This window comes from Hypanus sabinus, chromosome 11 (genome assembly GCF_030144855.1).
Source record: "Hypanus sabinus isolate sHypSab1 chromosome 11, sHypSab1.hap1, whole genome shotgun sequence".
NCBI classification, from domain to species: Eukaryota; Metazoa; Chordata; class Chondrichthyes; order Myliobatiformes; family Dasyatidae; genus Hypanus; species Hypanus sabinus.
In genome coordinates this window covers 10,819,517-10,891,605 of record NC_082716.1, presented here as the reverse complement: position 1 = coordinate 10,891,605, position 72,089 = coordinate 10,819,517, and the positions used below count along the sequence as shown (strand labels likewise).

Here is a 72,089-nt window from a genome sequence, read left to right as displayed (position 1 = left end):
AACTTGGCACCCTTGCCTACACTCTCCCCTTCTCTGGAACCATGGCCCCTCCACTCTGGGTACTACAACATTACCAGGTAGATCCAACCCGTTACATCAGTGCTAGTCTGAACTAACACCACATCTTTCCCTCCAAGTGGCACTCCATTATTGTAGATTTCCATAATGCTCCAACAGTATTAAAACCCTAATCAACAATTCATCTGGGCTGCAGATATCCTCCCGATCAGTACACAAGCTTCAGTTATGAGCAATCCCTTTGAATCGCACCAACGTCCATAACCACATATCTTAATCACTTTCCTGGACAACAGTTTAACAGGCTTAAATAAAAAGAAACACTTATTCTATTCTCAGGGCAATCACACAGCGTCCAATGAACTCAATCTGGGATGATGCCACCACAACGTGAAACCCCTTTTACTGGGCATCAAATACCTCTCCCCTAGTGTTCCCTAGAGCCTTCGACCAAGTTTACCACCCTGATTGGCTGACACCACATTCCTGAGGTGAACAACAAAGTCTCTTATCTCAGCTCTAATCCAAACAAGCTGAAAGCAGAACACGTTGCTTTACTGAGCTGCTAAAATGAAATACGTACAGCACAGCAGTAACCAGTAACAGTTTGTCTTCTTTTGCACATTCCTTGCTTGTCCATCTTTGCTTGTGTGTAGTTTTTCATTGATTCAATTGCATTTCTTTGTATCCACAGTAAATGCCTGCAAGAAAATGTATTTCCAGGTAGCGTATGGTAACATATATGCATTTTGATAACAAACTTACTTTGAACTTTTGATCTGAATTATCCTGTCCGCTGCTTAGAGGCCTGTGTACAACTCACATCAGATTCATTTTACCCTTGCAAATTTCTTAATGCTACCCACAAGGATTCCACATCTTCGGATCCTATGACATCTCTTTCTAAAGATTTGATTTCATTTTCTATCAACAGAGCCATGCCACCCTCTTTGCCTACCTACAGTGACTATAAAAAAGATTCACCCCCCCACCAAGAAATGTTCATGTTTTATTGTTTTACAACATTGAATCACAATGGATTTAATTTGACTTTATTGACACTGATCAACAGAAAAGACTCTTCTGAGTCAAAGTGAAAACAAATTTCTACAAATTGGTGTAAATTTATTACAATTATTGAACAGAAAATAATTGTTTGCATAATTACTCAAGCCCTTTGTCAGTGCTTAGTAGATGGACCCTTGGCAGCAATTACTGCCTTGAGTCTGTCTGGATGGGTCTCTATTAGCTTTGCACATCTGGACACTGCAATTTTTCCCCATTCTTCTTTACAAAACTGCTTAAGCCCTGTCAGATTGCATGTGGATCGTGAAAGAACAGCCCTTTTCAAGTCCAGGCACATATTCTCAATTGGATTGTCTGGACTCTGACTTGGTCACTCCAGGACATTAACTTTGTTGTTTTTAAGCCATTCCTGTGTAGGTTTGGGACCCAATCACCACACCAGCCTCAGGGTGCTGTCAGCCCTGGCCTTACTTGCTTGGTGCTGTGGCAGCAATGATGGACCAGAGGCAGGGTGTTCAGTATGTGGGTGGTGAAGCCCAGCAGGGTTATAGCTCTGACTACCAGCTCCAAAACCTGTCCCATAAAAGTCGCTTGCGGATTGAGCAACAAAAGGCCCGCCGCACAGTATTGGTGCTTCTGCTGTGTCAAATGCAGCTCATTCAACAGCTGCTGGAAGCCCACACCCATCAGTGGACTGCGAGCACCCATCCGGCTTCTAGCACATTCTAGCACCTTCTAGCACATCTTCCTTCCCCTCTCCCCACCTTTTTATTCTGGCATCTTCCCCCTTCTTTTCCAGTCCTAATGAAGGGTCTCAGCCTGAAAGGTTGACTGTTAGTCATCTCCATAGATGTTGCCTATCCTGCTGAGTTCCTCCAGCATTTTGTGTGTGTTGCTTTAGATTTCCAGCAACTGCAGAATCCCTTGTGTTAAATAAATTCCTTTTTATTCCTTCTAATTTTTTCTTCTCATTATTATTCTTCTTCTAACTATATCTAATTGCCTTTCGACATTCAAAACGAGGTCACTTTTTCAGTCTCTTAAGAATCAATAGACACCTGTGGAGAGCTTAGCATAGTCTTTCTCTTTGGAAAAATTGACACTGTTTTCATCTCCATGTCATGCCAAATTGTACAATGTGAATCTGCTTGTAACCAAACTTCTGTCAGTAAACATGACTCGAACAAGCCAGTGAGAAAATAAATTACATTGTACAGATTAGAGAGGGTTGTCTTGTTCTGAGAGGATCAGGCTGTAGATAAAGCCTTTTAGGCTCTAATCATTTGAAACAACATTTTGGTTAGGCAGGACTATAATGGATGGCATTAATTCTCCGCTTAGTTAAAAAATCCACACATCACATTTTGACAGGGAAATCACAATATGGACCATGCAATCCCCATTAGCCTCACTTGCGTTGTACACCTGCAACATTATCTGCACGGCAATCCCCTTGTGTCAGTCTTTGTATTGCACAGTATTCTGCCTTATTTGTTCCGGCGTCTGAGGAGCAAAATCATGCGAAGATGACATTTTTGTGCATGTTATATTCACCAGCTGCTCCTGAGATTGGCTTTATTTGTCACAAGTACATTGAAACCTACAGTGGAATGCATCACTTGCGTCAAATCAAATCAGGCATCCCGCTATTGTCACCACGCCACCGGCACTGACATAGCAGGCCCACAATCACTAACCTTTTGAGATCTAGACCGATGCAGCACAGAAAGACAAAAAAAACACAATGGTAAGTAAAAGACAATGGTGGAAATATAAATACATATGATACTGTAGAAGGGTTTCGGCACAAAATGTTGCTGTTTATTTATTTTTACAGATTCTATCTGACCTGCTGAGTTCCTCCAGCGCTTTGTGTGTGCTGCTTTGGACTTCCAGCATCTGCAGATGTTCTTGTGTTTAAGATATTGAAGATTCTGTAAATATAAGCACATACTGTATCTCTTTAGGACCTATGGAGTTTGTACGTTCTCCCCTTGACCATGTGGATTTCCTCCAGGGGCTCTGGTTTCGTCCCACAGTCCAAAGACGTACAGGTTAGGGTTAGTGAGATATGGGCATGCTAGGTTGGTGCCAGAAGCATAGGACACATCCTATGTTGGTTGTTGACACAGCCAACACATTTCACTGTATGTTTTGATGTACAGTTGACAAATAAATCTAATCTAATCTTATCTTTATGATAAATACGAGAAAGTATGCAGAATTTTACAAATCTGCAGCACCTATGGAAAAGAGTCAACAGTCGATGTTTAGGGCTGAGACCCTTCTTCAGGACTGAGAAGGAAGGGGGAAGATGCCAGAATAAGATGATGGAGGGGGGACGGAGGGGAAAGAGGCTAGCTGGAAGGTGAAAGGCCAAGTTAGGTTGGGTGGGAAAGGTCAAGGGGCTGGAGAAGAAGGAATCCAATAAGAGGGGAGAGTGGACCATAAGACAAAGGGAAGGAAGGGGACCCAGGAGGCTGTTAGGTGAGAGGAGGTTAAAGGTCACATTGGGGAAATGGGGAAAGGGTGGAAGAAATTGTTAACTGGATCTTTATGATTGTTTCATTCATTTGTCTGCTGTCCACAATGAAGGTGTACGCTGGGCTATCAGAGCTCAGTTCATTTCTCCTGAATTTCGCAAATTGGCAGCCTCTGTTTTCTGAGGAGGCTGAAGAAAATCTGGAATTTGCACACCCATACTGGCATCATTTGAATTTTCTCTTCATTTAGAAAATAACCTACCCTTTCATTTCTTCTACCAAAGTGCATATCCATACATTTCCTGGCACTATATTCTAACTGCCACTTCTTTGCCAATTCTAATCTAAATCCTTCTGTAGCGTCTCTGCTTCCCCAGGACTGCCTGCCCCTCCAACTATCTTCGAACTGTCCGCAAACTTTGCCATAAAACCGTCAGTTCCATCATCCAAGTTATTGACAAGCAATGTAAAAAGAAGCGGTCCCAACACAGGTTCCTGCCGAACACCACTGAACACCGGCAGTCAATCAGAAAAGACTCATTTTATTTCCACTGTTTGCCTCCTGCCAGTTAGCCACTGCCTTATTCATGTTTGTATCTTTCCTGCAACACCAGGGGCTCTGAACTTGTTAGGCAGCCTCATTTATGGTACCTTGTCAAAGGCCTACTCATACCCACAGTCAACCAATTCTCTTTTGTCTATCCTGTTTTTTATTTCTTCAAAAAATTCCCAGAGATGTATCAGGCAGAAGGTTCCCCTACAGAAACCATGCTGACCGGCCAATTTTATCACATGCCTTCAAGTACTGTAAAACCACATGCTTAACAATTGATTCCAACGTCTTCCCAACCACTGAGGTCAGACTAACTGGTCTATAATTTCCTTCCTTCTACCTCTCTCCCTTCTTGAAGAGTGGAGTGACCTTTGTAATTTTCCATTCCTCTGGGACCTTGCCAGAATCAATTGATTCATGAAAGATCATTACTAATGCCTCCACAATCTCTTCAGCAACCTCTTTCAGAACCCTGGGTGTACACGATCTGGTCCAGGTGACGTATCTTCCTTCAAACCTTTCTGTTTCTCAAGAATCTTCTCCTTAGTGATGGCAACTTCACACTCTTCTGCCCCCTTACACTCTTGCACTTGTGTCTTCTGTAGTAAAGAATGATGCAAAATATTTATTCAGCTTGCCTGCCATTTCCTTGTTCCTCCATTACTATCTCTCCAGCATCATTTCCCAGCAGTCCGATATCTACTCTTGCCTCCCTTTTATACTTTATGTATCTGAAGAAACTTTTGGTATCCTTTTTAATATTAGTGGCTAGCTTTCCTTTGTATTCCATCTTTTCCTTCTTAATAACTTCTTTAGTTGACTTCTGTTGGTTTTTAAAAGCTTCCCAATCCTCTAAATTCCCACTATTTTTGTTCCATTATATAAGACCATAAGAGCATAAGACATAGGATCAGAATTAGGCCATTTGGCCCAACAAATCTACTCTGGAATTCATCATGACTGATTCAATCTTCCTCTTAACCCCAATCTCCTGCCTTTTCTCCGTATCTCTTCATACCTGCATATTGAAATCACCCATGACTATTGAAACATTGCCCTTATAGAGTGTATTTTCTATCGCCCAATGTAATTTGTAGACCACATCCTTACTATTGCTTGGGGGTCTGTATACAAGTTCCATTTGGAATTTTTTACTCTTCCAGTTCCTTAGCTCTACCCATAATGATTCAACACCGTCCAATCCTATGTCTCCTCTCTCTAAAGATTTGGTTTCATGTTTTACCAATAGAGCTACGTTGTCCCCTCTGCCTATTTGCCTCTCCTTTCGATACAATGTCCTTGGACATTCAGCACCTAGCTGTATTCTTCTTTCAGCCATGATTCAGTGATAGCCATAATGTCATACATGCCAATCTGTAGCTATGCTATAAGTTCATCCTCCTTATTCCATATACTGCATACATTCAAATATAATACGTCAATTCCTGTATTCACCCTTTTTGATTTTGTCTACCTTTTACTTTGAAACTCATCTTGTTAACTATAATTTTGCCCTATCATCAGCCTCTTCTTGCGAGGAGTCTCACTGCACATTGCCTCTGTTTGTAAACCCACTACCTCATCCTCAGAACTATCACTCTAGTTCCCATCCCCCTGCCAAATTAGTTTAAACACCAACACCCACCCCCCAACCGAACAACTCTAGCCAACCAACCTGCAGGGATATTGGACCAGCTTGGATTCAGTTGTAACCTGTCCCTTTTGTATAGCTCATACCTTCCCCAGAAGAGACCCAGTGATCCATAAATCTGAACTATTGCCTCCGGCACCAGTTCCTCAGCCACACAGTCACCTGCCAAATCATCCTATTCACTAGTGTATGGCATGGGCAGCAATCTGGAGATTACTAACCTGGAGGTTCTGTTCCTTTACTTTCTACCCTAAAGCCTTTCTTGCCTAAAGCCTCTCTTCAGGATCTCCTCCCCTTGTCTACCTGTGTCATTGGTGCCAATATGTACCAAGACTTCTGGCTGCTCACCCTGCCCCTTCAGAATACCATGGACACAATCCAAGACATCCCTGATCCTGGCACCAGGAGGCAACATACCATCCGGGTGTCTCTATAGAATCCGGGTGCCCATAGAATCTTATTCCTGTTTCCCTGACTATGGAGTCACCACTGTAGTCCTCCACCTCTTTTCTCTTATATGCAGAAAAAGGCTAATAAAATCATGAACAATCCCACCTACCTTGATCATTGACTGTTTGTCCCATTCCCATCAGCTCCCATCAGCACCCATGGCAGGACCACCAGACTCAAAAACAATTACTTTCCCCAAGCAGAAAGGCTGATCAATAATTCTCCCCCCCCCCCCCCCACCGCCATACACTCTCCAACCACCAATCATTTCCTGTCAGAGTCACCTTATGTACAGACACCCCTGTGCCTAGCGTTTCTTTATGGACATACAATCAATCTATGTATATAAGCTATCTTATTTATTTCTATTTACAGTATGTCATTTCTTATTATTGTTTTCTTTATCATATAGTTGCTCTTTCAGTTGCACTACATAACCCTAGTCTAATCATAGATCAACTGTACCTAGTAATTGGTACATTTTTGGAATATGGCAGGAAGCAGAGCACCCACTGGAGGAACATACAAACTCATTACAGATGCTGCTGGAATTGAACTCTGAGCTCTGATGCCCCGAGCTGTAATGGTATCAGACTGATTGTTACATTATTGTGGCACCCTATGAGATCCGTATCTCTCCATTGGCTGCATACTCAGTTGCCTATGTGAAATGCTACTGACTTAACTGCTTCTGCTACCAGCATATAGGCACCCTATAAGACTCCCAGAAGGTTAATTTACAGGTCAAGTCTGTGGTAACAAAGGCAAATGCAATGTTAGCATTTATTTCAAGGGGAATAGAATATAAAAGCAAGGAGATAATGATGAGCCTTTATAAGACAGTAGTCAGGCCACACATAGAGTATTGTCGACAGTTTTGAACCTCGTATCTCGGAATAGGGTGTGTTGTCATTGGAGGACGTTCACAAGGCTGATTCTGGGAATGAAGGGGTTAACATACAAGGAGCATTTGGCAGCTTTGAGCCTGTACTCACCGGAATTTAGAAGAATGAGGGGGATCCCATTTGAACCAAGGTCTGTGTTAAAATTTGCCTCGCATGTCTCCTTTGAACTTTCCCCTTCTCATCTTAAATGTATTTCAACCCTGGGAAAGAGATCTTGAGTGCCCACACTGAAGCGCCTGTTTCTGCACTGTAGTGTACAATGACTCTGTGACTCTGACCTTCCTGCAACAGAACAACCAGAACTGCACGCAATGCCCCAAGTGCAACGTTTATTCAACCCCACATTGACTTACTAACACCCTCCCCCACAATGCAGACAAGCATCCCTTATGCCTTCTTCACCACAGTATGCTTTGCTACATTCAGATATGGACTTGGGTCCTAAAATATTTGATTAGCAGTTTGAGAAGATTTTGGTTAGTCACCAAAGACTCTAACAAATTTCTGTGGTGTTCAAGGATGTACTATAAGCATTCTAACAGGATGCATCACCATCTGGTGTGCAGGCACTAATGCACAGGATCAGAAAAAGTTGTAGAGCATTGTAAGCCCAGCATTCTCCATCATGGGCACTAGCCTACTCAGCATCAAGAATATCTTCAAAAGCTGATGCCTCAAGAAGGCAGCATCTATCATTAAGGACCGCCACCACACCAGGACATGCTCTCATCTCAGTGCTACCAACAGGAAGTAGGCACAGAAGCCTAAAGAACCCAAATACAATGTTTTAGGATCAGTTTCTTCCCCTCCACCATCAGATTTATGAACAGTCTTTCAACCCATGAACTCTGGCTCACTATTGTTCTTTGCCCTATTTATTTCTTTATCCAATCAGGCAGCAGAAACCTGATTGGATGAGGACTAACCAATCAGGACGGATGGATGTTTGGGATTATAAATACCACTGGACTTGTCATGTCCAGGTGTTATCCCTGATGAAGATGACAGGATCATTTTGATGACAAGACTTCATCATCAAAACAACAGTTAAGATCAACACTTGTGGTTGGCTGGGAGCACAAAAAGAGTTTAATCAACAAGTGACAGTGATAATAACACAAACAAAATGCTGGAGGAACTCAGCAGGTCAGGCAGCATATATGGATATAAATAAACAGTTGATACTTTGGGCTGAGAGTCTTCATCAGGAATGGGAAGGAGGGGGACATGCCAGATATAACAATGTGGGTGAGGGGGAAGGAAGACAAGCTACAAGGTGATAGGTGAAGCCAGGTGGGTGGGAAAGGTAAAGGGCTGGAGAAGAAGGAATCTGATAGGACAGGAGAGTGGACCATTGGAGAAAGGAAGGAAGGTGGGACACCAGAGCAAGGTGATTGGCAAGTGAAGAGAAGAGGCTAAGGGGGGGGGGGGATAGAAGAAAAGGGAAAATGGGAGGAAAAACTACCAGAAATAAATGTTCATAACATCAGATTGGAGGCTACCTAGACAGAATATGACGTATTGCTCCTGCACTTTGAGACTGGCCTCATTGTGGCAGAGGAGGAGGCTATGGACCAACATGGAATGGGGATAGGAATTAAAATTGTACACCACCAGGAAGTCCAGCTTTTGGCAAATGGAGAAGAGGTGCTCAACAAAGTGATCCCCCAATTTACATTGAGATTCACCTAATGTATAGGAGGCAGTATCTGGAACACCAGATACTGTAAACGATCTAACTGGTTGATGGGTGAAGTGTTACCTTACCTGGAAGTACAGTCTGGTGCCTTGAATGGAGGTGGTGAACGTGCAGGTGGAGCACTTCAGTCACTTGTAAAGATATCTGCCAGGATGGAGATGGGTGGGGAAGGATGAATGGGCAAGGGAATTGTGTGGGGAGTGATCCCTGTGGAAAGCAGAGAGTGAGGGGTGGGAGGTGAAAATGTGTTTAGAAGTAGGATCCCGTTGAAATTGCGGAGAATGATGAGTTGAATGTGAAGGTTCATAGCATGGTAGGTGCTCCGGGCTGTATCTCTAACCAACAAAATGACTAACTAACTAGATAGATAGAGAGAGAGATAAGTAAATGAATCTCACAGTGACAAATGGGCAGGAGATACAGAAGCCTGAATCCCACACAATTTACAAATGTTTCTATGCAGGTAACTACATTCCCTATACACAGGCAAACATTCTCTTCCAGCAAGGCTGTTGTATTCACCACGTTAGCTATACTTCAGAAGTAATTGAATCTCTGTATAATATGCTCTTGCTTCCTTAGGTCATGAACTGTATCTCATAAATAGAAATTCTTTCTCTATGTTTAGCAACAATAACTTTAACATTCTCAACAAGCAAAGTAACTCGCTGGAATGGGTTTGCATTATTCCCTTGCAATGAAGGCTCAGAACACAAAGGACGCTAGCTGCAATGATCAATGATAATTTGGTGGTCAGTAGGAAATATTACAAACTCGAAATTCAGATTGACAAAGAGGTAAGAGTAAGTCTAACATTCTCTACCTCATGATAAGAAGTTGTACTTGAATGCAGACAAGGATCACACTGTTGTCTTATTTCTACTCAGCAGCATGCAGCTCCTTACAGCAAACAGATGATTTTATTTAGAGGTACAGCACAGTAGAAGGTCCAAAGAGCCCGTGCCACCCAATTACACCTATATGAACAATTAACCTATTTAAAATATGGGAGGAAACCAGAGCGCGTTGAGGAAACCCACACAGTCACAGGGGAACATACAAACTCCTTTCAGACAGTGGCGGAATTGAACCCAGCTATAATGCCATAGTTGTTGTCATCTTTCATTCATTCTGTTATGGTTATTATTCGATTATAGATTTGTTGAGAATGCCTGCAAGAAAATTAAACCTGGGGTTATATATGGTGGCATACGAGGGTTGATTGATAAGTTCATGGCCTAAGGTAGAAGGAGTCAATTTTAGAAAATCGAACACATTTATTTTTCAACATAGCCCCCTCCTACACTTACACACTTAGTCCAGCAGTCATGGAGAATACGGATCTTGGACCTTCAGAAAGTGTCCACAGCACGGGTGATTGATAAGTTCGTGGCCTAAGGTAGAAGGAGATGAGTTATTAACTTCAAAATTTCTGCAGAATCACTCAAAGAGTTGACCTGCATGTGCGTGTAACAAGAGTTGTATTACTCATCTCCCTCGACCTTAGCCACCAACTTATCAATCATCCCTCTGTGGACACTTTCTGGAGGTCCATGATCCATATGCTCCACGCCCACTGGACAAAGTGTGTAAGTGTAGGAGGGGAATATGTTGAAAAATAAATGTGCTAGGTTTTTTAAAATTGACTCCTTCTACCTTAGGCCATGAACATATCAATCACCCCTCGTATATGTACTTTGATAATAAACTTACTCTGAACTTTGAATGCTAGCTGCTACTCTGGCTTTCCCAAAAATTCTCCAATCTGACAGGCCCAGAATTTGGTGATAGGTTCTGGATTATTATTGTCACATGTATCGAGTTAGACTGGGCATTGTTTATTTGAGTACCATCAATACGGATCATTCCATATGCAAACACATTGATGTAGTGCGAAAGGAGAACACAGTGAGCCTAAGGCCTGCACACAATCACTTGGGATCAGCTTCTTCACCTCTGTCACCAAATTTTTGTATGTTCATGAACACTACCTCCTTATTTCATAGATTTTTGCACTATGTATTTATTTTAGCAAATTATTTAATTTTTATGTTTGTGCATGATTTATTTATTATTGATTTATTGAGTTACAGCACGGAGTAGGCCCTTCTGAACTTCTGAGATGCGCTGCCTAGCAATCCCCAATTTAACTTAGTCACGGGAAAATTGACAATGAACAGCTAACCTATGAACCAGTACGTCTTTGGACTGTGGGAGGAAACTGGAGCACCTGGAGGAAACCCACGTAGCCACAGAGAAAACGTACAAACTCCTTACAGGCAGTGGTGGGAATCAAACCTGAGTCGCTGGTACTGTGAAGCATTGTGCTAAGCACTGCATTACCATGCCATTGGGACTGCTACCACAAAGCACAAATTTCATGTCATACTGTATATGATAGTGACAATAATTAACCTGATACTTGCTACCTCACTGTATCTATCAGCTTCCCAACAGGCACAGTATCTCTTATTTATGCCGGGATCTGAACATTAATAGTTGGCGCTTTACAGGAGCATTATTAGATAAAGATCAGTGGAAGGGGACAATGGTGGAAAGGGTGAATAGTTTCAAGTTCCTGCTTGTCAACGTCTCCTGGGCCCAACCTACTGATCAATTATGAAGAAGGCCCCTCAACGGTTATCTTTCTTTAGGTGTTTGAGGAGATTTGATCTGTCACCAAAGACACAAGCAAATTTCTACAGATGTACCATGGAGAGCATTTTGTCTCATTCCTTCACTGTCTGGTATGGGGGAGGGGGGTGCTGTGGTATTGCACAGAATCAATAAAAGCTTCAGTGGGTTGTAAATTTAGCCAGCTCCATCTTGGCCACTAGTATCCCCTGCCTCGAGGACATCTTTATTTGGTGATGCCTCAAGAAGGCAACATCCATCACTAAGACTCTTAACCCAGGATCAAGATCATGCCCTCTTTTGATCACTACCATCAGAGAGGAGGTAAGGAGCTTGAAGACACATACTCAATATTTTAGGAACAGCTTTTTCCCCTCCACCATCAGATTTCTGAATGGCCTATGAGCCCATAAATGCTACCTCGCTTTTTGCCCTCATACAGTACTCACTTATTTTAAAAATATTTCTTACTGTAACTTGCAGTGATTTCTTAATGTATTACTGTACTGCTGCTATAAAACAAATTTCATGACATATGTCATTGATAATAAACCTGATTCTGTATGGAATAAACTCTTTGAATGATATGCAAATCTTTTCACCGTATCTCGTTACATGAGACAATAATAACCCAACAGCAAAATCAAAAAACACTGTGACCATCGTATTTTGAGAAACAGAGTTACAAAAATTCACAATACACTGAGAGAAAAGAAACATCTCACCTCTGAGGAAAACCTTCCTGTTTATACAGTGATCAGGAAGCCAAAAGGAGGTGCTCTTGTTGTGGGATTAGACAAGTGGATTAATTCTTGAGCAATCAGGTTTATCTGCGAGCAAGGTGGAAGATGAATTTGAATATTTATGTCTTGAACATGAAAAAATGATTCAGGTTATGCTGAGTGTGAGGAACAATTTCTGTGCATTAGGCACTGTTTTTCATCGGAATAAGTTTCAAGGCTCCATTTAATATTTGGGTATTTACAGATACAGCACGGAACAGGCCCATCTGGTCCAATAGGCGCATTACCCAGCAGTCCATCTATTTAACACCAGCCTAACCACAGAGCAATTTACAATGACCAAGTAACCTACTAACTGGTACATCTTTGGATTCAGGGAGGAAATCAGAGCACCTGGAGGAAATCCACTGACGTATAAACTTCTTTCACGTCAAAACAATCATTTTGTGAATGATCTTTGATCTCCTTCTGAATATCGCACCCTTCTTTTGTAACAATAAACACACGAGGTAAATCTTCAATGGTTCATCTGCGTGCGGCCATCTCTATCTCTTTTCTTTCTTACTCCGCTGTTGTTCAGACAGCACTGTGGCAATCCAAGGCAGACAAACAGAATAAGTAACACAGCTCAGTTTGGATGAGCAAACTAGGGCTTTTCTTTTAAGAGTGAAGCAGCTTGTGAGGTGACTTTGTAGTGATGTACAAGATGATAAGAGATATAGATCAAGTGGACAGCCAGAGACTTTTTCCCAGGGTGAAAATGGTTAATACCAGGGGCATAGTTTTAAAGTGATGGGATGGAAGTAAGGAGGAGATCTCAGAGGTATGTTCTTTACACAGAGAGTAGTGGGGCTGTAGAACACCCTATCAGTTTTGGTGCTAGAGTCAGATAGATTTAGATTAATCTTAGAGTAGGTTAAAATGTTGGGCCAAAGGGTTTGTACCGTGCTGTAATATTTTGCATTCTATGTTCTCTGGTCAATTAGCACTTTTAAACAGAGTTGTTCAATCATTCAACATTGAAACAGGCCCCTTGACCCGACTTGTCCATTCTATCCAAGATGCTCTTCCGAGCTGGTATCATTTGCCTGTGTTTCAAAACAAGTTGAATTTATTGTCATGTGCACAAATCTGCTGTGGTACAGGTAGAATGAAAATCTTGCTTGCATTGACATCACAATCACAGAGGGACAGAGTACACACAGGATAGAAATTATACATAAAATTATACCACACAGAGAAAAGAAACAAAGACTACAGAAAAAACCCTTAAATGTTTCCTGTCAATGTATCTGTCTAAATGTCCTATTGTACCAGCCATATCTGCAATGAAGAGGAAAAAGAATGCAAGGACCCTTTCACTGAACAGTTCTAACAACCTACAGACTCACTTTCAAAGACTCTTCATCTCATAATCTTGATATTTATTGATTATTATTTATGTTTTATTTTTTACTCAGCTCAGCCTGGTAAAACATGAGGTACAGGCATAGCCAAGCACACTCATTTCTCAATTGCTCAGAACACTCATACTATCCTAGTGGTGCTAGTATTGTGGCTTTCTGAAGATTTACATGAATATTACCATGTAGGCCTAATTGTTTAATGCTATTATGTAGTGACTTTGGGATGACACCAGTTGTAGTTATTACTATTGGGACAATGTATACCCTGTTCATATTCCATAGTTTTTCAATTTCATCATTTAATTCAAAATATCTCTGTTTTATTTTCACTTATTAATTTCTGTTTGTTCTATGTGTATGGCTATATCTATTTAGCAAATTGTACATGTTTGTTCATCCCGCAATATTATATCCAGAGAGTTATTATGTATTGTCCTATTTGTAATAATAGATCTGTTGTAATATAATTTGTGGGACTTGCTCTAAAACTGGATCAGTCTTGTATTTACAGTAAGGTACAGTGTCTTTTCTGAGTTTGTATTTGAAAGCAAGATTTTGGTGAATGATGTTTTCTATTTGATGGTGCCTGTGTAAGTAATCAGGTTGAGTTAAACTGCTGCAGGATCCTCTAATATGTTGGATTGTTTCAAGTTTCTCTTGGTATTTTCTAAATTTATTGCCTTGAATTTGCTGGTCCTTTACTAAGTATTTTTGATAATTTTTTGTGTTAACCATCTGGTCCTATATTGCCACAAGGAATCTTACTGCTTCTGCGAAGAAGTCTCCAACTCTGAGCCAGGGGTCTGTCGCTTCCTTGTCGATGTCTAGTCTGCTCTGATCATAGGAGGGTCATGCTCTTCCATTGGTTAACTTGGTCTTCAATAGTGATAATGTCTTCATTTTTCTGGTTTATACTTTCATGTATATTAACTGGTGTGATCTTCTTATCAGAATTCCAAATGCTCGGATCAAGTCAAGTCAAGTCAAGTCACTTTTTATTGTAATTTCGACCATAACTGCTGGTATAGTACACAGTAAAAATGAGACCATGTTTTTCCGGACCATGGTGTTACATGACACAGTACAAAAACTAGACTGAACTACGTAAAAAACAACACAGAAAAAAAACTACACTGGACTACAGACCTATCCAGGACTGCATAAAGTTCAAAAAACTGTGCAGGCATTACAATAAATAATAAGCAAAACAGTAGGACAGTAAGGTGTCAGTCCAGGCTCTGGGTGTTGAGGAGTCTGATGGTTTGGGGGAAGAAACTGTACATAATCTGGTTGAGAAAGCCTAAATGTTTTGGTGCCTTTTCCCAGATGGCAGGAGGGAGAAGACTTTGTATGAAGGGTGTGTGGCGTCCTTCATAACGTTGTTTGCTTTGCGGATTCAGCGTGTAGTGTAAATGTCCATAATGGCGGGAAGAGAGACCCCGATAATCTTCTCAGCTGACCCGACTATATGCTGCAGGGTCTTGTGATCCGAGATAGTGCAATTTCTGAACCAAGCAGAGATGCAGCTGCTCAGGATGCTCTCAATACAACCCCTGTAGAATGTGATGAGGATGGGGGGGTGGGAGATGGACTTTCCTCAGCTTTCGCAGAAAGTAAAGACGCTGCTGGGCTTTCTTTGCTATGGAGCTGGTGTTGAGGGACCAGGTGAGGTTCTCTGCCAGGTGAACACCAAGAAATTTGGTGCTGTTAACGATCTCTACCGAGGAGCCGTCGATGTTCAGCGGGGAGTGGTCACTCCTTGCCCTCCTGAAGTCAACAACCATCTCTTTTGTTTTGTTCACATTCAGAGACAGGTTGTTGGTTCTGCACCAGTTCGTTAGCCGCTGCACCTCCTCTCTGTAAGCTGACTCGTCGTTCTTGCTGATGAGATCCACCATGGTCGTGTCATTGGCGAACTTGATGATGTGGTTCAAGCTGTGTGTTGCAGCACAGTCATGGGTCAGCAGAGTGAACTGCAGTGGACTGAGCACACAACCCTCGGGAGCCCCCGTGCTCAGTATGATGGTTTTGGAGCTGCTGCTCCTGATCCAGACTGACTAAAGTCTCCCAGTCAGGAAATCTAGTATCCAGTTGCAGAGGGAGGTGTTCAGGTCCAGAAGGTTCAGCTTTCCAATCAGTTTCTGAAGGATGATTGTGTTGAATGCTGAACTGAAGTCTATGAACAACATTCCAATGTACGTGTCTTTTTTGTCCTGGTGGGTTAGGGCCAGGTGGAGGGTGATGGCAATGGCGTCATCTGTTGAACGGTTGGGATGGAACACAAACTTCAGTGGGTCCAGTGACGGGGGCAGCAGGGTCTTGATGTGCCTCATGACGAGCCTCTCGAAACACTTCATGATGATGGATGTAAGAGCAATGGGACAGTAGTCATTTAGGCAGGACACTGAAGACTTCTTCAGCACGGGGACGATGGTGGAGGCCTTGAAGCACATTGGAACAGAGGCGCTGCTCAGGGAGATGTTGAAGATGTCAGTGAGAACATCTGCTGGCTGGTCTGCACATCCTCTGAGCACTCTACCAGGAATGTTGTCTGGTCCAGCAGCCTTCCGTGGGTTGACCCTGCACAGGGTTCTTCTCACATCGGCCATGGAAAGACACAGCACCTGGTCATTTATAGGAGGGGTGGACTTCCTCGCCACCGTGTCATTTTCTACCTCAAGACGAGTGTAGAAATTATTCAGCGCATCTGGGAGGAAGGCATTACCCATACAGGCAGGTGATATTGTCCTGTAATTGGTGATGTCCTGGATGCCCTTCCACATACACTGATGGAGTGCTGATTCATGTTCTTGTTGATGAAAGTATATCTGCAGAAGTTTTATCTGACTGTTGTGTAGATTTTTAATGTCTGTTATTCCTCTTCTCCCTTCTGTCATAGGTAGTGTAAATCTAAATGCATTCAAATGTACATAATATTTTCTGAAAATTGTCATTTCAGTTGTTATTTTTCTTTTTAAGTTTTCCAGATCGGGTTTGGACCAAGATATTATGCCAAAAGAATACATTATTATACGTACAGTGAAATTGTTTATTGCCTTTGTTTTATTCTTAACGTTGAGCTCTGTGTGGCAGATTTTCTTAAACCTTGAAGTAAGTTCTGTCAAAAGATTTCCCTTTATCACACCATGATCTATTTTCTTTGCTTGCTTATAACCTAGATACTTTATATGTTTCATGTTCATCCATCGATTGTATTGTATCCTGCTGCTCTGCTTTGTATTCTGTTAGCCCTATTGCACCTTTCTTTCCGTTTAATCTTCTGCATTTATCCAGTTCAAAGTCCATGTTTACAGTATATCTTTCCAAACTAGTTTTACTATTTGAATTAATTGCTTTAGGTTTGCTGATGAAGGAGCGTATAATTTCAAATTGTCCATATATAGAAACTTATTTCATTGATTCTAATTTGATACCTTATTTTTGTCCAATTCAGTAAATTTGAGAGTGGGTTATTGCTAGAAAGAACCACAGTGGAGTCTTAGAGTCAGCTTGGAAAGCGCCTTGGTTTATTTTGATAACAGTGGTTGTTTGGCTTTGATTGTTAATATGTATGGTGAATATAATATGCCAATGTTTCACTAGTGGTTGAAGGAATTTCACAAGTATTGGGTATAGTTTACTTATATTAAGGACTTCTATTAACTGTCTGTGTGGGACAGAATCAAATGCTGTTTGGTAATCAATAAAACATCATGAAAGATTCCTGCTTTTCTGCCAGGTTTGATTTAGAATTGTGGAATCTATTATCAGTTGTTCTTTACATCTTTTCATTGTTTCTACTTTTGTGTAAGTATATTGTTGTCACATTCTCCTTCGGGTGTAACGAAACGCCGAATTTAACGTCCGGATAAACCACAGTTAATAAGAACCAGATCGCAGTAAGATTAACCATTTACTGTTCACTCTTCACATTAACATATGGTGAAAACTGTTGATAAAACAATACAAGATTGATACAGTATTTGTTCCTTCCTTAATATCACATTTCAAGTGTAAATACTTGCAAAGGTGACTATAACTACATTACACTAAGGTGCAGTATACAGGGAGAGTTTACCTGCTCCATTGACCACTTTAAATACACTTCCATGCAAACTATCCGCGACTCTTTAACTAACGAAAGCATAAACATTATCTACCGTCGTTACCTCTAACAGGATCAGCATTAATATCTTAGTTCAATATATCGATTATCTATTAACTTACAGCGTTGCTCTCACTGTGATTTCTCATGCCTGCAAAACTGCTTGTGCTCAGGTGAGCCTCGTGGAAAGCCCCCACCCTCGCGCTAATTTCAAACCGGTGTTTTCCCACAAGACGCGGCGAAACCGGATGTGACGTCATCGCATGCCGATATATTTTACATGCAATGAATATACTTTAAACACTTCTAATTCTAACTAGAAAATACTATTGAATGAATTACTAAGCGAAAATATTATAAACTAAATAACTGTCGTAAAGACAGCACACTCCCCGCTTGACCTTCGTAAGGTCACAATGAGCAGAGTACAAAACTTAGTCTCTTAATCAGTCATTGGGTAGAAGTAGAATAACTTCTGTAACTGGCCCTTGGTAAATTTTCACATCGCCTTGGTCGGTAGTCTTCAATTCGATCTTCCTGACATGTCCATCCTCGCTAGGGAATGTAACAGTGATTCTGGCCGTTGGCCAGCTGTTGCGAGCGACTTGCTTGTCCCTGAGCAGGACTAAGTTTCCAACTTGAAGATTCCTGCGGGGTTCTGTCCACTTTTGTCTCTGTTGCAACAAAGGTAGATATTTTTGTCTCCAGCGAGGCCAGAACTGATTTGCCAGAGCCTGGACTTGTCTCCATTGCTTTGTGTACAGATCCCTGTCTGAAAAGTCTCCTGGTGGAGGAGGTGCTCCTGCCTTCTGCATAAGGAGCGTTGATGGCGAAAGTATAAAGGGGTTTTCTGGGTCAGAAGACACAGGTAGGAATGATTGTGCGTTTATAATGGCTGTGACCTCTGCCATTAGGGTGCACAGTACCTCGTGGGCCAATAGGGTGTGTTGCTGCATCTCAGGTTTCCTTTTCCGGGTTTTCCGTAAGGACGTGAACTGTTTGACTGCCTGCTCTTTGTTATCTGGTGAGCGCTGGCGTGGTTCTCTGAAAGGCAATGGGGCAACCCCATTATTTGCTTCATCTCTGAAGACCTTGGTGTCTTTGGGTTTTAAAGAAATGGTATCTTGAGCTGATTGTGCAAGTTTGTTTCCGTGCTCGGTTTGAACGAAAACTGACTGACCTAGCGTCTCGTCGGTTACTTTACGCTTGGTAATGTCTTGTTGTGCTTCTTTAGGGTACACCTCAGTGAGGCAGATCTTGGAACAAGAACGGCTTGACTGAGTTTGACCGCAAACTTCTGTACAGTTCGAGCTGACAATTGTTGTCCTGGAGTGAACCTCTCCCTCCCCGCCGTCCTGTTGTGGGGGTGAAGGAGCGTTGTCGGTTCTTTCATTCTTGACTTCATCACGGAGCCGTGAGGGTAAATTTCCTTCCTCGTATGGATGTGATGCAATCGTGACTCTCTGAGGTTCCTCGTAGCTGGGGAAGTTATCGAATACGTATGGAGAGGGGAGACGAGCCTGCCTGTCTATTTGAGATTGTACATAGTCGCTTGTGCGTTCCAGTCTGGTCCTTTCTAAAGTAGATCTTGCTGCGGTCAGATCACGCGACCCTTCAGCTTCTTCTATGTACTTTGCTTCCGCCATGGCAGCAGCTTCTTCTCTTTCTAGCTGCAGCACTTGCAACTCTGTCGATATTTTTGCCATTTCCAACTGGATTTCGGCTTCTCGGGCGGCCCTTTCTTTCTGGATTTCGGCTTCTCTGGCAGCCTCTTCTCTTTGGATTTCGGCTTCTCTGGCAGCCTCTTCTTTCTGGATTTCGGCTTCTCTGGTGGCCAGTTTCATTTTCAAAACTGCTTCTTGTCTGGCGTAATGCAGTCGCACCTTGGCGGCTTCTGCCTTGGCTCTTGCCTGTGCGGACTTACTTGATGTCGGTTTACTGCCCTTGTCGCTGGGCGGCGTCGACTTGATGCTGGATTGAGCTGACATTGCAGCACTTGAAACACCTGATAATGCCGCTTTTTCACTGTCACGTTCTCCTTCGGGTGTAACGAAACGCCGAATTTAACGTCCGGATAAACCACAGTTAATAAGAACCAGATCGCAGTAAGATTAACCATTTACTGTTCACTCTTCACATTAACATATGGTGAAAACTGTTGATAAAACAATACAAGATTGATACAGTATTTGTTCCTTCCTTAATATCACATTTCAAGTGTAAATACTTGCAAAGGTGACTATAACTACATTACACTAAGGTGCAGTATACAGGGAGAGTTTACCTGCTCCATTGACCACTTTAAATACACTTCCATGCAAACTATCCGCGACTCTTTAACTAACGAAAGCATAAACATTATCTACCGTCGTTACCTCTAACAGGATCAGCATTAATATCTTAGTTCAATATATCGATTATCTATTAACTTACAGCGTTGCTCTCACTGTGATTTCTCATGCCTGCAAAACTGCTTGTGCTCAGGTGAGCCTCGTGGAAAGCCCCCACCCTCGCGCTAATTTCAAACCGGTGTTTTCCCACAAGACGCGGCGAAACCGGATGTGACGTCATCACATGCCGATATATTTTACATGCAATGAATATACTTTAAACACTTCTAATTCTAACTAGAAAATACTATTGAATGAATTACTAAGCGAAAATATTATAAACTAAATAACTGTCGTAAAGACAGCACAATTGTAGTTATTGAAGTGAGTGGCGACTGGTTGTGAGATGCATGATGCTACAATTTTTTATGTAGTTTGTAAACAGGTAATAGGACTGTAAGCTGGTGAACAGGTCCCGGCTTTCACGTGTGGCTTATCTTCTAAGCAAGCCCAGCTGAATCTTTTCTACTAACACAAGAAGGGGCAGAGGCTGGATAGTGACATCTTAACACCAGTCACTTCTGTCAATTGAGGCTCGTCGGCTGTGGGTGGCAGCTCACCTTGAAGAAGGAAAACTCTGCTTGCAAAGCTCCACTGCCTTGCGGCTATACCCACTCATGGGGAAGGGTTTGGAGGTAAACTTTGATGGAAAATTCTGGAGCTGGGGTCCCTAAGGCAGTCCTAGATTGTGGTCAACACTGACTGGCAACTCCTGTGACGCTGCTGGTACAAACTGTATCGGTCTCTGATGTTGCTTCTGGTTCACCAACTGCGTGGAGATGGGGAGCTTGTTATGTGAGCAACAGACTGCTCTCCATATCTAGACAGCTAGGACTGAAGGAGACCTCATTTCAAAATGCTGGCAGAACTCAGCAGTCCAGACAGCATCTATGGGAGGAGGTAGTGACGACGTTTTGGGCCGAAACCCTTCTTCACTCCTGTTGAAGGGTTTCAGCCTGAAACGTCGACACTACCTCCTCCCATAGATGCTGTCCGGCCTGCTGAGTTTTGCCAGCATTTTGTGTTTTTATTTGTTTCCAGCATCTGCAGATTCACTCGTGTTGCCTCATTTCAATAGGACTGTATTTTGATGGGTCATTTTGATTTCTCCTTCATGTAACAGTTATCCTTTGCCATTTTTCAAGAATTATTATTTTTTTCTTTATTTTTATATTTCCACAATTTGTTGTTGTTTGTCCATTGGTTGTTTGTCTGTCTTATTGTGTTTCTTCGTATTTACTGTGAATGCCCACAGAAAAATTAATCTCAGGGTTGTATTGAGTGACATATATGTACTTTGATAATAAATTTATTTTGAACTTTGAACTCTACATTCCTATGGTATCAGAGAGGGAACAACTCCTTTCCCTCTACTATTACATTTGTTCCTCAGTGTGTAAGTGTAGAAATGATTATACAAATTGCTTCATTATTAATTCAATTGGCCATAGACCATAAGATATAGGAGCAGGATTAGGTCATTTAGTCCCTCGAGTCTGCTCCACCATTTCATCATGACTGATCCACTTTCTGTCTCGACCCAGTCTCCTTAACATAGAGCTTAATTTGGAGCACACCGGGAAAGAAAAACATTGCAAGTTTATGAATTCAGAATCAGGTTTATCATCACTCACATCTGTCAGCTGGATAAATGTTGATTCTGTCCAATAGTGTAATACTCATTTATTTATTTAGAGATCGAGTACAGTGCAAAAATCTTGGGCACAGTTATATATCTAGGGAGCCTAAGACTTTTGCACAGTACTGTAGTAATTTTATGCATTGCTCTGTAAGCTGCTGAAAAAACAAATTTCATGATATGAGTGATGATAAACTTGATTCTGATATCTGTCTCTGTTGTGGAGTGAGAGGGGAAAGCAGTTAGGGAGAGAGGAAATCATGGTTGGGGAAAAGGGAAAGGGGAAGGGAGAGGGGAGGGAGTGGGAAGCAGCAGAGAGACATTCTGTAATGATCAATAAACCAGTTGTTTGGAATCAGATTGTCTGGAATCTCAGGGTTGGTTGTGACTGCACCTGCACCACCATGCGCGGCTGGAACTCCTCTGCCATCTGTCCCACACCTTTCCCATGGCACCCACCCCTCACCATTCCCGACAAACTTTGTTCCTGACAGATTCACAAACTCGCAGTCCGCTCCAAGTTGACAGATTTGGTACTGTGCAGCAAGCCCCAATTTAACCCAAAACTAATTGCAGAACAATCCTCTATGAGTAAACATCTCCGTACTGAAGTGAGCTGTGAAGCCCAGTTTTTTTTAGCTTTTTGAGCTGGTCATCACTGGGATATCAAGCTTTTATTGCCCCTGAATCAAGGGGCTTGCCAGGCAGTGAAGTGAGAACTATGTTGTTTTTGGACTGGAGTCACAGAAAGTCATGGAATGAATCGGAAGAGCAATTTCTTTCTCTAATGGCCCTGAATTAACCAGCTAGTCACCATCAATTTCAAAATTGATTGAATTAATTGTATTTAAATTTACTGTGTTGACAGGATTTTAACTTGATCATTAATGTGGACTTTGTATTCCAAGTCTCTCGTCCTGATCTAACCCAGCTCTTCCTACACCCAGTTCCCCAGCACCCAATTCATCTGCCCATTTCCTTCATGCTCCTTCCCACTGAGGTCTTCTTTGTCCACCATCCTCCCCAACCCACGATGTTTCCATCTGCCCACCCCATCGCCTTCATGTGGTTCGTGCTCCATTTTCCTCTCCTATCTGTCTCCATCGTCAGCCTTGTGTCATCTCCACCTCCCAGCTCCTGTTGTATTCACTCTCCCGTCCGCCATCTGCCTGTCATCCCTTCACCTGCGTTCACCAACTTTTACTCCTCACCTTCCCATCATCCCTTTTTACTGGCCGCCCCTTCTCTATCTTCAATCTGTTTAGATTGGCCAATTAACCATGCAATTGAGTGTCTTTAGATGTGAGAGTACAGACATCTAATGGAAAAAGCCATGCATTCTGAGTGCAAGCTTCACACCAAAGCCTCAGCAGCAGATGTACTTCTTGCAGCAGTTGGCAGAGTTCCATCTTCCCCCAGAACTTACTGCTGCAATTCAACACTGCCATCAGAGAGAGCATCCTCACTCCAGCCATTACTGCCTGCTTTGGTATAGAATCCTCTCAGTGTACAAAAACTACAGTGAACTGTCAGGTCAGCAGAAAACATTATTGGCTGCAGTCTCCCATCAATGCAAGACTTGTATGTGTCCAGGGCAAACAAAGTAGAAAGGTAAAATAATTGTGGACACCACCCACTCTGCAAGATGCCTTTTTCTCTTCTGGAAAGCGCTACATAAAACAAAAACTTCATACCATTTTAAAAGCTTCTTTCCCCAGGCAGTTAATCTGATCAACTATTCTAGTTACCTCCCACCCCTTTTATCTATTGCCTCAGTCACTGCACTGTGCTGTAAACACTTAAAATCTTTTTTTTCATAATGCCCTTTACATTGTAAATACGTGCTGGGATTTATGTATTTATGCACATTTGATTCCACTGTCCTACTTTATCCTCCAATTTTGTATTTGTGTATTCCTTTATTTTTTATGATTGTTGAATTTTATTTTTGTTGCATCTCGCATCCTGACCAACGCACCACAGCAAATTCCTAACACATGTAAATGTACGTGGTGGGTAACGTAGTTCCTTTATCCTGGATCTTAGAGATCAGAACAGGACTCTGGTCTCTGATGTTCAATGTCAATATCTCAAGTTCATCGTCATTCCACACATATGTGTATACTATCAAACAAAACAACATTCCTCTGGATTAACGTGAACAACCCACTACATACAACTCACAAATAAATTTACAAATAAAAAATATATTCCTCCAAGATTGACATTTAGCACAAGGTGCGTTTATGAGACAAGTTGAGAAATAAACAGGATTATGCTACTGGCGGTTCATACATGATGAGGCCTGGGTGGTGGCAGGGAGTTCAGCAGTCTCACAGCCTGGAGGAAGAAGCTGTTTCCCATCCTGACAGTCTTTGTTTTAATGCTATGCTGCCTCCTGCCTGATGGTAGGGGGACAAAAAGATGGTGGGTCAGTTGGGAGAGATCCTTGCCAAAGCACTCGCAGCAATGCTATTGAGGAGTACTGGCAGAGTGTGTCTGATGCAGGAGAGTGGACACAATGTAATTAATCTACTGGATGATTATTGAGAGGACTGATGCAGGGCTCTGGTGACTTGAGCTCAAATTTCACTCCAACAGATGGAACTTTAAATTTAAGCATTACATAAATCTGGAATAAAGAGTGCCGTCGGTAAACTTGAAAAAGCCAGATGGTTGTGAAAACCCAACTGGGTTCCAAATGCCTTCTAGGGGATATTAATCAGCCTTTCCTATCAGGTCTAATCTGTTTGTGACTTCAGATCGACCAATAAGGTTGAGTTTCAACCAATGATTAATTCACTTAGGGGGCAGTACGAACAGACACCTAAAGCAACCCCAGCATTTGTTGTGAATAAACATCATACTTTACAAAGACATTTGGCAGAGAATGGAGCTGGAGTAGGAGGGATAGGAGGTGTCAGAGGTGTCATCCTACCTCTATACTGGATTTTGTGTGTGTATGTAGCAGATACTTGAGGTTCCCACTCCCATTCTCAATGCTCTTTCTCTACATAAGACCATAAGTCATAGGAGCAGAAATAAGCCATTTGACGCACAGAGTCTACTCCACCATTTCATCACAGTCGACTTATTATGCCTCAAAACCACATTCTCTTGCCTTCTCCCAGTAACCTGTGATACCCTCTGCCCAAAGGCTTGGCCTTCACAACAATGAATTCCACAGATTCACTACCCACTTGCTAACGAGATTTCTTCTTATTTCTTTTCTAATGAGACGTCCTTCTATTCTGAGGTTATGCCCTCTGATACAAAACATCCCCACTATCTGAAACATCTTCTCCTTATCCATTTTGTTCATTCTTTGTGTGCTGTGTCTTGTTCTTGGAAAATTTTTCTATAGTAGTGGTTTGCCATTGGCATGGAAACCATGACAATTGGAGCTGATGGATTTGTTGCAGCCTTCACCGCCGTTGAGTTCAAAGTAACTTCATCAGCCGGTTCCACCGTTGAGGTCTTGGTTGGATTGTTTTTGTCAGGGACCTCACCCTCGACCTTACCGCCATGGGTGACCCTACCAGGATCATCGCTCCAGACGGCATCGCTCTCGGGATCTCAGGACCACACAAGCTTCTCCACCACGACAAGGTGACAATCCACAGAGAAGCTGATACAATGTAGGAAGCCCTGAACACCACCAGAGATGGAGGACCTTCATTGCTGCCCTAAATGCCAGTGGTATAATGGATAGCAAGTAAGATTGAATATATTTATTACACGTGCATCGAAGCATACAGTGAAATACATCTTTTGCATTAACAAGCAATGTAACTTACGGATGTGCTGGGGGCAGCCCACAGCTGTCGCTACACATTCCGGTGCCAACATGGCATGCCCACAATGTTCAGCAGAACAATGCACAGCCAAAATACACCAAACTACAACAACAAAACAAGCCCCTTTCCCACCATAACATCCACACACACAGTTGGGCCTTCAATTCCAGGACAGGCCATCTCTGATAGTCCGACCTCCATTCCTTGGGGAGCAAGCATCTTCACTCAGCTGATGCATCCGAAGGAATGGCAGAGATTGATACATTTTGGCACCAGCGACGTCACAGGAGACATTTGAGCTCAACGTAGATCTGCCTTAGGGACTCCAGCTCTAGATTTTCCCCTCAGAGTTTACTCCCGAAGCCTTCCCCGTGTGTGGGTGTCATTGCAGGGCAGTGGAGGTTTGAGATCAAAGTTTTCCCTCTCATAGATGAGCTGACAAATTCCATCTGCCAAAAGCAACTGGTTTTCAAGGTGCCTGGAACCCAACTTTTCCTTTCTCCTGTCAATAGAAACAGTTTTGCCAGGCTTATTAGCTAAGCCACATGTGAAAGCCAAGAGCTGGACCTGGTACTCAGAGGCTATTTAAGGCACACCATTGGGAGCATTTAATATGTAATGGGAGTTAATCCCTTACTGCTCCCCCCAGCTCTAACAAGCTAAGGAACCATCTCTGTATTACCCCAACTATCCTGCCACAGCATAGGGTAGACACCAGGGGACAGTAAGATGCAACAACAGAGAAGAGACAATCACAGCCAGTGAGCCTGGAGACCATCTGGTGAACATGATTAAGTCCAGTCATCACGCACCTTGATTTTGTGCAATTCGCCTCCCTGCTGTAGGAACTGCTCAACAGCAAAGTAAATAAAGCACACTTAAAAGCAGTCCATAACTGATTGCTTTATAGAATTCCTAAACAAAACAATGTGTGTGAACTAAAAAAAAATAGAAAAAAAAGCTATGTAAAGAGATTTGCAAATGAATGGAATAATAGCTAAAGTAAAATGAGATCTGGAAGGCCTCTGGAATGGCAGTTGCTGAGGGAAGACCTCAAAGAGGATTGTAAGATTAGCTGGAGGAAGGTGAATCTGTGGAGTTCACTACTACAGGCAACTGTGGAGGCCAAGTCATTGAATACATTCAAACTGGAGGTTGATATGTTTTTGATCAAGTCAGGGCATCAAATTTTTTGTTGAGAGGGATAGTAAATCAGCCTTGTTGGAATGGTGGAGTAGACTCAATAGGCCAAATGACCTAATTCACCTCCCATGTTTTATGTTATGTTTAAGATTATGAGAGGTATTGACAGAGAAGACAGTTGGTATCTTCTTCCAAGATCAAAATCTCTAGAAGAAGAGGGCATGTATTCAAGATGAGGGAGATTAAGCTCGAAGGAGATGTGTGGAACAAGTCTGTTTCACAGGGGGTGGTAGGTGCCTGAATACGCTGTCAGGGGTAGCTGATAGAGGCAAATACACTCAGTGGCCACTTTACCACTTACTTCCTGTACCTAATAAAGTAAGTGGTCACTGGGTGTATGTCTGTGATCTTCTGGTGTTTTAATCCATCCACTTCAAGGTATGGCATGTGTATTCAGAAATGATCTTCTGCACATCATTGTTGTAATGAGTGGTTATTTCAGTTACTGTCACCTTCTTGTCACCATGAATCAGTCTGGCCATTCTCCTCTGACTTATCTCATGAACAAAGCATTTTTGCCAACAGAGCTGCCGCTCACTGGATTTTTTTGTTGGTTTTTTGCACCATTCTCTGTCAACTCTAGAGCAGGGGGGTGCCCAGCCTTTTTTTATGCCATGGACTCCTAGCATTAACCAAGGGACCCCAGTTTGGAAAGCCCTGCTCTAGACACTGCTGCGTGTGAAAATCCCGGGAGATCAGCGGCTTCTGAGATACTCAAACAGCCCTGTCTGGCACCAACCATTCCACAGTCAAAGACACTTCAATCACATTTGTCTCCCATTCTGATGTTTGGTCCATCAGAACCTCTTGTCCATGCTTTTATGCATTGAATTGCTGACATGTGATTGGCTGATTACTTGAATTAACAAGCACATGCACAGGTGTAGCTCATAAAGTAGCCACTGAGTGCACGATAGTAGGCGAGGCAAAATGGGAATCATTAAGGGAGAAGTGAATGGCAGATGACACCAGTTAAGGAGAGCGGTGTTAGGGTTGAGACCTATGTCCCCACTTCTTAGCTGTTTACCTATAGTCCTCTCTGCCTTGTTATAACCATGAAAAGCAATGAATTTAAGTTAAATGCAATCCTTTTTCCCAGAGCACCCATGGCCAATACCAGATTACATCTGTTTAAGGTGAGTGGAGGAAAGACTTGGGGAAATTTCAGAGATAAGTATTTGGTTATTTTGTTTTTTTTTGTTGTTTTGTTGTGTTTTTTTTTTACACACAGTGCCTGGGATTCCCTGCTGGGGTGGTGATAGAAGCAGATTCATTAGGGACATTTAAAAGTCTTTTAGATGGGCACAAGGGTGTAAGTAAAATGGAGAGCAGTGGGCTGTATAGGAGGGAAGTGTTGGATTGATTGTGAAGTGGGTTTATATCAGCTGGCCCCAACATTATGGGCCAAAGGGCCTGTACTATATTCTCTTCCCCTGGGGGTCTTCACCTTGTTGTGGTGGAGAGGTTTGTGTGTTTCTGAGATCCTGAGAGTGATGTTCTCTGGCGTTCAGCCATCTGACACTCAGCTGCTGGTAGGAACACTCAGGGTAGTAAGGCCAGTGGGGAGATTACAGACAAAGACCAATTCAACCAAGGCCTCAGGAGTGGAACTGGTGGAAGATGATGACATATCACAAGAGCAGTGAAGGCAGAGGAAGGCTACAGCAGTGAAGAATCTCCAGCCATCTTGCATTCCATGCCACTGGACACACTGTGCACTGTTGAGTACAGTGTAGTGGCCGTCCATGTTTCAACCTCCCCACATTAAGCAAAGTCACACACAGGCATTCTCCACACTGACATACCAGCCAGATAAAATCCCATGGCAATCAGCAAGTGGTGAAGGGGGGCAGAATTATGAGTCTGACTCATATGTGGATCCTGGATTGACCTCTACGGCTACCTGAAGACCCAACAATGGACAACCCTTTAGAGTAATCATACTAACTAGAGGGACCACGCTAATACTCCTACTATTACTGTACTGTACTGTTCTATGTTGATAAACGCCAGATTCTGCATATGCTGGAAATCTTAAGTAACACAGACAAATTGCCGGAGGACCTCAGCAGGTCGGCCCACAGGACCTTAAGACATTGAAGCAGAATTAACCCATTTGGCCCAGCGAGTCCAGTCCACCATTCCATCATGATTGATTTACTATTCCTTTTGCTAAGCAAGAACCTATAAACCACCACCCTAAATATACACAATGACTTGGTCTTTCCAGCTATCTGTGTAATAAATTCCAGAGATTTTCCACCTTCTGGCCGAAGCAATTCTTCCTCATTTCTGTTCTAAGTGGACATCCTTGTAATTTGAAGCTATGCCCTCTAATCAGAGACTTCCCACATCCACTCTATCGAGGCTTTTCAACATTTGATAGGTTTCAATGAGATCCTTCTTATTCATTTAATTTCCAGTGAGTACTGGTACGGGCTCAGAGCAATCACACGCTCCTTGCACATTAGCCCTTTCATTGCCGGGCATTCTCACGAGCCTCTCCAATGCCAGCACACCCTCTCAGAAAAGGGGCCCAAAATTGCTCACAATACTCCAAAGCTTCAGCATTACACCCTTGCTGTTATATTCTAGTCCTTTCAGAATGAATGCTAACATTAGCACCGACTCAGTCAGCAAGTTAACATTTAGGGAATCCTGCATGAGGACTCTGAAGTACCTGTGTATCTGAGAATTTCTGAATGTGCTCCCTATTTAGCAAATGGTATGTCTATTCCGTCTACCAAAGAGCATGGCCAAGATTATTTCCAAGATGGAGGCGCGACATCATCCGGAGCTGATTATCTGTTATGTGTGAAGTGGGGTGCTGTGCGCAATCATAATCAATTGAAAACAGAGGTGGGAGCACGGAGGAACATCGGGAAATCTCCAGGAAGACCTTCTTCGTTGCTGCTGCTGCTGTGAGGTCCGGGACTCTGCTGGGAAGAACAGGCCCCCAGTCCTCAGGGTCGCGTTGCCGATGGCTGTTGGCGGGGCCGTCTTAATACGCTCGGCAGACGATGGTGCTCGGAGAAGCTGTGCTGGAGGGGATGGTCGTCAGCTTGGAGGTTCGACGGACTTGGAGTCCGCTGCGGTCAGGTCACGTTCGGTGTGTGCTGTGTCTGCGAGACTGGGTTCAACTGAGCTTTCTTTGTGTGCTGCGTCTGTGAGGCTGAGTCGGGTGGCGCTGTGAAAGTCCATAGCTGGGGTACTCCCTTCTGCCGCCGGCATGGGATGGTGAGTCTGTCGGGACCCTGGGGACTCGTGGAAACTGTGTGGTGATTTCTTTTGAACTTGTAGTCCTTTAACATCTTTGGACTGTTTTTACTGTGCCCATAGTCTGTTTTTTTTAATCAATTATGCTATTGTTTGCACTGTTGTAACTATGTGGTTTTGTGCAGGTCTCGTAGCTTTAGTTTTTGGTCTTGATGTCCAGTGGATTTGGAGCTCCTTTCCGGGGAACACGCTAAGACGGTAGCGCGATATTAATACGCAGCAGCCTGTCCGGACTCTGGATCGGGGATTGCCAAACGTTATGTGGATTTGTGATATCATTCTGGAGGAACGTTGTCTCATTTTTTAACTGCATTGCATTTGTGGTTTCTAAACGACAATAAACTGAATCCGAATCTGGATGACCAAACACTTCCCTAAACAGTACCCCTTCTTTGCCCATTCTCATGATCTAAGTCCTTCTGCAGACTCTCTTCCTCGACACTACCTGCCCCTCTTCCTACCTTCATATCGTCTGCAAACATTGCAACAAAGCTGTCAATTCATCTAAGTCATTGACATGTAACGTGAAAAGTAACAGACGCAACACCGACCCCTACGGAACATCATTAGTCACTGGTAGCAACCAGAAAAGGCCCTCTTTATTCCTACAGTTTGCTTCCTGCCAGACAGCATCTATGGAGAAGATAGCCAATGTTTCTGGCTGAGAACCGTCACCACTCTGATGAAGGGTCTCATTCTGAAATGTCAACTGTTCTATGTTCTGAAATTATTTATTGACACAATGCAAATTTCTGCAACCCTTCAAAGACTTCTGAGTATCATTTCAGGCGTATCCTGTAAGATTTCAATTTCCCAGCTATAATCAAGTTCATGTTTATTGTCATTCAACCATGTGCGTGATAATCGCCAATCAAAACAAGATGCTTCCACATCAAGGTGCACAACACAGCATTCATAACTTACAATACAAAGCAATATTACCACAAATAATAAACTATATTACATAAGATTGACTCTTAGTATAAAGTACATTTATGACATGTTAAAAAGTAAACATTTTAATGTTAATGTCTCTTCATAGGGGATGAGACCTGTGCAGTGACAGGGATATCTGTAGTAGTCTTGTAGCCTGGGGGAAGAAGCTGTTTCCCATCCTAACAGTCCTTGTCCTAATGCTACGGTACCTCCCGCTCAAAGGTGGGGGGGAGGGGGAATGAAAGGATTATTGGATGAATGGGAAGGATCCTTAACAACGTTAAGGGTCCTGATTATGAAGCAGTCCAGGTAAATTTGTCGGTTTGGTGGAAGAGACCCCGAAGACCCTCTCGGCAGACCTTGCAGTTCTTTGTTTGGTCTTGCAATGGGTAGGAATGATGGTCGAGAATACAAATAGTATGTTGTGCCTGTACTGCGCACGTTAATCAAAATGGCTTCTTTGTTTGTTAAAAGTAAAATTGCTTCTTTGTTATGCTGCAAACACGAGGAAATCTGCAGATGCTGGAAATTCAAACAACAACACACACAAAATGCTGGTGGAACACAGCAGGCCAGGCAGCATCTATAGGGAGAAGCGCTGTCGACGTTTTGGGCCGAGACCCTTCGTCAGGACTAACCGAAAGGAAAGATAGTAAGAGATTTGAAAGTAGTGGGGGGAGGGGGAAATGCGAAATGACAGGAGAAGACCGGAGGGATGGGATGAAGCTAAGAGCTGGAAAGGTGATTGGCGAAAGTGATACAGAGCTGGAGAAGGGAAAGGATCATGGGACGGGAGGCCTCAGGAGAAAGAAAGGAGTGGGAGGGGAGCACCAGTGGAAGATGGAGAACAGGCAAACAACTTAATATGTCAGGAATGGGGTAAGAAGGGGAGGAGGGGCATTAACAGAAGTTAGAGAAGTCAATGTTCATGCTATCAGGTTGGAGACTACCCAGCCAGTATATAAGGTGTTGTTCCTCCAACCTGAGTTTGGATTCATTTTGACAGTAGAGGAGGCCATGGATAGACATATCAGAATGGGAATGGGACATGGAATTAAAATGTGTGGCCACTGGGAGATCCTGCTTTCTCTGGCGGACCGAGCGTAGGTCTTCAGTGAAAAGGTCTTCCAGTCTGCGTCGGGTCTCACCAATATATAAAAGGCCACACCGGGAGCACCGGGCGCAGTATACCACACCAGCCAACTCATAGGAGAAGTGTCGCCTCACCTGGAAGGACTGTCTGGGGCTCTGAATGGTGATGAGGGAGGAAGTGTAAGGGCAGGTGTAGCACTTGTTCCATTTACAAGGATAAGTGCCAGGAGGGAGATCGGTGGGAAGGGATGGGGGGAACGAGTGGACAAGGGAGTCGTGTAGGGAGCGATCCCTGTAAAAAGCAGAAAGAGGAGGGGAGGGAAAATGTGTTTGGTAGTGGGATCCCGTTGGAGGTGGCAGAAGTTACGGAGAATTATACGTTGGACCTGGAGGCTGGTGCGGTGGTAGGTAAGGACAAGGGGAACCCTATCCCGAGTGGGGTGGTGAGTGAATGGGGTGAGGGCAGATGTGTGGGAAATGGGAGAGTTGCGTTTGAGAGCAGAGTTGATGGTGGATGAAGGGAAGCCCCTTTGTTTAGAAAAGGAAGACATCTCCTTCGTCCTGGAATGAAAAGCCTCATCCTGAGAGCAGATGCAGCACAGACGGAGGAATTGTGAGAAGGGGATAACTTTTTGCAAGAGACAGGGTGGGAAGAGGAATAGTCCAGGTAGCTGTGACAGTCCGTAGGCTTATAGTAGATATCAGTAGATAGGCTGTCTCCAGAGATGGAGACAGAAAGATCAAGAAAGGGGAGGGAAGTGTCAGAAATGGACCAGGTAAATTTGAGGGCAGGGTGAAAGTTGGAGGCAAAGTTAATGAAGTTGACGAGCTCAGCACGCATGCAGGAGGCAGCACCAATGCAGTCGTCGATGTAGCGAAGGAAAAGAGGGGGATGGATACCGGTATAGACTTGGAACATGGACTGTTCCACAAAGCCAACAAAAAGGCAGGCATAACTGGGACCCATATGGAGGAAGTGGGAGGAGCCAAAGGAGAAATTATTGAGAGTAAAAACTAATTCCACTAGATGGAGGAGAGTGGTGGTAGAGGGGAATCCAAAAAAAAGCGAAGAGCTTTGAGACCATCTTGGTGGGGGATGGAGGTATATAGGGACTGGACGTCCATGGTGAAAATAAGACGGTGGGGGCCAGGGAACTTAAAATCATGGGAAAAAATTCAAAGCATGAGAAGTATCACATACATAGGTGGGAAGAGATTGAACAGGGGGGAATAAGACAGTGTCAAGGTATGCAGAAATGAGTTCAGTGGAGCAGGAGTAAGCTGAGACAATAGGTCTACCTGGACAGGAAGGTTTGTGGATCTTGCACATCTGCCCTCATCCCACCCACCTGCCACCCCACTCGGGATAGGGTTCCCCTTGTCCTTACCTACCACCGCACCAGCCTCCAGGTCCAACGTATAATTCTCCACAACTTCCACCACCTCCAACGGGATCCCACTACCAAACACATTTTCCCTCCCCCCCCCTTCTGCTTTTTGCAGGGATCGCTCCCTACGCGACTCCCTTGTCCACTCGTGTCCCCCCCATCCCTTCCCACCGATCTCCCTCCTGGCACTTATCCTTGTAAACGGAACAAGTGCTACACCTGCCCTTACACTTCCTCCCTCACCACCATTCAGGTCCCCAGACAGTCCTTCCAGGTGAGGCAACACTTCACCTGTGAGTCGGCTGGTATGGTATACTGTGTCCAGTGCTCCCGGTGTGGCCTGTTATGTATTGGTGAGACCTGACGCAGACTGGGAGACCATTTCGCTGAACTCCTATGCTCGGTCCGACAGAAAAAGCAGGATCTCCCAGTGGCCACACGTTTTAATTCTACGTCCCATTCCCATTCTGATATGTCTATCCATGGCCTCCTCTATTGTCAAAATAAATCCAATCTCAGGTTGGAGGAACAACACCTTATATACCGGCTGGGTAGCCTCCAACCTGATGGCATGAACTTTGACTTTTCTAACTTCCGTTAATGCCCCTGCTCCCCTTCTTACCCCATCCCTGACATATTTAGTTGTTTGCCTGTTCTCCGTCTCCCTCTGGTGCTCCACCCCACTCCTTTCTTTCTCCTGAGGCCTCCCGTCCCATGATCCTTTCCCTTCTCCAGCTCTGTATCACTTTCACCAATCACCTTTCCAGCTCTTAGCTTCATCCCACCCCCTCCGGTCTTCTCCTATCATTTTGCATTTCCCCCTCCCCCCACTACTTTCAAATCTCTTACTATCTTTCCTTTTGGTTAGTCCTGACGAAGGGTCTCGGCCTGAAATGTCGACAGTGCTTCTCCTATAGATGCTGCCTGGCCTGCTGTGTTCCACCAGCATTTTGTGTGTGTTGTTCTTTGTTATGCTAACTGGTGAGGGTGTGTTTTCTTGCAGAGCATTCTCGAAGCTTGTTTAGGTTAAAGTTGCTGATAACGGGGATTGCATTCATTTGTTAACCAATTGGGTTGGATGTTATTTTCTCTTGTGAGTCTGGGAGCTGGGATTGTGCGGTCTTTTCAGGAGTCAGGGAGAAGACAGCGAAGAAGGTGGACGCGTGCGAAACTGCTCGGTTGATCACTTTAGGTGGTCCCAGGTGCGGGGTCGTGGAGGTCAGAGGAGAGCCCAGAGGGGTCGGACGATTCGATGGTTGAGCCTCAACGATGTGCACTAAATTGACTGAACTCTGATAAGTTTTGGCACCTTTTCTTTATTTTCCTTTCTTTCATATATGCTATATCGTTATTAATCACTTAGTTCGAGTAAGATTTATAAAGGGTATTCTGTAACCGTACCTGGTATGAGCTTGATATTGTGTATGCGATGTTGCATTAGCATGTATTACACAGCATCCATGTATGCAAGAGGCGGGGTTTGACGGGTGGCTGGAATTTTCCCCTAGACATACACCCACCAGCCTGTCGCGTAAGCGTTATGTACCAAAGGGTCGAGGTCTGAGAAATGCCTCCCAAACTGCATTGCAGAAATGCCCTAAAAAAAGGGCTGGAAATATCTTGCTGTCATCCAGTGCATGTGAAGGTCCACACTGCTGTAAATCTGCCTTTTTAATATGGCAGTGTCATTTGTGTTAATGTGATGATGGCAAAGTTACTACCAAAGGGTGATGACAGGCTCAAAATTGAACTGACAGCTTAATAAAGTGTGTAATAAGAAGTGGCACACAAAATGTCGATCATTAGGAACTTTAGTGATGGATGAAATGGAGTTCTTCTGTGGATTAAAACAGGAGCAGCGACTGTAACTGATTTTTCAGCAGCCGCTCAATACAAACCTGATATTTCACATGAACAAGGCTCCTTGGTGGATGCCATTGATCTTTAATTAATTAATCAATTAGTTTAGGGAAACAGCGTGGAACAGGTCCTCTGGTCCAATGAGCCACACTGCCCAGCAACCCACCTATTTAACCCAGCCTAATCAAATGGTGTAATTCAATATCAGAGAATGTAGACAGTATGCAACCTGAAATTCTTACTCTTCGCAGACATCCACAAAGCAGAAATGAAAACATTGAATGAACGGCAGAAGACGTTAGAACCCCAAGGTCACTCCTAGTCCCCCGCCCCCCATACACAAGCAATAGGAAAGGCATCAACCCTTCCTCACTTAACAATTTGCAGAAGGCAATTAACCTACTAACCAGCATGTCTTTGGACTGTGGGATAAAACTGGAGCACCTGGAGGAAACTCACGCAGTTCAAGGGCAAAATATACGAGCTCCCTACTGAAAGTGTCAGAATTAAGCTCCAAATTCTGGAATGCCCCAAGATGTAATAGTGTTGAGCTAACTGTTACACTACTATGGATCCCATAGTACCTAATGAAAGAAAGAGGGGCTGTGGTAAAGGAGGAATGTGGGTTTTGCTGTGTTCAGAATGCCGTTTTCCAGTTGATTGCATGGGGGTATGGGTGTTCCTAGTTAAACAAAATGCAAGAGGTGGAAAGCAACTTGTGTTCTGCAATAAAGCAGACCCAACACAGTTGTGAACTCTGATGCTCCAATAGCCAACTATTACTGACAGGAGAAAAGCCCACTTTTAAATGGATCTGGCTGCAATATCACTTACCTGTGATAATCCAGTGGGAATAACTCTTTCAGTCACAATGGATAATAAGAGATCAAATGCATCATCTAAACATCTATGTTATGTTTTGGTGTTGTAATTTCAGAGGATCGGCAATGGGACCAGCATGTAAGTGCCATTACAAAGAAGACACAAATCACCCCTACTTTCTGAAAAGTTTGTGCAGATTCAGCATGTCATAAAAAATTTTGACAAACTTCCATAGATGCATAGCGGACTGGGTTGCAGCATGTCCTGGTATGGAAACACTACTGCCCAAGAATGGAAAAGCCTACAAAAAGTAACGGATACAGCTCATTCCATCACAGGAAAAGCCCTCCCCATCATTGAGCACGTTTACAAGAAGCGGCATCCAGGTCACAACCACAGATCTGGCAGCATTGCCAATACGACAATTATGCTCGTGAATATGCATATATCAGCTAATTATAATTGTATTGTGATGGTACTTAATTCCATTCTTTACCATTGTAGTACTTGTCATGACTTGAGCAAAGCACAGCAACATTTCGCTGCCTGCTTGTATTCAGCCTTGCCTGTTGAGTCAACTGACGCTGAGGACTAGCGGTATTCATTTAATATTTAGTTATTACTTTCAGCCACAGTGTTGGCTTCATTGTTCATTTGAGAGTTTTAGGTAACAGTCTTATTTAGCCTAGCATTTTTTGTTTTCTTTTCTCTCTAATGGGCTAAATTAAGTCTGTGAACTATCAACCTGTTTCAGTGAGTCTTGCTCTGCATTTGGGCCATGTCCGAACATAGTGACAATCCATAATCAAGGAACCCCACATTCCAGGCCATGCTCTTTTCTCAAAGCTGTCATTGGAAGGGAAGGTACAGGAGCCTTAGGTCCCACAACACCAGGCTCAAGAACAGTTATTACCCCTCAACCATCCAGCTCCTGAACCAGCATGGATAACCTCACTCACCTCAACTCTGAACTGATTTCACAAACTCACTTTCAAGGACTCTACAACTCATGTTCTCAGTATTATATATTCACTATTTATTTATTATTATTATTTGTTTTGTTATTGTATGTGCAATGTTTGTCTTCTTTTGCATATCAGTTGTTGTCAATCTATGTTTCTGTGTAGTTTTTTGTTCTACCATGAACGTCCCCAAGGAAGTAAATCTCAGGGCAAGATATGGAGACATATAGTATATGTACTTTGATAATAAATTTACATCTGAACTTTTGAGTCACTGTGGGTAATAAAAGATCAAGTGCATCATCGAAACTTCTATGTAACATCTTTTGACTGCGTGGCTGTAGTTACATTTTATGGTATTCCATGGCATCAAACTGAGCTCAAACTTGATCCAACTTTCACCCAGGAAGACTGTGCCCCAGTGTTTTAATCACTCAGATCTGTCTGCCCAGAAATGTACACCCATGTTATACACAGACAGATGTACCCAAACTCTGTAATCCAGGCAGCATACTGGTAATTTGTCTCTGTACCCTGAAGCATCTACGTACATCCTTCCTACAATGAGGTGACTAGAACTGACCATAGCATTCTAAATGTGGTCTAACAAGGGTTTTATAGAGCTGCAACACTCCCTTGTAGTTCATGAACTCAATCCACTGATGAATGAAGGCCAACACACCATAGTTGTTCTAAACTACCCTATAAACTTTCCCGGCTACTTTGAGGGGCCGATGGACATGGGCCCCAAGATCTGTCTGTTCCTCCACTCCTAAGAAACATAGATTGACAACAACTGATATGCAAAAGAGGACAAGCAGTACACATACAATAACAAAACAAATAATAATAACAACAGCTTTGTATTCTGCCTTCAAATTCGACCTTCCAAAGTGAATCACTTCACACTTCTCTGGGTTGAAGTTCATCAGCCACCTCTCAGCCCAGCTCCACATCCTGGTCTACAACTATCCACATTATCCACAACACCACCAACCTTTGTGTCATCTGCAAACTTACTAACCCATCCCTCCACTTCCTCATCCAAGTCATTTCTGAAAAATAAGTCACATCGAGCAGGGGTCCATACTACACTGCCCTGTCTTGTGTATTATGTAGGCAACTGGGACACAACATCTATGGTGAATCTTGGCCTCACTCACCTCAATATACTAATGTTTTGATATAATCTCTGAGGATGATATACAGAACTAAGTATCTCAGTTCATTGACACTGATAAAATAATTCCAATTCCAACTCTTCCATCATTGAGTACATCGACACAGAGCACTGCCTGTCAAAAGAAAGAAGTATCTATCATCAAAGACACCACCATCCAAATCATAGTCTCGTCTTGCTACTATCATCTTGCAGCCTTAGGTTCCACATCACCAGGTTTATAAACAGTTATTACTCTACAATCCATGGTTGGTGTGAAGCTATTATAGCCCAGGGTATCATCATTCCAAGTTCAATTCCGACATCATCTGTAAGGAGTTTCTATCTTCTCCATATGAACTGCATGGATTTTCTCCCATGGTCCAAAGATGTAACGGTTGGGAAGTTAATTGGTCATTGTAAATTGTCCTCTGATTAGGGTTAAATCGGGTGATAGCTGGGCAGCATAGCTTGAAGTGTCAGAAATGCAATGTATCTTAAATAAAATAAATAAATCCTTTAGACTCCCGAACCAGAATCGATAGCTTCACTGATTTCAACTCTGAAATGACTCCACAGCTTACTGGTAAACCTTCAAGGACTTTTTACAACCCAAGTTCTTAGTATTTACCTCTTATTTACACAGTTTGTCTTCCTTTGCATAATTTTTGTTTGTCAGTCTTTATGCACATTTTCATAAAATTCCATTGTACTTCTATTTTGATAGATAGGGTAAATGGAAGCAGGCTTTTTCTACTGAAGGTGGATGGGACTACAACTAGAGGTCCTGGGTTAAGTGTGAAAGGTGAAAAGTTTAAGGGGAACATGAGGGGAAACTTCTTCACTCAGAGGGGCATGAGAGTGTGGAATGAGCTGCCAGCAGAAGTGATGCTCGATTTCAACACTTAAGAAAAGTTTGGGTAGGTGCATGGATAACAGGGGTATGGAGGGCTATGGTCCCAGGGCAGGTTGATGGGACTAGGCTGCTTAAATGGCTCAGTATGGACTAGATGGGGTGAAGGGCCTGTTTCTGTGCTGTACTTCTCTATGATTCTATGACTCTTAAGAAAATGAATCTGAATGTAGTATATGGTAACTGTAACAACAAACTGAAAAAAAATCACACGTAGCTGGTGTTCAAATAATGGGTGATTTATTAAAAACTTGTGTGCAGCAGGAGACGAGCCAAATCTGATCTACCTGAGCATGAATTTGGCAAGGCTTTTACACTCTGTGTTAATGAGATTACCAGTAAGACTACATTTTGAATACTGAATGGTGGCTACATTCTGTAGACTTACTTAAGTAACAGGCCAGCTCCTAATTATAGAATAAAATGACTATCTGCAGGTCCAGCAGCAAATCCAATTTTCTATGACAACAATGGATGCACGCTATAATATGATTAATGAAGTTCCTGAAACTTGGGTGTCGTCCATGTCTCTGCTTTCATTTGCTTTTCCCTGCTCCCACTTAGATACAATCCACATCACTATTAGCCTTCACCCTTCTTTCCCCTACAACAGTAACATATTCATGCCTTAATAATAAAATTACTTTGAGCCTTGAAAGGGATAAAGGAGACAACAAGCTCACCAGCAATTCCTCCTCAATAGTAAGACGGGCGGGCGAGAGAAGAATTCAACTCGGGCTTGCATTCAGGCCCTGTGAGAACTGTGTTATCTTAGGTCAAAGGAATTGCTGTGAAGGGAGCAGTCAGTGCTAAAGGGCAGGCTAGTGAAAAACTAGGACTTTTCTCTTTGTAGAGAAGGAGTATAAAAGGTGGCTTGTTAGACATGCACAAGATGATAAGAGGCAAAGATCAGATAGAGAGCCAGGAACTTTTTCCCCCAAGAGTGGGCAAGCTTAACATGAAGGGCATTTTAAGGTGATTGGAAAAAAGTAGGGGGGGGATTTATTTTTAAGTAAGTAAGTAATTTATTTACTTATTTATTTTTACACAGAGAGTGGTGGGTGCATGGAACACCCTGCCAGGGGTGGCAGTAGAGGCAGATACATGAGGGGCATTTCAGAAACTCTTAGATACACACATTGATGATTGAAAATGGAGGGCTATGTGAGAAGGATGCGGTAAATTGACTTTAGAGTAGGTTACAGAGGGTATTAGGGGTCAGGTATTGTAAACAGAGTGGTGGGTACATGGTACGAGCTGTTAGGGGTGGAGGTAGAGGCAAATACATTAGGGCATTTAAGAAACTCTTAATTAGCACATAGATGATAGAAAATTGGAGAGTTATGTGGAAGGGGTGGGCTAGATTAATCTTAGAGTTGGTTAAATGATCAGCATAACATCACAGGCCAAAGGGCCTGAGCTGTTCTATAATGTTCTATATTCTATGTATCGGAATTAAATCTACCATCATTGACGTATGCTAGGAAATTTGTTCTTTGGTGGCAGCAGTACAGTAGAAAGGTATACAAATCTATAAATTACAGGAATAAATAGTAGAAACTAAAGGAATTATGAGGAGGTGTTGATAGGTTCAAGGACCTGATCAGGAATCTGATGGTGGAGGGGAAGAAGCTGTTCCAAAGTTATTCAGTGTTTAGTTTCAGGCTCCTGTACCTTCACCTTGTTGATAGTAATGAGAAGCAGGCATGTCCCAGATGGTGACAGCTAAAACACCTTAAAACATTGAGCTGCAATACTGGTGCTATACAGGTTTTCTGGGAAACATTAACCAACCCATAACCAATTAAGTAAATACAAAAAGTTGTAATCACTGTAAATCTTCTTAACCCATTAAAGTCTTTAAACATCTCCACTTCTTTCTCAATAAAATAAACAACTTGTTCCCCTCCACCACTAACCTCTTCTGTTTGACAGAACTGGTCTCAGTGTCAACAATTTTTCCTTCAGCTCCTCCCAGTTTCTCCAGACTTGAAGGGTAGCCATGGACAACTGCACAGATCCTAGCTATGTCTACCTTTTTGTTGGTACATTGAACATTCAGTATCAAGCCTTCCCTGGTAACACTCCACAACCCTTCCTCTGCTGCATTGACAACTACATTGGTGCTGCTTTATGCACCCAATCTGAGCTTGTCAATTTTATCAACTTTGCCTCCAACTTCCACACTGCCCTTAAATTCGCTTGGTCCATTTCTGACAACTCTCTCCCCTTTCTTGATCTCTCTGTCTCCATCTCTGGAGACAAACTGTCGACCAACATCTTTTATGAATCTGCTGATACCTGCAGCAATCTTGACTGTACCTCTTCCCACCCTGTCACCTGTAAAAATGCCATTTCCTTTTCTCAGTTTCTCCACCTCCACCACGTCTGTTCCCAGGACATCAGAGGTGTACTCCTTCAAGGAACAGGGTCTCCCTTCCTCCACCATAGATGCTGATCTCTCCTCCATTTCCCAAATATCTGCACTCACCCCATCTTCCCACAGTCTTAACAGTGATAGAGTTCCTCTTGCCTTTAACTACCGCCCCATCAGCCACTGCGCCCAACATATCATTCTTCACAACTTCCTGCTGTCTCCAAAGGGGTCCTACCAGCAAACATATCTTTACATCCTCCCTCTCCATTTCCTGCTCTCTCCATGATTCCCTTGTCGTTTCATTCCCCCCCCCCCCAAATAATCACCCGCCTTGCACATCCCTGCAAGCAGTCAAAGTGCTGCACCTGCCCATTCCCCTCCTCCCTTACCTCCATTTAAGGCCCCAGCAGTCCTTCCAGGTGAGGCAACACTTCACCTGTGAATCTGCTGGAAGCAGTGCTCTCAGTGTGGCCTCCTCTGCACTGGTGAGACCACTCTCAAATTGGGCTTTGTCGAGCACCTCTGCCAGGAGCAGACCTTCCCGGTCCCCTAACATTTTAATTCCAACTCTGACATGTCAGTCCATGGCCTCCTCTTGTACCACTGTGAAGCCATTCTCAGGGTGGAGGAGCAGCAACTTATACAAGACCATAAGACACAGGAGCAGAATTAGGCCATCTGGCCCACCGATTATGCTCTGCCATTCAATCATGGCTGATCCTTTTTTTCTGTCTCCTCCTCAACCCCAGTTCCTGGTCTTCTCCACATAACCTTCAATGCTGTCACGAGGAGACCTGGAATGGACCCAAATGCAGGACGCAGGCACTGAAGTACTAGGGGTAGGACAGGATGGGGATGCCATGGCATGCAAGGGGTAATGCAGGCGGAGCAGGATCCCCGAGGTCAGGCGAGGCCGAGCAGCATCCCAGAGTGCAGGCGAGCGCATAACTCCTGGGCAGGGCCGCCTCCCAGGCAGGAACACGGAGGAGGCCCGAGCAAGACGCAGACACCTGGGCAGGTGCAGGGCACAACCCATCGGAACAAGGGGAGGAAAGGGTAGGAGTCCTCAGGGCGGGCTGCATCCTGGGAGGACCACCTCCCAGGCAGAGACACGGAGGCCTGGGCAAGGTGCGCACACCTGCGCAGTTGAGGCACAACCCATCTAAGATGAGGGGTAGGAAGGGAACAGAGTCCCTCCACTGGGCAAAGGCAGATGGCCTGGCTTCCTCGACAGAGGCAAGAGGCAGAACCATCCGTAGGGTAACGGCAATGGCCTGGCTTACCCGATGGAGGCAAGGGTCACCGTGGTGAACTTCATATACCTGTCTGGACACGCCCCCTGCTGACTGCTCCTGTGGCCCCTCCCACAGACCCCGGTATAAAGGCGATTGAGGCCTGAGCCCTGCCCTCAGTCTCCAGGATGTAGTATGGTGGTCAACTACTGCTTGTTCCTTCTTCCAGTCAATAAAAGCCGATATCTCGCCTTTACGTTTCAGAGAGAGTTATTGATGGTGCATCAGCCAGGAAGGGACAGAACCACCCGAGGGGTAATGGCGACGGCCTGGCTTACCCGACAGAGGTAAGGGAACAGAAGGGAGCTGGGTCCAGGGTGAGCAGCAGGACAACCGGGATACACCGGTAAATTGGGAAAGCCAACCAACAGCATGACAGCACGGACAAGGCAAATAAGGCAGAACAGCAGGACTAGCACACATGAGAGAAGCAGGGGAACAAGACCAACCAGACAGAACAGATACAGAGCAGGCCAGCAACCAGGGCAGAACAGGATATAAAGCAGGCCAGCAACCAGGTCAAAACTGGATTCAGAGCCAGCGGACCGGGTACAGAGCAAGTTAAACCAGCCTCAGAGCAGGACAACCCCCCAACTAGGCTCATTCCCCAAGCCCCTTATAAACACCTGCCCCCTAATAGACAACAGGTGTACCTCCTTAAGCCAAGATGATCCAATGGCTCCGGGTGACAGGAGGGCTGGCTGCAAGGCTCAGAGTCAGGAGTCCGCGAACCAGAGCAAGAAACAAAAGGTGGGCTCCAGACCAGACCCTAACAAATGTCATGTCTAATCAAGAACCTATCAATATCTGCCTTAAATACACCCAACAATCTGGCCTTCACAGCTGCATGTGGCAACAAATTCCATAAAATTCACCACCCCGTGGCTGAAGAAATTCTGGGTGGGTAGCCTCCAACCTGATGGCATGAATATGAATTTCTCCTTCAGGTAAAAAATACTTTTCCTCCCCTTCCTCTCTTCCCCACCCTGGCCTCTTATCTCTTCTAAACTCACCTATCACCTTCTGGTTCTCCTTTCCCTCTTCCCACCTTTTAATTCTGGGGTCTTCCCCCTTTTCAGCCCTGAAGAAGGATCTTGACCCAAAATGTTGAATGTTTGCTCATTTCCATGGATGCTGCCTGACCTCTGAGTCCCTCCAGCATTCTGTGTGTCTTACTCTTAAGGGTTTGTCCATTGGTGGGTCCTCAGGAGGCTGTAAAAGCCAGTTTGGTATCCACATATTCTGGTGCAGTGTGCGTAAGAGTAAGTGGTTGGGACTTTGGCTAACCTTCCACAGCTACACTTTTACTCTGTGGCCACCATGGAAGTCGTTCTCATGTAGCATAGCTCCCTCTTGAACAGATTTCTTCCAGGTATATCTATTGAGTGCCACGTCTTTTCAGATTTTAGATGTATTGGTGATTTTTGATGTTACCTTCGAAGCATTTATTTTGTCCACCAGAGGCTTGCTTACCTTCCTTCAAATGGAAGCAAATGATCTGTTTGAAAAGACATGAGTTGGGCATCTGAATGACATTGTCTGTTCATCCTATGAGCCTGTCCTGTGCTATGCTCTGCATTCTAACAGCCCCACCTCTATCTGTGAACCATTTAATTTTACCATAAAAATTGAATCAAGGAAAATTACATCCAACAGTACTTCTGTGCTCATTGAGCAATCCCACCTGAAAACTTTTCTTCTGGAAGCTTCTATTCTGTTCATCAACTTCTACCTCTTTCTGATGCTTCAAAACTGGTGTCAATTGCAAGGAATTAAAACAATGTGCAAATCAAGTCACTTATTGAGCAAATTTGCATTCCCAATTAACTACTGATTAACATGAATTTAACAAGCAAAAAAGCAATTAACACAAAGTCAGTGCATTAATGTGCATTATAAAAAGGAAGGAGAAAAGATCTTACATTTTAAATCATGCCATATATGTCCTTGGGGCTTCCTAAGGCTCTCGATGGCCAGTGAATTATTTTTGATGCACAGTCCTTGACACTACAGAAGGGCCTTGATTTAACATCTTATCACTCGAGCACCTTGTCAAGAACACCCACTCCTTCCACTCAAACCCTCAATATTAAGCAACGTGCAGGCTGTAAGAGTGCTTTTCAACACCACCCCCTCCTCTAACAAATACCTGTAATTTCTCAGAGAGATTTGGATAAATATATCCACATTCTTGTCGCATCTGCCATTTTGAGACAACTCATCGAAAGCTGTTAAAGCTTTGCAAGGTTGGTAGGCAACCAGAGAGCCTCAGGAAACGTATAACATTTAAATCTGTGATTCCTGCAGTTTGCATGTTTACTGATACCATCAGTGCCCAGTGTTCTGATTGAAAATGTATCCAGCAATATCAATTAGAACCAGTCCTTGCTAATCCTCCAGGCCTGGAGTGATCAAACAGGTAAATTAGCAAATAAATAAGAAAAGAAGTCTTTTCCTTCATAATCCCAGGATTCACAAGCAGCTGAGTACTTCTAAATTGTAGATACTATAGTGAAATGCACAGCAAGATGCCGCAAACAATAATGAGACAATCAGGGAATATTGTCTCTTTTCTCCTCTCCCATTGGGGAGAAGATACAAAATCCTGAAAAAAAATATCACCAAACTCAAGGACAGCTTCCACCCCACTGTTACCAGACTCTTGAATTGATCTCTTGTCTGCTCAAATGAACTCTAAACCTCACAATCTAACCCATTATGATTTTTCACCTTACTGTTTGCCTGCACTTTGTAAGTGTTATCATATTAGAGGATCTGTCCGGAGATTTATATGTAATTGCTATTTCAATGGAGGCATGCCAGAACTGCTACTTTCTTAGAAGTTTGTGAAGATTCAGCATGTCATCTACTAAAACTTTGGCAAGCTTCTGCAGATCTATAGTGGAGAGTTATCCTAATTGATTGCATCACATGCTGGTATGGAAACACCAGTGCACAAGAATGGAAAAAGCCTACAAAAAAGTGTTGCAAAGGAGTCAGATCTCTCAGTGGGAGAGATTTTTGGGGATAATGATCGCAATTCTATCTCCTTTACCATAGCACTAGAGAGGGATAGGAACAGGCAAGTTAGGAAAACATTTAACTGGAGTAAGGGGAAATATGAGGCTATCAGGAAAGAACTTGGAAGCAGAAATTGGGAACAGGTGTTCTCAGGGAAATGGACGGCAAAAAATATGGCAAATGTTCAGGGGATATTTACATGGAGTTTTGCATAGGTATGTTCCAATGAGACAGGGAAAGGATGGTAGAGTACATGAACCGTGGTGTACAAAGGCTGTTGTAAATCTAGTCAAGAAGAAAAGAAAAAACTTACAAAAAGTTCAAAAAACTAAGTAATGATAGAGATCTAAAAGGTTTTAAGGCTAGCAGAAAGGAGCTTAAGAATGAAATTAGGAGAGTAGAAGGGGCCATGAGAAGGCCTTGGAGGACAGGATTCAGGAAAACCCCAAGACATTCTACAAGTATATGAAGAGCAAGACAATAAGACATGAGAGTATAGGACCAACTAGGTGTGACAGTGGAAAAGTGTGTATGGAACTGGAGGAGATAACAGAAATACTTAATGAATACTTTGCTTCAGTATTCACTACGGAAAAGGATCTTAGCGATTGTATGGATGTCTTAGAGTGGACTGAAAAGCTTGAGCATCTAGATATTAAAAAAGAGGATGTGCTGGAGCTTTTGAAAAGCATCAAGTTGTTAAGTCACTGAGACTGGCTACTGTGAGAGATGTACCCCAAGCTACTGTGAGAGGCGAGGGAGGAGATTGCTGAGCCTCTGGCGATGATTTTTGCATCATCAATGAGGACAGGAGAGGTTACAGAGGATTGGAGGGTTGTGGAAGTTGTTCCCTTGTTCAAGAAAGGGAGTACAGATAGCCCAGGAAATTATAGACCAGTGAGTCTTACTTCAGTGGTTGGTAAGTTGATGGAAAAGATCCTGAGAGGCAGGATTTATGAACATTTGGAGAGGCATATTATTTTTAGGAATAGTTAGAATAGGTTTGTCAAAGGCAAGTTGTGCCTTACAAGCCTGATTGAATTTTTTGAGGATGTGGCTAAACACATTGATGAAGGTAGAGCAGTAGATATAGTGTATATGGATTTCAGCAGGGCATTTGATAAGATACCCCATGCAAGGCTTATTGAGAATGTAAGGAGCCATGGGATCCAAGGGGACATTACTTTGTGGATTCAGAACTGGCTTGCCCACAGAAGGCAAAGAATGCTTGTGGATGGGTTATATTCTGCATGGAGGTTGGTGACCAATGGTGTGGCTCAGGGATCTGTTCTGGGACTTGTTCTCTGTGATTTTTATAAATGACCTGGATGAGGAAGTGGAGGGATGGGTTAGTAAGTTTGCTGAGGAGACAAAGGTTGAAGGTGGTGTGGATAGTGTGGAGGGCTGTCAGAGGTTACAGCGGGACATCAATAGGAGGCAAAACTGGACTGAGAAGTGGCAGATGGAGTACAACCCAGATTGTTCATTTTGGTAGGTCAAATATGAATATAATATTAATGGTAATACTCTTGGGAGTGTGGAGGCTCAGAGGGATCTTGGGGCCTGAGACCTGTGCTGTGTACTACCACAAATAGAAGACATTATTGCATCTTTGGCAGGCAAGGAAAGGTTTTCAAGAATTGACTTGACACAAGCCTATCTGCAAATGGAGATTGAAGAGTCAAGCAGGATTGCAAGGCACTCTTGCAAAGGCACTCAAGGGACTATTCCAGTATGATCATCTCATCTTTGGCATCACATCAGCTCCAGCAATTTGGCAAAGAACAATAGACCCAGAGCTCCAAGATATTCTAGGAGCACAGTGTTAACCTTGATGACATCATTGTATTGGCAAAAATGATGAAGAACACCTCCAGAACCTTGGTAAAGTGCTTACCTGGTTGAGTGAGTACGGTCTGCATGCAAAGAGAGAGACATGTGAGTTTTTCAATAATTAAGTCTCATATTATGGGCATATCATTGAAAAACATGGCTTACATATATCACAAGAGAAGATTGAAGCAGTGTTACAGGAACCCAAACCGGAAAATTTGTCATAACTCAGGTCACACTTGGGCCTTGTAAACTACCACCACTGGTTTCTCTCAAACATTGTTACAATGCTGCACTGTTACAGATGGGATCAAAGGAGGAATGGTCAGAAAGATAAGAAAAAGCATTCAAGGAAACAAAGAGAGTAATGACATCTGCTGAACCGTTCATCCAGTATGGCTCATCCTTGCCCATCAGATGGGCGTGTGATGCCATTTGTCACACATTATGAAAGATGGATCTGAAGGCCCAATTGCGTTTCCTTCAAGATCCCTGACGAGCACAGAATTCAACTGTGCACAGATCGGCTGAGAGGCCCTTAGACTAATATGGGGAATAAAGAAGTTTCACCATTATCTCTACACACAATAGGTTATGCTGGTGACAGACCACTAGTTGCTTGCATCTACTTTCAATCCCAAGATGGGAATTTCAGTGCTGACTGCTACCCGGTTACTTCCCAGGAGTCCTCTCTTCTGACATAGAGTTCAAGGGTACCAAACAACACAACAACACTGATGGCTTGTCACGTCTTCCGCTATTGGCCACTTGATGCACCATCAATAACTCTTGGAGACTTGAGACGAGATATAGGCTTTTATTGTTTGGAAGAAAGAACCAGCAGCAATTGACCACCACACTGCATCCTGGAGACTGAGGCCAGGGCGGTGTCCCCAATTGCCTTTATACCGAGGTCTGTGGGAGGAGCCACAGTCAGTGGGAGGGGCCACAGACACAATCAGTAGGGGGGCAGGTATATCCAGACAGGTATATGTAGTTCACCACATTCACCCCCCCCCCTTTGCTTTAAAAGAGAGTCCCCATGGGGCGAAGTTTCTTACAAGTATATTTACAGGTTAAGTCTATCAGGTGGTCGAATCTGTTGCTGCGATCTACGTAGCACTGGCTGTGATTGCACAGGTGCCAGTGGTTGTACTGGTTCTGGCCTAACTGGAGGTGTCAGCCCACTAGGCATCAGTGATCCCTCATGCGTGTGCGAGGCGCCTGGTATAGGAGTGTCGTGAGGAGTCTGTGTAGGGCTCGGTGTGCGCAGTGTCACCTCGGGTACAGGGTTCATAGTTACTGTGGAGTGTTTGGAGTAGTGGTCTGCTGCTCCTGCGGGCGCCAGGTCGCGGACAGGAGCAGTCAGCAGGGGGAGCGTGTCCAGACAGGTATACGGTATGTAGTTCACCACAGAGAGCATACAATTTTCTTACAGGTTGGAAATGAACACCAATCTTTCCACTGCTGGTGCTGTAAGGGGCTACAAAATCCACTAGGCTATTGTACCTCCCCTATGAGATGGGGTGATTTGGAAGCACCTCACTGGTCTCAGAGGTCAGCTTTTAAGTGATCATCTGAGCAGCTTCTGCTGCAGTTTTCCTGGTGTCTGTCTGTCTGTAGTGATTACCGAGGCAGGGTAAAATGAGTTATCTCCCCTGGGGCCCATATTGACTCCCAGCCGAAGGTGGCAAGTGCACTGGTTAAAACAGCATCATGAAAGAGCCACTCTGCGAGGAGACTTTATCCTTGTGATGGCGGTGCTAACAGAGGGCGGCTCTGATCAGGGCCCCGAAAAGCCAGATGGTGTTGTCAGATGGAAGAGGAGAAAGTATCGTTGATGTGAAAAGCCATTAATAATTCAGGTTGTAAATGCAGTGGGATAAAAGCATACCAGTCAAAGCAGGAAACTCACCTCAAGTTGGCAGCAAACGTTTGAATGCCTTTGAAGATTCTCAGCATTGACACAGCTGGGAAAAAGAGTGTGAATGAAAGATGGGTGATAAAAGATGATGGGCTTGGGTTTTATCCTGTTTGCCATCTTGTTGAGCAACTTCGCTCCAACCACAAAAGGCAGGATTTCCCAGTGGCCAGTCATTTTAATTCCACTTTCTATTTCATTTCTGACATGTCAGTCCATGGCCTCCTCTACTACTACTCTCAGGTTGGAGGAACAACACCTCCAGCCTAATGGCATGAACATTGATTACTTTCACTTCCAGTAATTTTCCCCCTCACCCTCCTCTCTTCAGTTCCCCACTCTGCCCACCTTGTACCTCTTCTGTTCACCTGCCCACCACCTCTTCCTGCTTCTCTTCCTCCTTCCCTTTCCTCCATGGTCCGCTCTCCTCTTCTACCAGATTTCTTCTTTTCCATCTCTTTGCCTTTTCCACCTATCACCTCCCATCTTCCTGTCCTGTACTGTACTGGTCTATGTTCTAATCTGTCACAGTCCTGGCTTTGGGGTCAAGGTTGAAAGATCACTCAACTACTGGATGTAGACATTGAGTCACACTAGACGTTGCTCTGGGAGAGGCTGTACATTGGCACCACGGAGGAGGCTACCAAGTATCTATGCCGGGATCACCAGACTAAAAAACAGTTACTTTCCCCTTACAGTAAGGCTGATCAACACTTCCAGCTACTAACCCACCCCTCTAGACGCCCTACCACCACTTTATCATCTCCTGTCAGTCACCTTTTGTACAAACACTCCCATGCCTAGTGTCAGTTGATTTACATAAAATGAATCTATATAAGTTATCTTATCACAAACAAGAGAAAATCTGCAGATGCTGGAAATCCAAGCAGCACACACAAAATGCTGGCGGAACTCAGGGTCTTGGCCCGAAATGTCAACTGCACTCTTTTCCATAGGTGCTGCCTGGCTTACTGAGTTCCTCCAGCATTTTGTGCACATTGATAAATTATCTGAAGTATTTATATTTATTGTGTTTGTCTTATTGTGTTTTTGATGCTGCATTGTATTGTGAGTAACAATTAATTTATTCTCCTTTACACCTGTATACTGGAAAGGACATTAAACAATCTTGAATCTTGAAAATGACAATAATAAACCAATTAGCCACCATCACTCCTACACTCCTCCCAATAGTTCCTCTCCCTTTGTTGTAAGCTCCACCTTTCTCTCCTCTTTAATTCCATCATCTTCAGCCCTTCGTCATTTCCACCTATCACCTCCCAGATTCTGACATCCTTCCCATTCTCCCTCCTTCACCTGCCTATCAATCCCTCCCCCTCACTAGGATCCACCTGCTGACTTTTGCTCACTCCCCTTCCCTCCATCTTTCGATATACTGCTGTCTCCCTCCTCTCTTTCAGTCCAGATAGAATGAACTGTGATGTCTGCTGTTTAATCCACTCTATAGCTGTTCCCTGACCTACTGAGTTCCTCCTGCAATTTTCTGTGTTGTACCAATTACATTGGGTCTGATGTACTTTTTAAAAAAAAATTATTATTGTGCTCTTTATCCTATTGTGATTTTTTTTGTGCTGCATCAAATCTGGACTAACAACTACTTTGTTCTCCTTTATATGTATATTGGAAATACCATTAAGCAATCTTGAACCTTGAGTTGTGTCCTGTGCACTTTACGATCAACTGGTCGATAGGAAAGACAGTATTTGTACAACATCTACTATGTCTGTCTTTTGAAAATTGTTATCTTATTGCAGGCCGGAGCCTTCTTCCCACCAGCCAGGCCAATATCTTTTCTTCATGGCTTAATGCAGCCAGGCATTAATATTCTTAAAGAATCAAAGTCTGGTTTATTATCACTAAGTTGTGAAATCTGTTTTTTTGTGGCAGCAGTACATTGCAATACAAAATAACAAAATGTAGTTAGTGCAAAGAGAGAGCAAAAAAGAAGTTAGCGAGGTAGTGTACTGTATATGTGTTGAATGTCAATTTAAAAACCTGATGGTGGAGGGGAAGAGGTGGTTCCTGAAAGTTAAGAAACATAAGTATTAGACATCCTGGAGAACTTCAGACAGAAATAATGTTGTATAGTGAGCTACAAATACAGTCGTCAGCATCATCATTATATGATATGGAGTATCACATAGACAATCATACTCTCCACAGAAATGGTTTGCCATTGCCTTCTTCTGGGCAGAGTCTTTACAAGACGAGTCACCCCAGCCATTATCAATACTCTTCAGAGATTGTCTGCCTGGTGCCAGTGGTTGTATAACCAGGGCTTGTGGTATGTACCAGCTGCTCATATGACCATCCACCATCTGCTTCCATGGCTTCACATGATCCTGATTTAGGGAAGGGCGAGGAGGAGTAGGTGGGGGTCTAAGTCAGTGCCACACCTTGACCGAGGGTGGCCTGCAGGCTAGTGGAGGGAAGGAGCACCTTGAGCTCCTCTGGTGCAGCCACCCAAAAATAAAAGGTAGGTCATGTAAAACAAAAGCAAAAAATAGTGAGAGAGTGCTCATGGGTTTATAACCCATTCAGAAATCTAATGGTGGAGGCAATGAAGCTGTTCCTGAAAGTTAAATACCATAAACATTGAAACATTCTGGAGAGCTTCAGAAAGAAATAACATTGTAAATGAGCTGCAAATACATTGGTGAGATAATAAAATACCTGGTTGGCTGCTCTTTACTACTATTGCTGACATGTTGGCATTGAGCTAATATTTGAATCAAGCTTCTTCTTCCCTTTTCAAGGTGGCTGGAGCCCTTGTTGGAATCTGTAATCTACAGCCACACTTAAGTTGTGCTTCTTCATGGCGGAGGGTTCCTGCTCTTTACCAAGATTGTCAGCATGTTGGCACTGAACTAATACTCAAATCACATTTTGGATGGTGCTTTTCTTTTGTCCTCTTCTAGAAGGGCTGAGATGGCCTGTTTCCGTGCTGTGATTGTTATTGTTATAAACAAAGATAAAGAATAAATTTTACACAGAAACCATGTTTTATCGAGGAGAAGATCCTTCTTTGTGATACCCCACAAAATTTAAACCTATTTGTTCTCTCATTGAGTTCCAAATCCCATGCTATTCAGTTAGCAATTTTCACAATAATTAATTCATCAAAATATTGTAGAGGATAGATATCCAACCTTTTGAAGTAGTTCCATTTTCATAAAGAAAGCATTTTTCTTTGTTTAAGTTATATTTTTAATCTTGTATTAATTTCCAAGCAGTGACTTCAGTGTAACGGCATATCAAGAGAAAAGTCCATGCAGAAAATGCACTGTAGAATGACAGTCCCAAATACAATTAAATCTAATGCAACACTCATGCTCGCTGCATGTAAGGAGTTTGTATGTTCTCCCCTTGACCATATGGGTTTCCTCCTGGTGCTGTGGTATCCTCCCACAGTTCAAAGACTGTTGCAAGGTTAATTGATTGTAGTAAATTGTCCCATGACAATATAAACTAGGATTAAATCAGGGGATTGCTGGCTGGCATGCCTTGGAGGGCTGGAAAGGCCTGTTCCATGCTTTATCTCAATAAATAAATAAACATGAAGAACCCAGGAGGTCAGGTAGCGTCTACGGAGAGGAATAAATAGTCGATATTTTGGGCCAAGACCATTCATCAGGACTACATCCGTAGATGCTGCTTGGCTGGCTGAGTTATATTGTGTGTACAGCACAGCACTTTGTGTGTGTTCCTCAAGATTTCCAGCATCTGCAGAATCTCTTCAGTTAAATACAATGTCCCCTTTCTTCATTGATAGAGCTTTAACTTGGATGTCAATCATGAAATTTCAGAAATGTTCTTTTTATAAAAGAAACATTTGAAAAATGGTAAGATGGTATTCAAATACCATATCAGTAGTCTAGAAGGAAATTAGCAGTTTAGAAACAGAAAGAGCCCATTTGGACCCATGAGTCTTTTTGGTTTTTGCTTCAGTTATAGATCATCTGCAACTTAACTCATCAATAGGTCTTTGTTCCTTAATTTTTAAAACCTCTGCCTCACCAATACCTATTAAATTCCACTTTGTAACTGACTTCAAACTACACCATTCTCTCGCGAGAGAATTCCAGGTTTGTATCATTCTTAAGTGCAGGGATATTGATGAGCAGAACTTGGTCTGAATTAAGAGGCAGGCACAATGACACGGCTGGTAAAGCTGCTGCCTCACGGTTCTGAAGGCCCAGAGTCTGGAAATCCAGAGCAACCCACTCAAAATACTGGAGGAACTCAGCAGGGCAGGTATTATTTATTGAAAGGAATAAACAGTCATCATTTCGGGCTGAGGCCCTTCATCAGGACTGGAAAGGAAGGGGAAAGAAGCCAGGATAAGAAGGTGATGGGAGGGGAAGAGTACAAGCTAGAAAAAGATAGGCAAAGCAAGGAAAGGGGGCAGGTGAGTTGGGTGAAATGAGAGGGTTTATGGTAGATTTATCCAGTGGTTGGGTACTAAGATGAATCTTTCCCTCTCTAGCAATGTAACAAGCTGAACAGTTTTGTTAAAACTGCTCTTGTCTGAAGATTTATTTGACTGTGTGCATTAAATAGATTAAGACTTCTTATATGATTTGATGTTGAACAGTGTCTGATTGACCCAAAGATGACAAGGCTGATAATGCAGTGCAGAGCTCTTCTCAGTGGAGATTTCCAGATCCCTGCATCTCTGGTGCTGTAACATTGTGCAATCATTCAATAAACTCTGCTGCTGAGGGACTGCTCATAAATATGCCCCAGAGGAACTGGAGAAACACAAAGAAGATGAGATGTTAATCAACCAGATGTGAGTTTTTATTTTTCAAGTGCGATTGCTAACCATGATATATAACCATTCTGTAGTGCAATTGGAAGACATAAGATCACTGAACTTATATACAAATGGATTTAATTTCTCTTCCTAGATCAGTTGAGGGTTCGTTTATACACTCAGTGGCCACTTTATTAGGTACACCTGCTTGCAAATGCAAATATCTAATCAGCCAATCATGTGGCAACAACTCAATACATAAAAGCACGTAGACATGGCCAAGGGGTTCGGTTGTTGTTCAGACCAAACAGCAGAATAGGGAAGAGATGTGATCCAAATGACTTTTGACTGTGGAATGGTTGTTGGTGGGATGGAGTGGTTTTTAGAATCTCAGAAACTGCTGATCTCCTGGGATTTTAGTGCACAGTAGTCTCTGAAGCAAGGGTTCCCAACTGGGGTCCACAAACCCCTTGTTTAATAGCATTGGTCCATGTCATTAAAAAGGTTGGGAACCCCTGCTCTAGAACTGATGGAGTATGGTGCAAAAAAAAAGAAAGCATTCGGTAAGCAGCAGTTCTGTGGATGAAAATACCTTGTTAATGAGAGGGGTCAGAGGAGAGTGGCCAGACTGGTTCAAGCTGACAGGAAGGTGATGGTAACTCAAATAGCCAGGTGTTACGACGGCGTTGTGCAGAAGAGCATCTCTGAATGCACAACGCTTCGAACCTTGGGTGGGCTACAGCAGCAAAAGACCACAAACATACATTCAGAGGCCACTTTATTACATAAAGAAGGCACCTAATGAAATGACCATTGAGTATATTTTGGAAAATAATGGATTTGCAGTATTAGAATGTTTAACTGTTTGGTTAAGTTCGCAATAGCATAATAACTTTAAAAAAAGTCCTTGTATCCACAAAGTGTCTTTGAAAGTGATTTTTATTTTCAAATTGGAGATGCATGAGAAGGCAGATGATGGAATCTTAAGCAACACACAATCTACTGGAGGAGCTCAGTGGATCAGACAGCATCCTTGGAGGAGAATGGACAATTAATATTTCCAGTCAATACTCTGTCACCTGGACTGTTAACCAGACATGAATCAACTCAGTGAAACTTCTCTCTTCAAAGCGAGTAAAACATTCCTCAATTAAGGAGATCAAAATTGTCACACAACAATCCTACTTCCCATTTCAATTCTGCTTCCCATTCCTATTCTGACATGTCAGTCCATGGCATGTCTTGATGTTGCCACACTCAGCTCGAAGAGGTTACACCTTATATTCTGTCTGGATAGCCGCCAAACAGATGGCATGGGCATCGATTTCTCCGACTTCTGGTAAATGTCCCTCCTCCCTTCGCTATTCCCCATTCCTGTTTTCTGCTCTCATCTCATCTGCTTACCAACCTGTCACCTCCCTCTGGTGCTTCTCCCCTTCACTTTCTTCTATGGTCTTCTACTCTCTCCTATTAGATTCTCCCTCCTCCAGCCCTTTATCTCTTTCACCAATCAACTTCCCAGCTCTTTAGTTCACCCCTCCCCCTCTCCCAGTTCCACCTATCACCTACCACCTTTTACTTCTTCCTCCCCTCTCCTTCTTATTCTGACCTCGTCTCTTCTTCCAGTCCCGATGAAGGGTCTGGGCCTGAAACATATACTCTTTACTCTTTTCCATGGATGGTACTTAGTCTTCTGAGTTCCTCCAGGGTTTTGTGTGCATTGCTCTGGAGTTCCAGCATCTGCAGATTTTATCATGTTTATGCCACTACATCACGTATAGTCCTCACAATTTCATAGCAGTTAGCACAACGTGTCACGTTGTTAGCAATCACCGATCGGGGTTCGATTGCTGTCACTCTCTGTTCAGAGTCTGTGCGTTCTCCCCGTGACCATCTGCGTTTCCTCCAGGTGCGCCAGTTTGCACCTGAATTCCAAAGATGTATGGGTTAGTGAGTTTTGGCCAAAACTACTGGCCAAAGCATGGTAACACTTGTTGTCTATCCTAGGACTGATAATTCAGTCGTTGACGCTAAAACCATTTCAGTGTATGTTTCAACTCTTCAATATATATGTGACAGATAAAACTTATAATATCTTTTTCTATATCTATAAAACTGCATGAAAACTTCTTAAGCGGCAACCACGAGGAAATCTGCAGATGCTGGAAATTCAAACAACAACACACACAAAATGCTGGTGGAACACAGCAGGCCAGACAGCATCTATAGGGAGAAGCGCTGTCGACATTTCGGGCCGAGACCCTTCGTCAGGACTAACCAAAAGGAAAGATAGAAAGAGATTTGAAAGTAGTGGTTAGTCCTGATGAAGGGTCTCAGCCCGAAACGTCAACAGCGCTCCTCCCTATAGATGCTGCCTGGCCTGCTGTGTTCCACCAGCATTTTGTGTGTGTTGAAAATTTCTTAACCTCCCTAATTATTTGATACAACTGATTCATCTACCACCTGTTAGGTAGTACTCATTCTGCTCCCCCTGCTTCTTATCCTGGCACCTTACCACTTCCTTTCCAGTCTTGATGAATAGTCTCGGCCAGAAATGTCAACCGTGTATTCGTTTCCATAGATGGTACCTGACCTGCTGAGGTCCTCCAGCATTTTGTGCGTGTTGCTCTGGATTTCCAGCATCTGCAGAATCTCTCATATTAAGAAATAATTTTTTATAGTTGTCATTATGAATGTGTTCTCATCAAAACTTGCTGCCTCTTATACCATAAAACTTAATGATGTTTAATCTGCAGCTTTAACCTCCTTTGAGCTATTTGAGAATTTCTTTGCCAGAGATAATGAATAATAATCATGTGACATTTTAGAATCAGAATCAGGTTTAACATCACCAGCTTATTTCGTGAAATTTGTTGTTTTGTGGCAGCAGTGTATTGTAATACTTAACAAACAAAAATATAAATTACATTGAGAGGTATATTTAAAAAAAAGTACAAGTAATGCACAAGGAGAGCGATGAAATAGTGAGGTAGTGTACATGGGTTCATTGTCTGTTCAGTAAACTGCTAGTGGAGGGGAAAAAGCTGTTCCTAAAACATTGAGTGTGTATCTTCAGGCTCCTATACATCTTCCCTGATAGTGGTAATGAGAAGAGGCCAAGTCCTGGATAATTGGTGTGCTTAATGATGGATGCTACATTTTTGAGACGTCCCCTTTTGAAGATGTCCTTGGTGCTGGGAAGGCTAGTGCCCAATATGGAGCTGGCTGAGTTTGCAGCCCTCTACAGCTTTTTTCAATCCTGTGCAGTAGCCCCTCCATGCCATATGGTGATGCTACAAGTAAGAATGTTCTCCAGTGTACATCTATTAAAAACTTACAAGTCTTTGTTCCCATCCAAAGATGGCACCGCGTACGGCGGCCATGTTGTGATCTCCTTTCCAACTTTACAGCATGCTTTTAATTTCTGTGATTTCCTTCGCACTTCTTGTTCAAGTAACTGTTAGTCACATTAGATACGGTAGGCTGACTCTCCTGAACATCAGGAAGACAGCATTTACCAACTATGTGCCACCTCTTCTACACTGGGATCCCCTGCTTGTGCAATCAACGGGAGGCTCACCTACTACACCGCCGCTGCCTCAGAAGTGACGTCAGAGGGAAGGGAGAAGGGCTGGTGTCCTGGTGAGGCTGAGACAGCATGCTGATAGGCCGCCACTTCCTAGTATTCTCCTGGCTAATGTTCAGTCTCTGGACAATAAGCTGTGTGAACTGAGAGCCAGGATCTCCTACCAGTGGGAAGCAAAGGAAAGGAACATTTTGTGCTTCATGGAGACCTGGCTGACAGATGAGATACCGGAACATGCTATCGAGCCCTTCAGGTTCTCCCTGTTCTGGATGGACAGGTGTAAAAACCTCTCTGGGAAGTGGGGTATGCTTCATGTTCAATAATGTCTGTTGTGACTGCAGGAACATGCATGCCCTCAATTCCTTTTCTCTCCAGATCTGGATTACCTGGTGCTGCTGTGTAGATCTTTCTGGCTGCCTAGGGAGTTCACAGCTGTTATTATCACATCTGTGTATATTCCACCACAGGCTGATACTGACTTGTCTCTCAAGGAATTGTATCAGACCATCAGCAACTGGAGCTGCACACCCAGAGGCTGCCTTCATCATCGCCAGAGACTTTAACAGAGTGTCGCTGACTAAAGTCTTCCCAGAGTTTTGCCAACACATCCAGCTGAGCACACGGGGATATAGCATACTTGCCCACTGCTACTCTCCCTTCCGCAATCCTTACAGAGCACTCTTCCCTTTGGAAAATCAGATCACTCCTCCATTTTGCTGTTGCCAAAGTACAGTTAGAAGCTGAAACAAGAGGTGGCCATAGTTAAAACCATCCATTGTTGGTCAGACCAATTGGACTCTATGCTACAGGACTGCTTTGATGACATTGATATAACCATATCTTGCTCGATGAGCATGTCTCCAAGTTCACGGAAGGGGTCACAAGTTTCATCCAGAAGTGCATCGAGGATGTTGTCCCCCTGAAATCAGTTAGGGTCCATGGAAACTAGAATCCCTGGATCAACAGTTCCGTGCGAGACAGAGCTCACATTGCCGGTAATCAGCAGGAGCTCAAGAAGTTTTTTTTATAAAACGAGTTTAATCACTCACAAGAAACACGCAATGATCAGAGATTGTACAATTTAAAATTAAAATGTGGTTATTATGATCTACAAAATACCCAGTTCCCTGGAGGGAGGGGCTATGCCAGCATTCTTGGAAATTCCACAATTTTTCCATAGAGACCACAAACCCCCTCTCTAAGGACACCCCGGCATGAATATAACCCCTGAAGAGGAACAAGCAGTCAACTTGGTCAGAGCCCTTGACTGCCCACCATCTGGATCACATGAATAGATGGCTATCTTAGCCAGACCCAGGACCGAGCCAAAACAATAGATTTTCCATGTGACCCACCCCCTCCATACTGGATGACCTTTGCAGAGCTTGGATTTAATAATTCTTTCAACTCAAAACAAAAGGCAAAATTAAACAACACCAAAAAAAGACCTTGGCAATCTTGAAGAGACTGTGGGCAGAATTCATGGGAACCAGACCTGAATAACAACAAAAATAAAACAATTTAGATATATTTCAGGAGACTGTTTTTATGAATTTCAGAGAAAAACATGGGAACAGGAGAATATAGATAAGATTTCAATGATGTAAGACAGAAATATTTGAAAGGAAAACATTTAGCGTGAGAACCACAGATAACTATTGGTACAAAAGTCAAATTTTGAGGGGTCTTGGTCTCACCTTTAACCCCTTGGATTCAAGTGCATTACCCACCATGGGGAAGAAAGGGAGCTGCCTTAGTCTAGTTCTAAGCTGGCCAAGGAGTTAAAGATAAATTTAAATTATCAAAGAGAGTTATAATATGGAAACAGGCTCTTCATCCCATCAATTCCATGCCAAGTATCAACTACCCATTAACACTAATCTTAAATTAAGCCCATACCTTTATTCCCTCACATCTCTATAATCTCCTGTTAGCTTCTGTCACTCTTCTATACACAACAAGACCAATTTATCATGGACCATTAATCTACCACCGAACACATCTTTAGAATATGGGAGGAAATTAGACACATGAAGAAAGTCCAGGAGGTCACAGGAAGAGTAAGTAAACTCTATAAGGACAACACACAAGATCATTATTGAACCCAGATTTCTGGTGCAGTTGAGTTCAAGGCTTTACTGACTGTACCGCTGTGCTGCCGTCCCATCACTTCTGCTCTGCCACTTCATCATGACTATTTATTTTCCATTTTCAGCCTCTTATCTAAGAAGGAGTATGCTAACATTGGAGAGGATCCAGAGGAGATTCACAAGAATGTTCCCAGGGATGAAGGGGTTAATATATGAGGAGTGTTTGCTCCTTGTCAGAGTTTAGAAGAATGAGAAGGATCACTTTGAAACCTCTTGAATATTGAAAGACCTGGATGGAGTGGGCATAGCAACACACAAGCAAAATGCTGGAGGAACTCACCAGGCTAGTCAACATCTATGGAAAGATTATAGTCAACATTTTGGGCCGAGACCCTTCAGTCCTGCCTCGGCAGATTTTTTCTTGCTTGTAGAGTGGACATTGAATAGATGTGGAAGGCTATCTGTCCGTTAAGGATGCCTGCCATAGGACCATAAAGCCATAAGACAAAGAAGCAGAATTAGGCCATTTGGCCACTCTTCAATCATGACTGATTTATTATCCCCCTCAATCCCATTCTCCTGTTTTCTCCCCTTCCTGGAGTAATGCACTTTGAAGATGGACTAGATGAAGGTATGTGATGACCCTGGATGGACAGGTCAGTGTTCACCATTCTCTGCAGGCTCCATTGGTCTAAGCGAAGCAGTAGCTGAACCACCCTGAGGTGCAACTTGTCAGGATACATCCTACAACACAAGTGTAGAAACCTCATGAACAATCCAAATTTTCTCAGGAGCTCAAGAACGTACATGCATGGATGCATTTTCCAGATCATCACATTGATGTGGTGGCATCAGATGATGGTGTCACTGACCTGTGCTTGGCAGGAGCAAGATGAAATGTTGGCGATCTGGTTGGCAACACGTGTCCAGAATTAGAAGCCGAGGAGGAAAAGTTTTAAGTTCCATACATTCATTCTCTACCTGCCTGAAAACTGTGCACCTTGGCTGAAAAATGTTCTATACTCAGAACTATTACCACTCACCTTGAGTTATAAAAGAAAATTAAATTGTGGAGAGCAATAACTGAAGCCAAAGGACATTTTTGTTTGCTCTCAGTATAGCAGGCAGGAAGCTAAAGATTAGATAGATGTTTTTTCAATGATTAATTAAGAAGAAATATTGCAACGAGGAAATGGAAGATGGGCCTTTGGTGGAAGCCATTCATCCTCTGAGCCATTGCAAATGAAAGTTTGAATTCTGTCCCTCTGCTTTGTGAATCTAATTCAAGCCTTGCTGATGCTTAGTGAGATTTTGATGTCTACTAGGTGCATAAGCCAGGTGTTTTATAACCATAAATCTTCAAGGACATCAAAGTGGATCTGAGCCAAAATGTAGAAAATTATTCCCAGACATTCATAAGTGCCGGACATGTCCCTCAGGAACATCAGGAGACAATTAATATCTTGACAATGGAAAATAAGTATAAAAGAAGCTCATTTATTCCCCAGTGCTTTTTTCTCTATTCAATATGATCATGACCCACTGGTGACCTCATTCCACAGATCTATCTGTACTAATTTTGGTTAACAACAATCTATTAAGTTTGGACTTAAAATTAGCAATTGACTGAGAATTAATTGCCCTTTATTGAAATGTAGTGAAAAGTAGTGGAGATTGTCATGGGAAAAAACGTAGGGGAAAAATCATCTCAGACCGACATTGGATGAGATATGAGATGCTATCATATTTCTCCTATAGATGATTAAAATGTTCTGTTTTGATCTTAAAACCAACAGGTTAATTCTCATTAACTTGCTGCAAGGTAACCAAAAGATTACAAGACCACTGGCTGGGTATAGAAAAGTTCAAAGTACATTTATTATCTAAGTAGGTATACATTATACAACCTTGAGATTTGTCTCATAATCGGCATGAAAAAACAACGAAATCCAGAAAAAGCATTACACAAGAAAGAGCATCAAACACCCAACGTGCAGAAGAAAAAAAACAAATAGTCACAACTGAAGTGCACAAAGATAGTCAAAGCCAGAGAGCTGTAGTTCAGGTCAGAACAGAGCAGCGAGCTGAACCAGCGCATCACTTTCCTTGGACCCTGACCTTTCCAATCTGGCCCGGCGCTTAAATCATGCAAACATCGGGTTCTGTCACTTCGATGTGCTCTGGGACCTGGACCCGGCCTCTTTGATTTGGCCTGAACCCGACCTTTCTGATTCGGCTTGGCAGGTAAATCAATCAAACCTCGGGTTTTCCTCACTCTCGGTGATGGTTCACTCTCACCCGTTCTGTTACCACCAAATTGCCTCCAAATCCAAAGAAAAGTTAGAGGCTATTGTTTGCAGTGATCCTTTACACAAAAGAGAGCGATTAACAAAGTATTTAATTGTTTTCTTTGTTGCACGGCCTCCAGCCAGAACTCACTGAGATTCACCAATGCCATCTTAAGGAAATATTTAAGCGGTTAATTAATTTAGAAATGTCACTTGTGAAGTGCAGTGAACAATTCTAGAAAGTGCAGCGGAAGCAGACAAAATGCTGCAAGGCCATGGCGAGGTAGATTGCGAGGTCAGGAGTCTATTTTGTTGTCCTGACGGATGGTCTCCGCCAGAAACGTTGACTGTTTAAGCAGGCTGGTCAGCTGCATTTTGTGTGTGTAACTCTGGACTTCTAGCATCTGCAGAGTCTCTTCTGTGTCCACCTTATTGTACTAGGGAACCACCTATTAGTCTTATATCAGGGGATAGAAGCTGTTGTTGAGCTTGCTAGTATGTGCTTTCAGACATTTTTATATTCAGCCCGATGAGAGGAGTCTGGAAAGAGAATGGAGTGGGTGGGGTCTTTGATTATGTTTGCTGTTTTACAGAGGTGGCAAGAAAAGTAGACAGAGTCCACAAGGAAAGCTGGTTAGCATGAAATATTAGAACACACATCATGGATTATTCCTGCCTCTGTGAATTTTGAATAAAATTTGAAATGTGAGGCAGCAATCATTAATGAACAATAGGCTATATTACCACAATAGCTCAAGGAAAGAGGAACAGGACCTGACCACTTGACCCCTCACACCAACCTTGTTTTTTTTAAGTCTCGGGACTCAGGATGACTGCTGATTTTGCTCATTCTTCATAATAGTCGCTCCTCTCACTCTCTATGCTGCTGAGGCTATGAAGACTGACTCAGCTTATGTGCTTCATGCCTGATTAACTAATAAGTGAGGCTTTGGGCCTATTCCGGGTTGCTCCGGGGTTTGGATCTGAGGACTCAGTTTTTGGTTTGAATTGTTATTGTTTACTTCAACTGTTGGCATAAGCTGCTTTTTCCCTCTTTCTTTTGTGTATCAGATGTTGGTCTTTTATTTTTACTGTTTTTTCTTTAATTGGGTTCTTTCAGATTTCTTGCTTAGTGGCTACCTGTGAGCAGGCAAACCTCAAGGTTGTATGATTTATACATTTATAAAGTATTTTGATTCCTTGAATACTTGAACTACTTCTATGTACAAAGATGCTGCTTGAATTAGACAACACGTCATTTGAGAGATGATTGAGAAAGCTCGATCTTTTCTTTTTTGAGCAAGAGTAGATAAAAGGAGGTGACTTGATAGAGATGTATAAGGTGGTAAGATAAGAGATATAGATTGCGTGGATAGTCAACACCCTTCTCCCAAGGGTGGCAATGGCCAATAGGAGCAGCATAATTTTGGGTAATTGGAAGAAAATAGATGGATATGTCACACACAAAATGCTGGAGGAGCTCAGCAGGCCAGGCAGCATCCATGGAAAAAAGTACAGTTGATGTTTTGGGCTGAGTCCTGCCAAAGGGTTTTGGCCCGAAATGTCGACTGTACTTTTTTCTATAGATGCTGCCTGGCCTGCTGAATTCCTCCAGCATTTTGTGTGTGTTGCTTGGATTTCCACCATCCACAGATTCTCTCTTGTTTGGGATATGACAGAGGAAGATAATTTTTACACAGAGAGTGGTGGGTGAGGCAGATACATTAGGGAAATGTGACTCATAGATAGGCACACATATTGTAGAGAAATGGAGGGGAGGATTTGATTGATCTTGGAACAGAATGTGCGCTGAAGAGTCTGTTCTGTGGTGTACCATGTTTAAAACCTTCCAGTGCCTCAAGATTTGCAGGAGTGGATGGAGGACAGAGATGAGGAGGAACTACTTTTCCCAGAGAGTGGTGAATCTGTGGAATTCTCTGCCGAATGAAACAGTGGAGGCTACCTCAGTTAATATATTTAAGACAAGGTTGGATAGATTTTTGCATAGTAGGGGAATTAAGTCGGGAAAAGGCAGGTAGGTGGAGATGACTCCATGGCCAGATCAGCCATGATCTTATTGAATGGCAGAGCAGGCTCGATGGGCCAAATGGCCTACTCCTGCTCCTATTTTCTACTTCTAATGTTCTTTCCAAATCGGCCTGGTACTTAGATCGATCCAAGCTCTCAATTTAGGTGGACAGGCTCCGAAACTCCTCTGCTCCAATTTTTCTCTTCTTCGTCTGCCCCAACCCCATCTCAACAATGTCTCAACCTTGCTCAGGCCTCTTGTTCTTCAACATGCGTTGACCTCGTTCAGACTTTACATTGCACCTGCATGCTTCAACCCTCACTCGACCCTTCATTGTTTGGGGCAATTGGTTACCTTAATTTTTCAATGAACAATTATCATTAATAAAGTATTTTGTTATATTTCTTGCCTTAACCTATCACCTGCCTTCAATAGTGCTTCCTTAAACTGGAGAAGGGAAGAGAAATCCAGTGACCCAGCATCAATAACATTCAGCCGGTGTGAATTCCAGTGATTCATCACCTTTGTGAGAAGAAATTTGAACATAACTTAGCTTTAAATGATTGACCTTATCTTGAAATTACGTCACTTCATCAAGGCTCTGCCACTAGCCTAAACATCTCAACATACAGAACTAACTAGGGCTCAGGTAAGTGACAATCACTTATGAAGATAAATGGGTTGAACTAACCAATTTCATTGACTTGGACATAAAATTTTCAACCTGAAATGCTCATTCTGTTTCACTTACACACACACACACACACACACACACACACACACACACACACACACACACACACACACACACACACACACACACACACACACACACACACACACACACACACACACACACACACACACACACACACACACACCCCGCCCCTGTGGAGTATCTCCAACATTTTGTGTTAGGTTTTTATTTCTGTAATCTAAGAGGATTTATCTCAAAATGTCCCTAATGTACCTGCCTTTACGTCCACCCCTGGAAGTGGCATTCACCCACTACTCTGTGTAAAAAAACTTGACTCTAGCATTCCTCCATACACTTTCCTCCAATCACCTTAAAACAATGTCCCCATCTTTGTTGTTGGGACTAATGTGCTTGTGATGCTGCTGCGAGTTTTTCATTGTTCCTGATCTTTGCCGTAGTTAGTACAGCAATAAACTTACGTTGAATATATGCAATAGAGTCTGTGCGTCAAACTCAACATTTATTCAAAGTTCAAAGCAAATTTATTATCAAAGTACATATCAGGCACCATATACAACCCTGAGATTCATTTTCCTGTGGGCATAATCAATAAATCAATAATAAAAAACTAACCATAACAGAATCAACGAAAGACCACACCAGAGAGGGCATTCAACCAGTGTAGCAAAGCCAACAAACTGTGCAAACACAAAAAGAAAGAAACAATAACAATAAGTAAATAAGCAATAAATATGGAGAAAATGAGATGAAGAGTCCTTGAAAGTGAGTCCTTAGGTTGTGGGAACTTTTCAATGATGGAGCACGGGAAGTTGAGCAACATTATCCCCTCTAGTTCAAGAGCCTGATGGTATTCTGAATGTAGCTGAGATGTCTGGAGATAAAGCTCTGGACAGCCACTTCCAAGCTTCTCTGTCTCAAATTAAAAAGCTCTTTAAATCTCTGCTCAAATATTGGATCTCATGTCATAAGCTATTAATCTCAGAACCAATATCAGGTTTATCATCACTGACATTTGTCATGAAATTTATTGATTTGGAGCTACAATACAATGCAAGACATAAATGACCATAAATTACAATAAATAAATAAATAGTGCTAAAGAGGAATAGCATGGTGGTGTTCATGGGTTCAAGGTTCAAAGCACTAAGACCAAAGAAGTTTGTTTTCAAAACACAACTCGCCAGCACGTGGTAAAAGTGGACTCCCTCAACTGAGTCTCTCTGACCTCAACACAGGAACCCCTCAGGGCTGTGCCCTAAGCCCCCTCCTTTACTTTCTGTATACCATAACTATGTTGCCGCCCACAGCTCCAATCTGCTAATTAAATTTGCTGATGATACTACATTGATTGGCCTTATCTCAAATAATAACGAGACAGCCTACAGAGAAGAAGTAGTCACTATGACAACAGTGTCAAGAGAACTATCTTTCCCTCAATGTCACACGAACAAGGGAGTTGGTTGTGGACTACAGGAGGAATGGAGACTGACTAGCCCCTATTGACATCAATGGATCTGGGGTTGAAAGGGTGAATAGCTTAAAGTTCCTTGACATACACATCACCGAGGATCTCACGTGGTCTTTACGTACTGGCTGTGTGGCGAGAAAATCACAACACCACCTCTTTCACCTCAGACAGTTGAAGGAGTTTGGCATGAGTCCCCAAATCCTAAGAACTTTTTACAGATCAAGACTGGCTGCATCACCACCTGGTACTTCCCTCAATCGCAGGACTCTGCAGAGAGTGGTGCGGACAGCCCAGCACATCTGTAGATGCAAACTTCCCATTATTCAGGACATTTACAGAGACAAGCGTGTAAAAAGGACCCAAAGGATCATTGGACCCGAGTCACCGCAACTACAAACTGTTCCAGCTGTTACCATCTGGGAAATGGTACCACAGCATAAAAGCCAGAACCAACAGGCTCTGGGACAGCTTCTTCCACCAGGCCATCAGACTGATTAATTCACGCTGATACAGTGGTATTTCTATGCTATATTGATTGTCCTGTTGTACATACTATTTATTATGAGTTTCTATAAATTGCACATTGCACATTTAAACAGAGATGTAAAGATTTTTACTCCTCACGTATGTGGAGGATCTAACAAATTCTTCTTTCACTGTATACAATCCTGGGGTTCACTTTCTTGTATGCATGTGCAATTCTGAGGCCTCCACTGGTGAAGGCATCCTAGCTGTCTAGATACGCAAAGCCAGGGTGTTATAATATGGAGAACAAGCTGTTGCATCTGTAGTAAGCTCCGCTTGTCCACACATCTGATGAACCCAAAGGAATGACAGAGACTGATACAGTTTGGTCAGCAGCATCGCAGGAGTTGCCAGTCAGTGTTGGACTCAATGTAGCCATTGGATCTCTAGCTCCGGATTTTTCCTTCAGAGTTACTCCCAAAACCTTCCCCATGAGTGAGTGTAGCCGCAAGGGTTTGAGATCAGAGTTTTCCTTCTCCTAGGTGAGCTGCCAATCTGCCTGGTGTGACTGGTTTTAAGGTACCAGTAAACTGCCTTTACTCCTGTCAGCAGAAACAGTTCTGCCAGACTTAGTAGCTGAGCTACGCGTGAAGACCAGGAGCTAGAGTTGGTAATCAGAGGCTATTTGAGACATGTATTATTGGGACCATTTAATAGATAAGGGGAGCTTATCCCCACTGCCACCCCCGACTATGACAACCTTAAGGAACCACAGAACCATAGACCCATAGAATACAGAAAACAGGCCGTTTGGCCCTTCTAGTCTGTGCTGAATCTATAAATCTCTAGAATAAAAACCATAAGGTGTATAAGATAATGAGAGGCATTGATCATGTGGACAGCCAGATGCTGTTTCTCAGGGCTGAAATAGCTAACATGAGGGGGTATAGTTTTAAGGTGCTTGGAAGTACGTACAGAGGGGATTTCAGAGGTAAGTTTTGGACAGAAAGAGTTGGGTGCATGGAATGCACTGCCAGTGATGGTCATAGAGGTGAATACAATAGGGTCTTTTCAGAGACTCTTAGACAGGTACATGGCGCTTAGAAAAATAAAGGGCTATGCGGTAGGCAGTTTCTAGGGCAGGTTACAGGTTGGCACAACATTGTGGGCCGAAGGGCCTGTATTGAGCTGTAGTTTTCTATGTTCTAATTGAATCAATGAAAGACCATCCAACTAAGATGTTCAACCAGAGTGCAGAAGAAAACAAACAATGCAAAAAGAAATAATAATTATAAATAAGCAATAAATAGGGTACATGAGGTGAACAGTCCTTGAAAGTGAGAACAGTTCAGTGATGGGGTAAGCGAAGCTGAGTGAGGTCATCCCCTTTGGTTCAGAGCTTGATGGCTGAAGAGTAATAACTGTTCCTGAACCTGGGGCTCCTGTACCTTCTTCCTGATGGCAGCAGTGAAAAGACAGCATGCCCCGCACAGTGGAGGTCCCTGATGATGAATGCTACTTTCCCGTGACAAGTTTTTCATGGAAATGTGCTCAACGGTGGGGAAGGGTTTACCCGTGATGGCCTGGGCCGGATCGGCTATTTGCTGTAGAATTTTCATGGCCCATTGAGATACGGATGACAGAGGGTAAGAGGCTGTTCCTGAAATGTCTGAGAGTAGGTCTTCAGGCTCCTGCACTTCAATGTTAAGGTCAATGTTAAAGCCCACTAACAGCATTAAGGACCTCACATTAAATTAGAGAAACTGTGCCTGTTGGGAAGCTAGCACTGTGTTTATAACATGGAATTTAATCCAAAACACATATAACAGAGTTGGAATACTGCTGGTTTGTTGGTGATGACACTGATATAAATTTCATGGCCCCGCTCACGGCAGTTTCCAAAGGGACTTCCTGTTTATTACAGATATCAAAGAGAAAAACTACCATGGCTCTTGGCAATGTTTAATATGTCTTTATTTCTTCTAGTCCTCCCTGAATGGTATCATTCATAATTTGGTTATACAATCATTAAATTGAAGACACATGTTAAGCATGCTGTCTAAGCTCATTTACAACAATTACATGGGTTATTTTTGTTTAAATAAAATCAGATTTGAAGTTATTTATGGCCGTAATTACGTTTTATTGCGCAAAATCTGGCCACTTAATTTTTAAAAAATTTTAACCTCCCATAAACAAACAGACTGCAAGCACACAATTAATCCCTCGGTCTTCTGACACCACGTCTGCTTCCTCTCAAGTGCTAGACCCAGTAGATAGGGCTGAGGGACGCCAAACAAACATGAGGGTACTAGGATAGCTGGGACTGGGTTTGTGTTCAAGGGCATTAGAGAGGCAAACTCCAGCAACTTGAATCCCCACCGCTGCCTGGAGGAAGTTTGCAAGTCCTCCCTGTGACTGTGTGGGTTTCCTTCAGGTGTTCTGGTTCCCTCCCGCAGTTGGTAGGTTAATTGGCCATTACAAATTGTTCCATGATTAGGCTAGAGTTAAATTGGTGGATCGCTGGGTGGTGCGGCTCGAAGGGCTGTGAGGGCCTGCTTTGAGCTGTATCTCCGTAAATAAAATAATCAAATAAAACTTCAAGAATGCACTGAGCTGTGATCTCCATCAAGATTGAGGCTCAGAACTGGTTGTCTTTCTAAGTTCATGGGGATCATTTTCCACCATAAGACCACTCTAACTAGGCCTTTTAATATTTGACAGGTTTCACCCAATCTCTCCTCATTCTTCTCAGAGCCATCAAACAATCCTTATACATTAACCATTTCACTCTTAAAAATCGCTCTTGTCAACCTTCTCTAGACTCTGTCCAATGCTAGCATATCTTTTCTTAGATAAAGGGTTCAAAACTACTCACAATATTCCAGTTATGGTCCGACCAAGGCATTATAAATCCTCAGCGTTACATCCTTGTTTTTATATTCTAGTCCTCTCTGCTTCGAGGAAAGAGAGAGGAGTTAGGGGTCAGGTTAAATTTTAAGGACAGGGATATGGGATGTTAGAGGTCAGATTAGGGTTTAGGGACAAGGATGTGGAGGAGTTAGAGGTCAGTCTTTGAGCTCCAAGTTCAAAGGCAAGCGACATAGATGGGTGAATAGTCGAGGCCTCTGCTCCGTGCTCAAAAGGCCAGCGCTGTGGATGCTTTATGAAGGATATCTGGAATTCAGATCTCCATTCTGTGTTTAAGGAGCCAGTTATGTGCAGATGGGAACGAAGGACATCCATGGAGTTTGGATTGTCCAAGGTCGGTGGATGCCTGGGTGTGCAGGAGCCATGGGGATTTATGAGGCGGCATGACCACCAGTCAGTCAGTGCCCTTGGAGTTTGTGTCACGGGGTTCTGTCATTGGCTAGTCCAGGGGTTGGTGCTGAAGACCGAAATCCATCGATCAGTTGAGAGTCTGGAAATCGGACTGAAGACAGGAAGCCCAGAGGTCTGTTCTGGAATTGGAGGCCTATCACTGTGTGTGGGTGGGAGGGAGGAAAGAGCAGAAGCTAAAGGCTTCTTTTTGATATTGTTGATTTGTTGCTTGTTGTATTCTGTGTTCCACCAAGCATTGTGGGCATACTATACTGGCATGGAAATGCATGTTGATATTTGCAGTCCTACAACAGTACATCCTTGGGTGTGTTGGTTATTAATGCAAACATTACATTTCACTGTACGTTTCAATATACTTTTGATAAATAAATCTGAAATCTGAAGATGATGTGTGGGGTGCATGTTCAGAGTGGGTACAGAACACTAGGATAAAATAAAGAATGCCAATGGTAAGGAAAATCAGTTGAGGAGATGATCAAGATGTGGGAACTGGTTAAGGAGTGGAGGTCAGGGAGACAGTTGGGGAGCAGAGATTAGGGAGATGGTTTGGGAGTGGAGGTTAGGGTGATATTTGGGGATTAATGGGCAGGGAGATGGTTGGGAAGTGGAGATTCAGGAGATAGTTGGGGAGTAGAGGTTAGGATGATAGTTGGGGAGTGGATGTGAGGGAGATGGTTGGGAAGTGGAGGTCAGGGAGATAGTTGGGGAGTGGACGTGAGGGAGATGGTTGGGGTGGAGGTCAGGGAGACAGTTGGGGAGCAGAGATTAGGGAGATGGTTTGGGAGTGGAGGTAAGGGTGATATTTGGAGATTAATGGCCAGGGAATATAGTTGGGGAGTTGAGGTCAGGGAGATGGTTGGGAAGTGGAGGTCAGGGAGATGGTTGGGGAGTGGAGGTCAGGGAGATGGTTGGGAAGTGGAGGTCAAGGAGATGGTTGGGGAGTGGAGGTCAGGGAGATGGTTGGGAAGTGGAGGTCAGGAAGATAGTTGGGGAGTGGAGATTTAGGAGATAGGTGGGGAGTGGATGTGAAGGAGATGGTTGGGAAGTGGAGGTCAGGGAGATGGTTGGGGAGTGGAGGTCAGGGAGATGGTGGGGAAGTGGAGGTCAGGGAGATGGTTGGGGAATGGAGTTTCAGGGAGATGGTTGGGAAGTGGAGGTCAGGGAGAAGGTTGTCAAGTGGAGGTCAGGGAGATGGTTGGGAAGTGGAGGACAGGGAGATGGTTGGGGAGTGGACGTGAGGGAAATGGTTGGGAAGTGGAGGTCAGGAAGATAGTTGGGGAGTGGAGATTTAGGAGATAGGTGGGGAGTGGATGTGAAGGAGATGGTTGGGAAGTGGAGGTCAGGGAGATGGTTGGGGAGTGGAGGTCAGGGAGATGGTGGGGAAGTGGTCAGGGAGATGGTTGGGAAGTGGAGGTCAGGGGGTTGGGGAGTGGAGGTCAGGGAGATGGTTGGGAAGTGGAGGTCAGGAAGATAGTTGGGGAGTGGAGATTTAGGGAGATGGTTGGGAAGTGGAGGTCAGGGAGATGGTTGTCAAGTGGAGGTCAGGGAGATGGTTGGGAAGTGGAGGTCAGGGAGATGGTTGGGGAGTGGAGATTCAGGGAGATGGTTGGGAAATGGAGGTCAGGGGGTTGGGGAGTGGAGGTCAAGGAGATGGTTGGGAAGTGGAGGTAAGGGAGAAGGTTGTCAAGTGGAGGTCAGGGAGATGGTTGGGAAGTGGAGGTCAGGGAGATGGTTGGGGAGTGGAGGTCAGGGAGATGGTGGGGAAGTGGAGG

At 43.3% G+C, this 72,089-nt stretch overlaps 1 protein-coding gene across 3 annotated transcripts; it reads right to left on the bottom strand.

Annotated features, from left to right (window-relative positions):
• Window positions 1–12,153: 12,153 nt before the first annotated feature.
• On the bottom strand, window positions 12,154–40,172 carry LOC132401687 (uncharacterized). Of its 3 annotated transcripts, none has more exons than XR_009514667.1 (2): window positions 39,794–40,172; window positions 12,154–12,249 (listed from the first exon to the last, which is right to left on the bottom strand). XR_009514667.1 is itself a non-coding variant. In XM_059983772.1 (2 exons), the coding sequence occupies exon 2, from the start codon at window positions 19,659–19,661 to the stop codon at window positions 18,120–18,122; it is 1,542 nt and encodes a 513-aa protein (XP_059839755.1). In that variant the 5' UTR covers window positions 19,662–19,828; window positions 39,794–40,172; the 3' UTR covers window positions 17,475–18,119. The 3 variants fall into 3 exon arrangements, 2 of the variants coding, with proteins under 2 accessions (XP_059839755.1, XP_059839754.1); XM_059983772.1 differs by lacking the exon at window positions 12,154–12,249 and adding an exon at window positions 17,475–19,828; XM_059983771.1 differs by lacking the exons at window positions 12,154–12,249; window positions 39,794–40,172 and adding exons at window positions 17,475–19,828; window positions 20,107–20,177.
• Between the last annotated feature and the right edge of the window lie 31,917 nt (window positions 40,173–72,089).

Coding starts and splice junctions, on each gene's coding strand:
- LOC132401687 (XM_059983772.1), bottom strand. CDS start 19,661: ATGTCAGCTCAATCCAGCATCAAGTCGACGCCGCCCAGCGACAAGGGC.